Source organism: Melospiza melodia, chromosome 2, assembly GCF_035770615.1.
Source record: "Melospiza melodia melodia isolate bMelMel2 chromosome 2, bMelMel2.pri, whole genome shotgun sequence".
Lineage (NCBI taxonomy): Eukaryota > Metazoa > Chordata > Aves > Passeriformes > Passerellidae > Melospiza > Melospiza melodia.
The window spans coordinates 122,499,914-122,571,801 of NC_086195.1; the positions used below are offsets into that span (position 1 = coordinate 122,499,914).

At 40.1% G+C, this 71,888-nt stretch overlaps 3 protein-coding genes across 4 annotated transcripts in view; 2 read left to right on the plus strand and 1 right to left on the minus strand.

The window, feature by feature from the left end:
* Positions 1-11,427: 11,427 nt before the first annotated feature.
* Positions 11,428-45,273, plus strand: LOC134414766 (sodium/hydrogen exchanger 2-like). Its single transcript, XM_063149828.1, has 12 exons — positions 11,428-11,707; positions 17,154-17,617; positions 22,888-23,138; positions 29,706-29,923; positions 31,293-31,495; positions 34,068-34,157; positions 35,442-35,512; positions 36,939-37,100; positions 37,668-37,764; positions 38,657-38,788; positions 40,698-40,788; positions 42,805-45,273. The coding sequence occupies exons 1-12, from the start codon at positions 11,428-11,430 to the stop codon at positions 43,173-43,175; spliced, it is 2,430 nt and encodes an 809-aa protein (XP_063005898.1). The 3' UTR covers positions 43,176-45,273.
* A 4,685-nt stretch (positions 45,274-49,958) lies between these two features.
* MFSD9 (major facilitator superfamily domain containing 9) lies at positions 49,959-58,172 on the minus strand. 2 transcript variants are annotated; one of them, XM_063149829.1, is made up of 6 exons: positions 58,077-58,172; positions 56,112-56,199; positions 54,789-54,832; positions 53,462-53,591; positions 52,876-53,085; positions 49,959-52,324 (listed from the first exon to the last, which is right to left on the minus strand). In XM_063149829.1, the coding sequence occupies exons 2-6, from the start codon at positions 56,179-56,181 to the stop codon at positions 51,537-51,539; spliced, it is 1,242 nt and encodes a 413-aa protein (XP_063005899.1). In that variant the 5' UTR covers positions 56,182-56,199; positions 58,077-58,172; the 3' UTR covers positions 49,959-51,536. The 2 variants fall into 2 exon arrangements, with proteins under 2 accessions (XP_063005899.1, XP_063005900.1); XM_063149830.1 differs by lacking the exon at positions 58,077-58,172 and adding an exon at positions 57,887-57,948.
* Positions 58,173-68,334: 10,162 nt separating this feature from the next.
* Positions 68,335-71,888, plus strand: part of TMEM182 (transmembrane protein 182) — a 20,389-nt gene continuing 16,835 nt past the window's right edge. Inside the window, exons 1-3 of the mRNA XM_063150526.1 lie at positions 68,335-68,693; positions 69,106-69,205; positions 70,581-70,679. Of these exons, the coding sequence (XP_063006596.1) occupies positions 68,553-68,693; positions 69,106-69,205; positions 70,581-70,679 (340 nt within the window). The 5' untranslated portion in view covers positions 68,335-68,552. The remainder of the gene's footprint in view (positions 68,694-69,105; positions 69,206-70,580; positions 70,680-71,888) is intronic.

Here is a 71,888-nt window from a genome sequence, read left to right on the forward strand (position 1 = left end):
GTGATTTTGGCAATTTGTACCTCTCTGTTCATCCTATTTCAGTGTGATACAGGTGAGAGAATCCAAGTGTCGAACCCAGGGGAGAAGGCTTCATCTAATCCTCACAGAGAGGCAGCCGCTACAGAGGTGATAGGTAAAATCCCTTATCATCACAGAATCACAGAGTGGTTGAGATGGGACCTCTGGAGGTCATCAACTCCAAACCCTCATCCCTGAGTCCCCTCTAGTAAATCGGAAAATACCTGGAGAATGCGCACACCTACAAGTTTCTTAGCAAGGGTCAAAACTCGTATTGCATCCCAGCACTGTAAGAAAAACTTCAGGAAAAGAGGTACCTGCAATGAGCCGTGAAGGAGGAGGCACCTTGCCGAGGCCAGCCTGTGAGATTTCGATAGTAGCTGTTGGCAAATGTGGGATTTGAATCCACCACATTTGGCTTCAGATGGGTGCCCAGCTTATCAAGGTGGGGCATCTTCTGTGCTCAGCTCTAGGAGGCAGCATCTGCAGGCAGTGATTGATGGGCCTGGGTAGCACCAAGCAGGCCTTCCTGAAGTGCCTGCTGCTTTCCAGGGGCCCTAAAGGAATCCCAAGGAGCCATTGCTACAGGACAGATGAGGGTGCCCTAAAAATAAAATTATGATTACATTGTTTTCAGGATTTTAATGGGGTCAAAGAGACTTTGGTCTTTTTTAGACCAGCATCTGAACACAATTTACGTGATGCCAGGGCTGACCTTGAGAGCAGTAGTTAAAACACATGCCGATGCTTTTTAGTCTAGTTCTGTACCAAGATACTTGCATGGGCTCAAAAAAGCAGCATCTAGAATCAAAGCAGATGCATCATCATCTGTATCATGAGCTCCAAGCCCATCTATTTTCCCTTAAGAATGCATCTGCTCCCAAGTGTGTGGCACTGAGCCAGTCTGGGAATCCTGCTGCTGGGACTGGACTGCATGCAGGATCGAAAATTTGTTAGCTCTTATCTACAGCACTTCATACAGCTTTGAGTTTCAAGGTATTTGACTTCTGCAGGAGAAAACACAGGTCAGACAGATTCCTCTTTCCCCTCTCTAAGGTTTTTCTGTTAAACAACTTCTCTGGTTTATTTCAAACACTGTGGGATGGTGTTTGCTGCCATTACAGGGCTGGCACCAACGTGCTGGTCTAGCTGAGATGAGAACCAAATGACAACTTCACCCCAGGATAAGCAGATATTAATTGCACAGGACAGATACACAGCCTCTGCTCCTCTCCTCAGAACTGGCATTTCCCAAGGCACCTGCAAATGGAAAAGGGGATTTACTTATTTCTGCGTAACAAGAGGTGATAAACCTTGTAGCAAATTATGTTAGAAATGTTGCTAATTCTGTATTTTGGCAGGGTGTTCCTTCCTCAGAAGGTATAGATGGAGTGTCAGGCAGGAGGAGTTAAAAACATGCCGGTAGTTAATGACTATGAATATAACAGCTCCACCTTTCTTTTCCATGACGCAATGTTCCAAGAGAGACTGTTGCATAAGAAAGTAATCAGAGGCAGGTTAAATTACAAGGAAATGGATACAATCTTCTCAATAAAGTAATGCTATCCTAACATGGCTTCTGTGAGCAGATTTGTTTGTTGTTGGCATTGGACACAATTTACCATTCCTCTGCACTTTTCTGCTGGGGTGCTTAGGATGGTTTTCTTCAGGGTGTCGGGGTTTCTGTTGTTGTAGTTGTTGGGGGTTTTTCTTGTTTGTTTGTTTTTTTTTTCTTCCTAGGGTTTTTTTGTTTGTTTTTTTACTGGTTTTTTTTTCCCTGTTTAGCCTTTTCTCTGATCAAAAATTTGTTTACATTTTGGTGCCTGTGTGTAATTAATTGTGGGATCAAATCCTACTGCTTTTTTATCACTTTTAAATGCTTGCAATTGAGTTGAGAACTCTAATATTGAAGTATTAATGCCTAGCTTAAATGATTTATAAATACAGCAGCAAATTCTATTTGCAAGATTTGCATTCATGGAAAAGGAGAAAAATAATTTCAAACATAAGACTGATTATTAGAGCTAATTACATGGAAGATATATAAAATATAAATAAAATCATACTCATGAATATGTGCAAGTATATATGCATGTGTGCTTGTGTGTAGATGTATTGATATAGATACTGAATATATATAAAAGGAAAAGAGGTTGTCTGTTAGTCACTGAAGAAGCAGTAAATTTGTTCTCTACTAAACTATTAGCATTTGAGTATAATCAAAACCAGGGTAGAGACAGATGAAGAGGGTATGTGAAACAGTGATACTGTGATTTCCAAAGGATTGTCAATACTAAAAATGTTAATCAGATCTTTTCAGTGGTATGTTATGTATATCTCACATTTTAAAAGTTTGTCAAATGCTGAGAAAGTTAACTGAAATAATTTCAGTGAGACAAAGAAAATCTGGCATCTTCCTCATTATGCCAATGTATCCAATTGGTTTCTATACCAGTGAGCAACCATTAGTTTGTTAACAAAAACTTCCACTCTTCTCAAAGCTTTCCAAAGAAGTGTCCACGTTTTCCATTCCTGAAAGCTCCTGAATGCATCTTCCCAGTTTAAAATGCCATATAAATTCTTTCAGAAATTTTAGAATATCAGCAATTTTTATTACTTTTTTTTTTTTTTTTTCATTTGGAAAACTCTGATAATGAAAATGTTGTACCTGTTTTGTGATACTCTTTTGGAATGTTAAATGAGTCATAGGATTCAATAATACCATATTTGAAATAATGAGAAGGCTCTTTCTAGGAAAAAAAGATTTTGGTGCCTGGCTGCTGCATGCTCTAAGCACTGCAGCTTTGCTCCCTTAACCCCACACACTGCTGCTATTCCACTTCACAAGTGCTGAAACCCAGGCTATAGGCTGGGAAGGGTTTCTTGTGCAGCTGAATGTTGTACCCTTTGTCTCTGGAGTGCAGAAGCAGAATTTAAAAGCTGTAGTTCTTTTCACTCTAAATTTAGGGTGTCTTCAAATCAGAGTCTTTCTTCTAACTCTCACAGACTCACTGGCTGTTCTACCAAACACAGCTCCTCTTCACAAAGCAGTGGGAAGGCTGGATTTTCCCATGATATGTCTTCTTGAATGAATGAATGATTTTCTTTAATTTCTTACCTGATTGTTTTGTGCTAACTTTCCCAAGGACAGGATTATGTGAAGAGGTGAAGAAGATTTATTTTTTTTCACATGAATCATAGGAACAATGAACTGGACTAATTTTTATTGAAAACAAACCACACATAACATTCTGTATAAAATTTAAAGCCAAACTCCACCAAGTCAAGTGGAAAACCTATGTTCACACCAGCTGCCTATTGGTCATAGAGCCAAGCAGCTGAGATAAGCACTTATAGATTCTGCAAGGGTTTATGAACCTTCTGCAGTGAAAATATAGTGACATAAGAGATGCAAGCAATGGCTAAATGACTTCAGTGGGTAGGCTGGATAAAGAGAAATAATAAGTAATGGAAAACTAAGTAGAGATAAACAAAACACAAGCCAGTGAAAAGAAGAATTAATCAACTCATGAAATGCAGCTTTCCGAATCCTAAAATAAAAGTTCTGTAAAATTACCAACTATTCTAGGTTAATTTTTTTTCTAGATAATGAATGCTTACTATTTAAGTCCTGCATACACAGTATTAGTGCACAGACACTTAATTCATTGGCAGCCCACTGCAGCAATTCACAAACTACCTTTCAGTGCAATTCAAAATTCAAACCACCTTCTTTGTATTGGGGCTACTTCAGGCTGTCAGGAACACTTCCCTGGCTTCAGTGGGATACATACAGCATCGCTCAAGACAGAGTCAGCTTTGCGGTTTGTAGAGAATCCAAGGTAGTTTTTTACGCCTTTGCTGAAGGATGGCTCCTTGTAGCTAGTGATGACCACAGTAGGCACTGGGTGCATTTATTTGTATATTGCAGGTGGGGTTTTGGGATAAGGAGGAGAAACAAGAGGGTGTCAGAAACCAGATATAGATGAGAAAGGGGCCATGAGATGAACAGCTCCCCACATCACATATTAATGCTGTTCCAGCCACTGTTGTCAACTGACCTTCATCATTGCTGCAGGGTGGTGTTCTGTAGGCATCCCAGAAGACATTTCTAGATTCCTGCTTAAGATCTGAGTCTTCTTGGAGAAGTCTTTATCAAGGGCCTAAATGTGACCTACTATACCTATTCAAGCCAGCTCATTGTTGGTGAAAGGAAGCAGAGATTAGGCTGTGCTTAGCTCAGAATAAGGTGGAAGTTGATTTCCTACCAGGCTGAGCACAGCCTGAACACATTTTTTGCGTGCTTCAGAACTGCTTGGGAAACATTGTAGCATTTTTTTTTAATGAAACTTTTTCAGGGAAGAAATCCACAACTCTCAGCATTTTCGAAAGCCACACTTGGCCAACACACTTGTGCCATTAATCTAGTGGCAAAGAGTGAGTCAGAAATGTAGATTAACAGGACTGGGTCAGTCTTCACCTTGCCCTTTGCAAACAGAGGCTACACCTCTATGCTTCAAAGGTTGTCAGAGTTGTAAATGTGGGTTACAGCACTAAAGGAATCACTTCACCCTCCAATTTCAGCCCGCCAACTTGAACTCATGGGAAAGAGTTAAGAAATATGTTTATCATATCTCTTATAATATATCAAACTCTGCTTTCAAAGGAAACTTCTCATTGTTGTTGATGACATTGTAAGGCTAAAAATGGAAGTGTTCTTTTAGTCATTAACTTTCTTTGCCCCCGGAGGTTAAACATTTAAATTAGTATTTCTGTATTCATGGCAGTGACAGGTGCTAAGCTTGAGAACAGTGGCTACTTTTGACAGCCAGCATGGGGACACAGCCTCTGAAATCATTCAATGACTAAGTGTCCTGGTGTAGAGTGAGCTAAAGAGGGGATTTACTGTTTAAACATTAAACATGTTGCTTAGCTATTAAGCAATTAGATTGTTCTAAGACTTAAGAGAAGGAGACCAGTTGAATTCTAGACTTTCAGCAAATGTGCCCAACAATGTAATTTTTCAGGGATATCCAGATCACCTCAAACAGAAGTAATAAAAGAAAAAGCAGTACAATCACTCTCTGGGTGACTTTTGATTTTGCCTGTCTTATGAACAGAAGGGCACTTCACTTTGAAGCAATAGCAGAAATTAACTTCATGGGTTATTAGTCCTCCTGGGTTATATATGTCCCTCTGGAGCTAGAAACACAACTTAGCCCTCCTGCAGTAGTTTATGACAGGTCCCTTTTTGTTCTTTGGGATCATATTTAATTCTGATGCCCTGCAGTGCTGCTGAAACCTCTCAGTTATTTGGTGTGAGGCACAAAAGGCTCTCCAGGGCTTCCTGGCTGGATCTGCTGGAGATGCTTACTCATGGTGAGCAGAGTGCTGTGTACACAGCTGCTGGCTGGGGAAAGCCTTAGGAAAAGTCTTTAGAAGAGTGTTCACATGGGTGCAATTACTCTGAAGCCCAGATTAGTCCTGGCTTTGGGGAGGTTGCGTGTAATCCACAGAAGCAGCAACATGTTGTTCCCTCAGGGCTTCACACTGGAATATATGTGCTGGTGCTGTGACTGCTGCTGAGTGTGGCCTAAGGAGACCCCAGAAAAGAAGAGCTCATCACTCTGAATTCAGCGCTTCATTTATGGGGCTGCTTTTGAAGGCTAAAAAAATAGTTATGCTCCTTCCCTCATGTTCTGCATCTATTGCCAGGCAATCCGCTGCTTCTACCATTCCTGGAGTCCTGGAATATTAGAAAGCTGATTGTACCTATCCCCTTTCTTCACTCTTTCCAATTAAATAAGTTGTGCAGACACAACTGCTAACAGAGCTAGGGCCTTAAAATGGCTAACCAAAGTTCAGACCTGCAGAGCTAAATTGCTGCCATTAAAGTGCCCACATGAGCAAGGTATAATGCCTCTGGTGGACCTGGATTATGGGGATGGTTGCTAAGCAGTCCTGGAAAGGTCTGTGGAAAAACACATCCTAAATGGAGAGTTGATTTCAGATAATAAATCATTTGATAGTTGAGATATTAATTCACTAATTAATGGATTTAGAGACAGAGTTATTCAGTCAAGGCCCTGATGACACAGCCCTTATAAAAGAGTCTAACTCCTAATGGAATAGGTTTTGAGAAATGATTGTTAACATAATGCATGTGGATGAGTGACCAGCCCCCACTCCTAGAGAGAACCACTCTCAGTCAAGCATGTTTTTATTTTATAATCCTTAAATCTTCAAGGAGGCTGCTTCTAAACAAGTAAAAAAACCCAAAAAACTATGTCCCCTCTTTGATGTGTATTTTCACTTAACTCCAGGAACACCATGGTTGCATGCACTACAGGCACAGGTTTCCTTGTGTAATTGTGATTCCCATACAGCTGCAGATGTCAAGGTGAGCCACCTCTCTGCCTGATATAGCCCAGAAACTTCCTTCCTTTTCCTAATGGAAATACTAGACTTTTTACAAATTTATTTTAGTAGCACACCAATGTATTTCAGAAAGGTGGTCTGTGTTTGTCTCCTGTGCATTAGGGGAAAATATTTTTGGGGAAAACTGGAAAAAGTCTTTGGCTGTTTTGGAGAACTTACTAGAAAGAATGGTGAAATTTATATTTTTCTTCTGAACAAGGAGCACAGATATTTCAATACTGCTATGTAGACTGTGTCAGGGAAAATTCAAGAAGTCTGCAAGAGTAAAATTCCCTGCACAGAGCTAATTTCCATCAAAATAAAACATCAGCAATAGAATATAACTTTTAAAATTTTTTTATCTGCTGAAATTTTTTGTGAACTAGAACAACAATGAAAAGTATGGAAAAATATTTGTTATTATATTTATGATTTCCCCTCTAACCATTTTGATTTTTGATCATATTTACAAGAGAAGACCTAAAACATTTCTTGTAGAGGATCCATTTAGTGAAATAGTCACATAAACATTCCAGAATGCTTCTCTGGTGACCAAAACAGATCAGAACATCAAGTATGAAAATATCACTTCATAATTTTTAGGGAATCCCTAAAATACGGAGCTAAATTTATGATATAGTTAAAATTCTCATTTTTTTCAAATTACTTGTTTTGCTTTTTATTGTGAAAGTAAATTTTTTATAATAGCAATAGACTCATCTTTCCTACTAAAAAGATAGATAAAGCTGGATTAATAAACATAGATGACATACAACCCCGTAACTCAAAGCCATGCTTACAGTGAGAAAGTCCCAGTGCCTATTCCAACAAAAGTAAAACTAAACTGTCCTGACACCTGTATGAACCACTCAAGCTACTGCAAATTGGTGTGGTGTATCTGCCAATGCCTCCCTTTCCCAAACAGCGTTCTGTGGGTACCCTGGGCAGTCCCTTGCTCAGTAATAATCAATAAAAGGATTAAAAGGTAAACAAACTGAATCCTGTGAGTTAGCATCTTGATGTATGAAATAACATGCACTTTGTCACGTGAAATGCTGTTAGCACTGTATCTGGTAAGCCAGACAGCGCCTGCGAGCAGAATTAAGGAGATGAAAGCGCACCGGGCGCAGATGGCGCAGCGCGGGCAGGGAGCAGCGCTGGGGGCTCTGGGGGAAGGTCCTCTATGGATCAGCCGGAATCAGGCAAGTGCAGCGTACGTGCTCTCTGTTTGTGCTGTCACCGGAATGGTGCGGAGCGACCTGACAGAAAATTGTTCTGAAGTGGAAGCAGATGCATTGAGCTGTCAGGCGCAGAGCCATGACGAGACACCGCGGCGCCAGCAACACACCTTCACGTCTCCCTTACAGCTCCCCCCGAGCCCCCTCCCTCCCATTCTTGGGCAGCACTGAAGCTCAGGGATATTCTTCTCCGTATGGAGAGGTCCCCATTCATGGCTTCGGGAGAAGCTGCTTCTCGCACAGACACCTGCAGGGCTGGGCACAGTGCCAAGGGCAGTGCAGGGAAGTGAGGCTGCTGCTGCTGTCTCACACAGCCTTCCTAGGTGAGGCAGAGGGAACAGGAATATCATAGCCCATTCTGCTGTCTTAGGCAAAGATCTGCCTGGATTCAAAGAGCTTCCACCCGTGGTGAAACCCTCAGCGTCTGTGGGACCAGGGCTGGTGGTAGTGAAAAGTGGCATGTGTCAAAATACTGTCAGAATCTTCACAAGCGCTTCAGTACCTCATACCATGCTGAGCTTCACTGCAGCCACTTCAGCTGGGTCCAAAGTCAAATAGGGTCCACTCCCCGGCTGCATCATTCTATTCTGTGAGGGGAATTCCTGTTCAAAGGGTGGATAGTCTCATTTACACAATCCATCCATAAAATATATTAGTTTGGCTTAATAATAGACTATCATCTCTAATAATTAATCTCAATACCAGTTTTCTTTATTGTCTCAAGTGTTTTGGGGTATGTGACAATGCATTATTTCCCTTTTTATTACTGGCATGTAAGTCTCCAGGCTCAAGATTAATGACATCTTTCCCTCATTTTTTTTTATTCCCATTTAATAACTTCTCATTTTCTTAATACAAAAAGAAAGCCTATTAACCAGACCCACAGCAGTGCCATAGCTAGTGGGATTTCTGCTGTCTGCACCCTTTTATTTTTGGAGTCGAGGAGAATAAGAGGACAAATAATGGCAAATATCTGGATAGTGCCCCAAGGAAGGGTCCGTTTTCCCGTGTGTGAGTGAAACTTTGTGACGAAAAGCACATGACCTGGGTGCTGAGGCATCTCTCTGTCTGTGCCAGCATGCAGCACCGTGTTCTGTCATCCCTCACTGCCTGTAATGAACAGGGCAGCACTGACGAACATTTTCCATGAGAATGGACCTTCCTCCACTTTAGTATGACTCACTCTTTTCCCACTCATAGTCTTCCTGCCCCTCTTATGGCAAAGTGAGATTCCTCAGGCCATTCACAAATGTCCAAACATTGGTCTGGTGGCTGGTGCACCCGCAGGGCTGTTGCACAGTGGCTCAGTTCCCTGCTCTACAGTGTATTTTGGCTGTGTTATTGGATGGGGTATGAATTCCAGCATAGATCAGAATTATGAGGTGATATTAGAGAAAAGGGTTGATGGGACAGCTTGCTCTTGTCAATACTTAACAGCACAGAATAAAAGTCTCAGTTCAGTGCAGCATCCTGCAGGTAGAAGGGATCCTAGGAGAGCAGGTATTAATGCTTTCATAACCTTATTTTTCAGAAAGGTTTTCTTTTTCTGCAGAAAATGTCATAAAATGAAACATGCGAGTACCATTACAGATCTTGTAATTTTAGACTAAATTAAATTTATTATTTATAATAAATAGTGCAATCACTTTCACCTGAGGGTTAGACTTCTCTTCTTATGGATGGTCTGACTGGGACAAGGAGATTCAAAAATGAAAGATCATTTTCTTCTTGTATTCCTTTTCCATATAAAGGAAATGTCCTCAGAATTGGTAATATTTATGTGTTTCTCTTATATCAGAGAATCTAATAAAACAAACAAAAAAGAAGATATGAAGACATTGCATCAAGCTAGAGAGTTAGATGATGTATATACTGGTTTGATATTAAAATATGTTTTCCTGACTGTATTGTAGATAATTAAAGAGCAATTTTTTTATTAATATAATGTCTTAAAATTTGTCATTAAAACCACAGGCTTAGTGCCCTTTTTTTCAGGTTCTGAAGGTAAATGACAATTACAGATATTCAGCTAATTGATTCTGAACTTTAACACTCTACAGAAGCAGTAGCCACTGATAAATTTGTGGAAAAAAATAACTCCTACTTCCTGCTTTAGTTTTATTGGAAGCCAAGAAAGACATGCTTTGCTATAGAGGCATGCAGAATGGTGTGCTCTAAAGATTTTATGAGTTTGAGCTTTGGAATACTGTCTTACTCATAAGTGATGAAGTCATGAGTAAATCACCGGTGAGATTCATTCTTTCAGGAGATACAGAAACCTGGTGCTCAGCAGTACCTGATGGAATCAGATCGAGGTGCATTTAGAAAGAGGATTTTGCCAGTCACATGTTCAATATTTACAACACACACTGACACACACATACATATATTATCAGTTGTATATTTGTATACACATATATGAGAATATATGTGCGAGTGATCATGTATGCTTATACAGTGTGTAATTTTAACTGCCTGAATTAATAGAATGTGTATCTTTTAATAACATAAATCAGATTATGACTATCACATGTTTGAGAGGTGGAAACATATGGACAATATACTATATATTATTTTCTATATTGAATATACAATATGCTAATATAATATAATATAATATAATATAATATAATATACTTATATTCTATATTAGGCATATACATATATATATCAACATACATATATGTATACAATGTGCACTCTTTTAAATTTCCAAATTAACAGAGTTTTAATTAGTAATTCTGAACAGCATGCTATCTTTTGTATATGTGGTAGAGGCACCTTTTCTGCATTTGGTAATGGCAAAATACATATGCTTATACACACATACATATGTAAACATTACTTTAATGTATACATAAAAACATTCATAAGCATATATATATTTAGATAGATATGTATATATTTACACGTATGTGTATGGTGTACGTGCATCCCTAAATTGCGCTTAGATACATATATTTAAAGACTCTATATGTATCCACAGGCTTATCCATACAGAGTGTGTTAACACTTTAGATTAGCTTATGTAACTATATATATGTATGTCTTTATATGACTGCATATATATCTCTCTTAGCGTAACCTGCAGTTAGAGGAACACCCTCCGGCTCTGCCTACCCCTGCGCAGCCCCGTTCTTCCCCGCGGGTGCTGGGGGGCAGGAGCAGCTGCCGGGGTCCCCGCTCACAGCGCAGCGCCTGGCGGAGGCTGGGACCCGGGGCACAGGGGCAGAAGGCACTGGGACCCGGGACACAGGGGCAGGAGGCGGGTGGGACCCGGGACACAGGGGCAGGAGGCGGGTGGGACCCGGGACACGGGGGCAGGAGGCACTGGGACCCGGGGCACAGGGGCAGAAGGCACTGGGACCCGGGACACACGGGCAGGCGGTGGCTGGGACCCGGGACACAGGGGCAGGAGGCACTGGGACCCGGGACACAGGGGCAGGAGGCGGGTGGGACCCGGGACACGGGGGCAGGAGGCACTGGGACCCGGGACACGGGGGCAGGAGGCACTGGGACCCGGGACACACGGGCAGGGTCCCGCTCGGGCGCTGCCCCGCGGGCGGCCGGCCGGAGCCGGGGGCGGCGGGGGCGATGGGGCCGGCCCGCAGCTGGGCCCCGCGGGGGCGGCCCGGGGTGAGCGGAGCGCCCAGTCACCGGGAGGAGGCGGGGCCGCGGCGGCGGCAGGTGCCCGCGGCGCGGGGATGGTGGCGGCGGCCGGCGCGGGGCTGTAGCGCAGCGCAGCGGGGACGCCATGGGCGGCCGCGGCCCCCCGCGCCCCGCCGCGCCTCTGCCGCCGCTGCCCGCGCTGCTGCCCGTGCTGGCGGCGCTGGCGGCCGGCGCGGCGGAGGCGCGGGCCACCTCGGAGGGGCAGCTGCCCGGCGGCGCGGCGATGGGCACCGGCACCCCTCCGAGCCCCAGCGGCACCGCTTTCGAGGAGACGCGGCTCCACGTCTTCACCCTGGACTACCCCCACGTGCAAATCCCCTTCGAGATCACCCTCTGGATCCTGCTGGCCTCCCTCGCCAAGATCGGTGAGCGGGGCCGTGGGCGAGCCTCCCTCCGCGCCGGTGCCGGGCCGGGCCGGAGCGCAGAGCCGCGCTGGGGCGGTCGGTGCCCGGCGCGCACGGAGGGGCCGGGGCTCCTCCGCGGAGCGGGATGCCCGGGCGGGATTTGGCCGAAAGAAGTCGGGGTCCTCTCAGTTAGGACAGGTGCGGAGGAGAAAAGGGACCGGTAAACCCCAGGCTACGAGGACCGTAAACCCCGGAGTTCAGCCGGTGCATGACTGACTTTTTCTTGATCGCTCTGCTGTCATTTGAGCACGGTCTTCTTTTTCTTAAAATAACGCCGGGTATAATGACAGTCTCAAAGCAGAAAAACGGATCGATGAAAAGCAAATATTTATGAGGGTAGAGTATGCCTCCTCCTTACTCTGCTTTTCCACCATTCACTTAAGCCCGAGAAAAATATAAAAGACAGCACTGTAAGAGTAAGGAAGGCCACCTCTTCCCTCATGTGGAAAACATTTGCATTGCATAGTTTCACCGAGTTTTGTGCAGCTTACATGTCATGTTTTTAGTTAGCTTCTATGTCCAAAACAGAGAAATGAGTACAGCATAATAAGCTAAAAACTGTCAGGTAATGGTGTGCTAGAAAGCTATTTAAAATCCAGTAAGTCTCTATGAATTGTGAACTTTGTATCTTCTTACCTGGAAGATAATGTCAGGAGTAAAGTTCTGGGAACAAAATAAGTAAGTTTATCCACATTACAGTTTCATTCAGAACTCTGACTTTGCAGCACAGATTATCATAAAACACACCATCATGCTCATTCTGATAAAACATTTTTATCAAAGTTAAAACTTTTAACTTCTGCTTGTGACATTTGAATAGACTGTGTCACAATTTGGTTAGTGATCAGGTAATTAGGATTCTGAAAAAAAAAAAATTTGTACTCACCTTCTGCCATGTCTAACATTGTAGCTGGGGGCCTGATCCTTGACCCAAGTAACCTGGTCTGCTACCATGACTTGCTGCAGAAATAATGTGTTGCAGCCATTAAACAGGCATGCATCCTGATGCATGTGTCTTAATGCATTAAAGGTGCATGCTTAGTCTTGAGTATGCATTTAGGTGTTGGCAGAATCAGAACAGAGTTCAAATATGATACACTCAAATACACAGGAAACTTTAATAACCAGGAAATAGGGAGTTTGGTAGAGAATTTTGCCCGTTGAGAGCTGAAAATTGCTCTGGCTTCTCAGTTTAGATAAAGTGAAAACTCTTGTATAAGCTAAAACTATTTAAAAAGTTTCTGTTTTATTGAAGGTTTTTATTAAAAGGGAAGACACTTCAAACATGTAAATACACATACAGACTCAATAATATATAATTTCTGTAAAGCTGTGCATTCTGACTGTAATGGTATTTTGCTAGTGCATGGGCATCTAAAAAGCTAAAAAAAAAAAAAAGTTGCCTGACTGCTTTAATTTTCCAGTCTGACTCTGGTAAGTAAGCAAGCAAACAGCACAGGTGAAGAAAAACACGTATAATTTTAAAATCCTTTCAGTTACACCATGTGAAAGCAAGCGTGGCTAATCTAGGGCAGGCTGTTGTCAGTGCGTGTGCGCAGAGCAATGAGGGCCAGATGCAGGAGTGGCCCTAGGTGTGGCAGTGCTCAGCTTCACCACACCTATCTGCAGGCGCCCTGACTCCAGGACTGGAATTAGGAACATCCAGTTCTTACTCCTGGAGCTCTGTCTGTGCTTCCTTATCCAGTGAGTGCATCAGGTAAACCTTCCAAGGTCAGGCTCCCATCGCTCCCAAGTCACATTCCCCATTAAATTTTCACTGCTTTATGCCTTCTTTTCTATTGAAGGTATCCCAGATAGGCAGTTTTGAACCACCAGTGATGCTCTGCCGTGTCCTACTGGTTACTAGGAATGAGCCATGTGTCCCGATTCAAAAGGATGGAGATGGGTTTCCCAGCCCACCTCACTGCCTGTGGCCCTAAGAGGGGCCCTCTGAGAGGGAAGGCTCTCTGAAGCATTCCTCTCCTGATCATTCCTGCTGGGCAGCAGGGGCATCTTGCCCCTGCCATGCCAGGCAGCGCGAGATCCACCTCAAACTCCCGCACTGCCCAGGAAACTTCGGTGCTTAATCTGGCATCACAAATTCCTTTCTGGGGCTAGGCACTGAATGCTTACACTTGGCACTGCCGAGTATCAAACCTTTATGAACAGATCCCTAAGGTCTTTTCAGCTGTGAGGAGCTCAGAAGATAGGGTCCTGTGTAGCAACAGCTCTCTCAGTGTGTGAAAGATCCCAAAGAATACTTAACTGCAGCACCTGGTTATGAATCTTTTATCAAATGGGTTTTCACAGAAGTGCAGTTTCACCAGAGCTGAAATGTTCCAGAATTTGCTAATTTTTGTGGGGAATTTACCTGAAAGGTTTGTCTGATCCTGCTGCGATCATGTCACTGTAAGCTTGGTTTAGAGGGAGCAAGAAAGGCAGCATAAGAAAGGAAAGCCTGAAGTTGTCAAGCAGAACTTGAACATTTTAACAAGGTACATTTTCACAAGGATATTAGGAACATGGTGCTTTTTATTCCCATATAGGACATGAGCACGATTTGAAACCTAATAAATTACCTTGAATGGAATTATTTTATGACTACCTCTACTTATTTCTTGTTTTGTGTGTTGATACCAGAGGTGTTTTACTCACATGCTGATGGACTCCATGGGTATATTAGATGGGACCATTCCACCTGAACGTGCTAGAGTCTCTAAGCACTGAGACTAGTCTACCTGATCCCCAGTTTTGCTTAATTTTTATGCTGTTAAGCCTACAAAATATTGTGTAACCGATCCACATTCCCGTTATTTCTATGCTTAATCACAAATGCACAATGAGAAGTGTTTCTTCTGGCAATTGAGTTGATACCCTTCCAAACCTGCTCTCCTGAAAGAAGGTTTATGTTGTTCAGAGGTACTTATCTCAGTGGCATTTCCAGTATCAGAAGCATTTGGAATTCACCCCCAAAAAAAGAAGGAAACTGAGATTCTAAGGTCTTTTATCTTGAAACATACTGAACTTGACTTTAGATAAGTATCCTACTGTCATTTTTGCTATGATGTATGGAGGATGCTTACTCAATAAACATCTTCCATGCTGTTGAGGCTGAGTCACTGCATAACCTGAAGCCCAAGGACAGGGTCAGAGGAGGAGAAAGGAGCTGTAGTCTTGCATTCAGCATGGAAGTCTGAGTATTCTGTACTGCAGGGGATCTGCTCCCAGGGTGATCCTGACCCTGTGGCTGTGAATCCATCAGAACAGGGAAGATGTCCCTCATTGGGCAGAGAATCTCCTACTGACTTGACATGCGCTGGACTCTAAATCCTTGCTCTTCAAATCAGGAGCCACAGCCTGTCCCTAATCACCCTTGAATACTTTTCATGTAGGCAGAAAGTCTTCCAGGAGTTTTGATGCTGTTTATGTTAGTAAAAAGCATTTTTAACTTAGTGGGAGGCTTTCTGTTATCTTTAAGAATGAGGTGGAATCCCAAATCTCTGAGAGGCCATGAACTTTCCAGAGTAATTTGTAAAGAAGGAAAGAAAAGATTTTATTTTTTTTTTAATTCACAGTAGACATTTCACTGCCATTGTATTACAATTGATGGTATTTTTTTTTGTTTTTGTCAAATCTGCATTTAAAAAATTTCCCTTCTCTTGATTTTTTTTGAGGAAATTATTTAGAATTTACTTTTGAAGGATTTAAAAAAACTTCTGGCAAAACCTACTTACTCAGGGGAAATTTCCTGACCTTTGTATTGGAATTGTATTTCTGCCACTGCAGAAACCAAGATGAATCATAAAATGTTTATATGTAAGCAGCTGAAAGGTGAAGAGTCAAGTCTCCAACTGAAAATTCTTGATTTTTCCAGTATTGTTACCTATTCTGTCAATATAGGGCATTGGTGATTTTGGTTTTGAAGAATGGCAATGAATTTGGCAGTCCTTCTAAAGAGTCACATAGGCTGTGTTTCTAATTATTTAAAGCAGTCTGTGTTCATTTCAAAAGGAAAAAAAATGCAGCTTGAGTTGCTTGCTTTGAAAAATAGCTTTAATGGTTACAGAATATTGAAGTAAAAAGTCCATAGATTAAAACAACTTTACTCATGCTCCTTCTTAACTGTGTGTTTTTCCTAATTATAAGTTCAGGCTTTCTTTTAGCTGGAAAAAGAATCCATGGTGAAAGAAGAGTTAACAAAATAGGTGTCACAAGATACATAACACTGAAACTGGGAAACTGGATGTAAACTATACCCAGATTGCAGAAATTTAACTGTTTTGACTGCAGGTGTGATTTTTACTGAAATAGTTTTTCTGAAATAGACGCCCGTTATTACCACACCCAGTGTTTCTGTGCAGCTCTCATTTAAAATAATTTAAATGCTTTTTAGTTAGGCAGGGATTGTGGGATCTTGTGGGTGTGGATCAATTTCTATATAATTATGTGGGCCAAATATAGATAAGGAGGAGTCTGGAAGAGATTGGCATCGCTGGGACCTGGAATGTGACCTTGGAGCATAAGGTTGATCATTCCATTAGATTGGCCAGAGTAAGTTCCTTCAAAGCTTTTCCCATTCCTTACCAGAATTATTCTTAAAACAGCCAACTTCTATAAGTAATTGGAATCTTTAAATCAAAAAAGCATGGCTTTGAGAGTTTTAGAAGGCTAAGTAACATTCAACTACTAAGTCCTCATTCAGAACCTTTTAAAATTAATTTCTTCAGTACTTTGCACAGACTTTTATGAGATAATCCTGACTCTACTACAATTCATACAATACGGAAGAATGAACATAATAATACAGGCCACAGCTTATTATCACTTTATGGAAAATATGTTGACTTTTGTGAAATTACTTTGGAGGCTCCACTAAAAATAATAAAAAAATAATAATTGTATCTGTAAATGCTTCATTCTGGTTGTGGGGGAAGTGATCATGGGTGACTGGGTGGAAGTCACTAGCTTTGAGACTCTAAAAGTAAAAATGAAATTAAAGTGCTCTTTAAACTCCTTTGTGAAGCTGTCCAGAGAGGAAGCAGTGGTTAGTATGATTTTTTTTTCCTCTACCTAGATGTAATTTACCCCATAGAAGTGTTTGGATTGTGTTTCTGGAGCATTCCATGCTTTAAAAAAACCCCACAGTTTCACAGAGAGTACTCTTGCACACAGCTAAGTGGAGTGTCTAGCTATCAATGTCCACCAAATCAATTGAATTAACTATGCTAGCCAACATATTTGCCATGACCCATTGTGGATGTCCAGTTCAGTCATTGCAATTAAAATGAAATTGCCCTGCAATCGCTGTTTTTTTAGTATAGAAATGACAATAACAGAATCCAGAATAATCTTATGGATTCTGTACAAGTAACCATCTCCCTTTCTTGTGTTTGAATTTCCTTTGAAGGCTTTCATCTCTATCACAAGTTGCCCTCAATAGTACCTGAAAGCTGTCTCCTTATCCTGGTTGGATTGCTTCTTGGTGGGATTATTTTTGGAGCAGAGGAGAAGTCCCCACCTGTAATGAACAGTGATGTGTTTTTCTTGTATCTGTTACCACCTATTGTACTTGACGCTGGATATTTTATGCCAACTCGTCTGTTCTTTGAGAACTTTGGTACCATATTCTGGTATGCTGTGGTGGGCACGCTCTGGAATGCCATCGGCATTGGAATTTCCCTGTATGGAATTTGCCAGATCAGTGCATTTGGTTTGACTGACATCACTTTGCTGCAGAATTTGCTCTTTGGCAGCCTCATTTCAGCTGTGGATCCTGTGGCGGTGCTGGCCGTCTTTGAAAATATCCACGTCAACGAGCAGCTTTATATCCTGGTGTTTGGAGAGTCATTGCTGAATGATGCTATAACTGTGGTAAGTTACTTGATAAATGATTAATTGATAAGAATGATGAATGATTGTTTACATGCCACTCTTGTATCTCCTTGTATCTGGTTACTACAATTTGCTACTAGATGGAAGTCAGGGAGTGCTAGTGTGTCTATTTCTTTAAACTTTAGATTTAGAAATCACAGTAGTCTTACTACATGAGAGTAATAGTAGCATATTTACTGTAGGGATTTTACTACTGATCATTCTAGTTTCTGTATCTTTGCAGTTCAATTACTTCTGTAATCTGAAACTGTGCATTTTCCTCACCTGCAGAAATGTTGTTGGACAGGAAAGGGAAAGGTCCTGGTGTGGGGTGTTGTAGTGTGTTAATGGGGAGGATGGCAAATCATGGAGATGGCACAGGACCTTGCTGAGGTTAACTACTTGCATATGCCCATCCACTTGGAACTGCCCTGAAACCAATACATGTATCCCAGGCTACAGATGAGATAAGACAGCCACCTGGAGGCAATAATTTCTAATCATTAACTAGCTGAATTGGGGTTGTGGTGCTGACCTGAGGACAGCAATCTGCAAATTCCATTATCCCCACTCAGTGTCCCTCATTTGTACCTGATGACACTGTCTGGGTCATTACTCCCATTTATTCATGCCTTGAAATCCTGCCCATGCCAGCCATATCCTAGCATGCTTTCTGTTTTCTGAGACACAGAAGTACAGTTTTTTATATGCTGGAAGGATCAGAAAGATTTATGAATTGGGTCTGCACTTTCCTGTTTCTGTCCCTGGATTCTTATTCCAGTCCCATTCTATGCAAAATTGTCCTGTTTTCCCCTTCTCTTGGACTTTGCCTTACCTGTTTTTCCCTTTTCATGGACTTTTCCTCACCTGCTTAACACATGTATATGTCATAATTTATTTTGAGCCTTGGTATTGATAAATTCTTGTGTGTCTGTGGGAATACTATATTATTTCTTCACTTAGACTGCATGCTTTACCTGAATCTGTTGCTATTCAGTCAGCTGAATCACATGTCCTCTTACAGGCTTGCCTTAAAACCTAGTTTTTCTCATTAGCTTACAGTTGGTACTGCCTGCCAATGCTAAACTGGTACTTTAAGCCAGTCCTGTAAATAAATAGGTACACATACTGAGTTTCAAAAGGCTTAGCAGTTCAGCCATGGCTGGGTCTGTCTCTAGTCATTCTAATGCCACTTGTGTGATGGATGTCTATTCATACAATTTTTTTTTTTGGGGGGGGGGAAGAAAGAATCTGGTTATTTAAAACTTGTTTGGTGGATTTTTCCCAGTAAAATCACTTTTTCCAATGAAAGTCAGCCACTGAGGCAGCAGTTAATACAGCATGATTTGCTAGGAAAACTCTGCATCCTGATCATGGGCATATTCATATGTGCTATTTCCCAAAGGCAAATTTCTCTAAACCACCATTTTTATAGGGGCTGGCATGGCAATTTAATGTATAACGTTTCTGTAGGCCTCATTATTGTCTTCTTTGGAGGTTTCCTTATGGCCTGCCTCCCCAGATGCCCTAACCAGAGGGAAGATAATCTGAGGAGTCTGTAGGGACAGTCCAGTAATGCACTTATGGCCTTACATATATTTATGAAGGAGTGAAAGGAATGTGGAGTACCTTTAGTCTTACTTCCTATCATGCAAAGGTAGCGCTTAGACAGAGATCAAGTTGTTTCCACATGCACAGAAATGGTCTGCTAATGGTTCCTTGTTATGTTTTTGCACACCTGCAATCATGTGATTATACCTAAAATGTGACCCAGGCTGTCACACAGATTCCTGGGGCTGTCCTTACAGGACCTTGCCTTCCCTGCCCAAGGAGATGCTGCTGGAGCAGCCCTTGCCAGGCTACTCAGCCCTGGGCTTGGAGAAGGTGGTGCTTTGTACTCTCCCTTCCTCTGTCCCTGTTTTATGGAGAGCTGACAATACCAGCAGAGCTCAGAACCTTTCAGCTTTCATCTTCTGGAGCCCTTGAGTCCCGCCTGCCCTGGCAGGGGCCTGCAGTGGGATGTGGGCATGAGGCAGGAAGGGAGTTGAATGCAGGTTTGCCACCCATGGAAGCTGCCTAATGCCTATGGCCACTGCAATATCAAAAAACCAGGGTCTATGCAGATAGGCAGTGCAAAACACAGTGGCTTTATTAAATGTTCTTTTATTAGAACAGCAGTGTCATCTATGCTTTCCTTTCCAGAGAACGTGCTCCCACACCTTCATTTTGTATACAAAGAAAGGTGTGTTTTCTCAGGAGTTATGAGTTCTGCTGCATTTTTCAGGTTGTCTTCCATGCTTTTGCGATATGTCTGTGCATTTGAATGGTTTTTTTCCCTCACTGGTGGAATTTTGGAACTTGAATTTGACAGAAGACATTCTTTGACAATTGGATTCTTGATCAGAGTTGGTGCTTTGCCAAGAAATTGAGTCAGACATAGCAAGCAAGGTGATAATAAATTATAAGATCACAACTGAGTATTAGAAGTTCAAACTCCAATTCTGGGCTTAAAATCAGAAAGAAGGAGCCAGTGTCATTATAATAATATTATTCCCGTGTTAGAAAACATTACAGCAGTACTTTGTTTGCATCTGCTGACAACATTATTTTAGACTGCCCTAAAGTAATTTTAGAATTAAAAACTTAATAACTGACAACTGATGAAAATAAGCAATTAGTGTTTCAGAGATACTCTGAGACAAGATTAAAAAGTGATCAGTGACTAATATTGCTTGGTGTGACCGTCAGTGAGTTCAGGTGAAGGCTATTGAGTAAATGAAAATCTTGAACTTCAAAACATCCCTCTGTTATCACATCAGATGCATTAAAAATGTCACCTGAGTTGGTGTTTGATGCTCCTGGAAGTTTAGAGAAAGCTCAGTAAAACTGAACTGCTGTAGAGTAAAGGGAAGTGAACCTGATTTTGATCTCATTTGCAACAGTGTAAATAAAAAACAATGAGGTTAAAATCCTGTTCATGACATTCCATAGTTGCAGCTGCTGCTTTAACCATGGCTGAGGTAAAAAGGAGAAAATGGCTTTTCTTCTTTCAAATAATTTATGGCATTAGACTTGAGATTTATGAGGATGTCTCCATGTGGAGCAGCAGGCTCCATTCTATATGCAGGGTGAATACTTTGCTGGGAAGTGACATTATGGAAAGGCTTGGATAGATCAGAATTCTCTGCTTCTTTACAAGAACCTTGTAAAGAACCTTTAGAAACTAGCCTTTTATTTATTTATATAGTTACTTTTTAAAACATAAAAAATACTATTTAAAATGCCAATTAAATAAAATAATCAGCTTCCCTAATGTGTACCAAGAGAGTATTCTGCCAGGTCAAATTCTGTAGGTGTCTTAAAGAAACACACAACTCTGAGATCATCCCAAGTTTCAACAAGTGACTCAGGGCAACTCTTTGCACACAGCACAAGTCAACATTATTCTTCAGACTGTGATTAATGGAGTCCTGGGAGTGTGTGGAATGAGAGGTCCTTGTAAAGTGACCAGCAAAGGCACTCCTACTGTCAGTAGGTTTAATTCTGATATACTTCTCTCCATGAAAATCCATAAGGTCTACAAATCAAAACAGATGGAAAAACTGTGGAGCCTGTGACAGTGTTTTCCTTCCTGCACAGTACACAATAACAAGGAATGGGCAAAAAGGCTGGGAGTCTGCCTCAGGGCAGCAAGGGGTTCGTGCAGATGAAAAAGGACACTTCTCCCAAGCGGACTCATCCTGAGAGCCTCATTGTTATCTAATAGATAGTTCATGATCCTGCTGTTATTGTATTTGCTGCTCTGTAATGAAAATTACTGGTAACCATTCTAGGTTTGATTTAACCTTCTATTTTCATGCTTGCTCTGGAATATATTTTCTCTTTTCTGTTTTATTTCTTTCCTTTCACTTAGCCCAAAGGACCCATAATAAACCATGTCTTTGCATTAAACTTTCTGTTCTGTAAGACTTACCCAGTTTTGACTAAGAAGGGCTGAACAGCTTATGTTCTGTCCTGTGAGAGAGAACAAGAGTGCAAACATGAAAAATCCTTCCACAGCCACTACTCAAACACCTACTATGTTGGCACAATGCGAGTACTGATAAAACATTGTGATCTCAAATAGCATTCCTGATAGAGAAACCTGTTTGGTGTACTAAGAAGTCTAGAAAGAAAGCAGAGATTTAACTCCTGCAAGCTGTCTAAGATGACTGGTCACTGGCTTAGTCTGTGAACCCACTGTGGTAGGAACAGTTGCCTGTGAACAAAGTTTGCTCTGTACAAGAGGATGGTGTAGCCACCCTAGCACTGCAGGGCTGGGAGCATACATGCAACACCATGGAATGGTTAAATCTCCCAAGTGGATCTGCAGATGGGGCAGCCCTTTAAAGTTTTTTTTAGAGTAACTGATTCCATTGGTTTCTGTTTTGGAGAAATTAGAACACTGTATATTAGAGAAATGTGGTCTTTAGATTGTTCTGTTTCCTGTATAAAACAAAAAGGGTCCCTGGCTAAGGAAATGTGATAGTCCCATAGACCTAGTTTGTTTTGAAGGATGGTTATAAATGCTTTGAAAATTAAACTGGGCAAACACATGGCAACAGGTTTTTTTAATGGCAAAAAAATCCAAATCTCTAGAAATACTCAATATTTTGAACAGTCTATAAACCATTGAATTCCTAATCGTCAAGAATTTTGAGAAAGAGCACTGCCTTAATAAACACCATGTTTCTTTTACTCCTTGAGGTGGTCACTGTCCATCCCCAGCTGCCTCTACATCCCCCCTTACCCCAGCAGTTTAGATGAATCTGTGGTCTAGTTCAGTACTCTACCTCTCAGTGTCATGGAGATCAAACAGATTTGAAAATAACCTGATTTTTCACTGGTTATGAAACTGTGGGTTTTTTTCTCCTTCTGTTTTATTTCTTTTAGTCTGGGGAAAATCTGAAATGTACATTAGGAGCTCTGTAAATAAATGATTTTAAAGAAGAATTAGATATGTTTATGCTCCTGGCCCCCAGAGTGGCATGGGTGAAGAAATCTGTCCCCTTTGCAAAAATGGGAGTAATTATATTTATCTGTCTTTGGTATCTCCCTGATATATATGGATGACAAATAACATGCCAGATACAAATAACAGCATATCTAAAAAAGCAAATTCAAGTTAGATAGAGAAATTCGAAGTTCAACATTTAAGCAGAGGAACATAATGACATGAAGGGAAATTAAGAATAGTTCACAAAGATAATGTGCTTTCTTTTTCCTCATAGGTCCTGTACAATTTGTTCAAGTCTTTCTGCCAGATGCGCACAATTAAGGTTATTGACATATTCGCTGGGATTGCTAACTTCTTTATAGTGGGGATCGGTGGAGTATTGATTGGAATCCTTTTGGGATTTGTAGCAGCCTTTACCACCCGTTTCACCCATAAAATCCGAGTGATTGAGCCACTCTTTGTCTTCCTGTACAGTTACTTGTCATACATAACAGCCGAAATGTTTCATCTCTCGGGCATCATGGCGTAAGTACCACAAACTTCAGTACTCGTAGCATCCAAGTAAGAGTGCCAAAGGGAACTGGAGAGAGGATCAGCTTTTGCAAACCCTGCCATGTGGCATTGCTCCACCGTGCATGGCACAGTTGCTGGCTTGAGGATTTCCGGCCTCTTCCCTCCCGCTTCCGCCCTGCATTCTCAGCTTGCCACCACACCAGCTGTGTCACTAAAACTGCTCATGGCATCACATCGTGAGCTGTATCTTTGAAATGTTCCAAGTTAAAAATATTCACTTGTATTTTCAGTGGGCTTTTTTTTAACCCAGGTCACTTTGGTGACCTGTGTCCTAATGTGACCCTTCAACTTTCATAAGGGCATGGGTGTGGAGTGGCCCGTGGTGATGTAGGGGCAATGGTGGCAGGGAAGGAGTGGCAGTGGTAGCAGGGAACTTCATGAGCTGCCTTCACTTTCGATGCCAATATATTGTGAAACTGTGTTTAACTGTTAGTCATGTGAGCAGCCAGTAAATACCATTCAATGAAGACAATGTATATATCATTAAGGCAAACTTCTGTTGGATTACATGCACAATAAGGATTGGGTGAATGTAAACTTTGCAGTCCAGTGGTAATATAATCCTATAGTTTAGTATCTTGATACATATGCCTGTGTGTTACAATGTTCTCTGTATACATCATTATGTATAAAATAATATTTTTCTTCCCGCTTCCAACAGATTCAAATATTTTCACTTCTGGTTTTTCACTCCTCGTCTTCAGTAAAAAAAGATCACAGCCTTTCTCTTCACTCTGTTTATACTGTAAGAACTTCAACATAAAAAAGAGCCCTTATGACATTTGATATAATTAAATATTTTGCTCTGGTTCCAAGTAATATTTTTAAAGTCAACTTTCTTTAATGACTTTTTATTGTTCTAGTGGCAAATATGAGTCATTCAGGCACGAGGAGCAGAGCTTTTTGTGTAAGCTCAGATGTTACTGCCGAGTGTCACTAATACTCGATAATACCTCATCTGATTATTATCTTTTAGGCAAGTGAAGATAGGTTTACTATTGCAGTCGTGCCAGTATAAGGTTTTCTGGGGCTGGGAAGCGATTTTCAAGGAAACTTATGGGTGATGATTTCAGTAGTATAAAAATAGGAATATGCCATGAAAAAACGGGTTGGAACTTTAATGCAAGTAAAGAGCTAAAGATTACATGGGTTTCTTTCTCTGATATGAGCCTAAATAAAGCAGCATATGCATCCACTTTGACCGAGTTCATAAATGTGCCATCTCTTTCCATAGCTTCTATTCATAGCATTTGTGTGGTTTCTAGTTTCCTCCACCTCTAAAGCCAAATGTCCTTGACATCCTATGATCAAATGCTTAAAGGGTTTCTAAACCAAAAACATGTGGCTAAACTGTACATGGAAAAAATTGAGGCAGTGTTTATGAAAATACTGATTTGGACATGCTGCATCCAGGACACAATGAATAGGGCATGCTGGGTCTGCTGGTGGATCAAGGGACCCACCACATGCCAGTGCCTGCCACCAGCACACCAGTGATTCCCGCAGCACTAACAACCTGTTCATTTTAGTTTCTGCAGTGGCCCCTGAAGGGGTGCAGAAGAGGAAACACTAAGTATTTTCACCCTCAAACAGCACAATATAAAATGAGTTATCTTTAAAATGTTCTGTCTGTTTTTGTCTCTAAGCATGCTTTGTAATAGCTGGCAGAACTGTGTACAGCTGTAACATCCCAGCTGAGACAGAAGGGCTCTCTGCTGCCATGTAGGGTCTCAGCTGCTATAAGCCCTAAAGCTTGTCCCCTCCCAGCAGTGCTGCTGACAGCCTTGGAGCTCCTGCAATCTCTGCATCCCCTTGGAGTAAATCTGCCCCGTTCTTGTCACATTTCTTTGGCCTTTGAACTACAGAAAGTAATTTGCTCTGTGTCACAGTGCCAAAACGCACACCAGTGTTAACGAGAGTTCCCTGTCATTTTTTGCAGCGATTGCCTCACGTAAGGATTGCTTGGGTCTGATCTAAAACTCAGCCCTCCTTTGAGCAGGTATTTGGAGCAAATGACCTTGGAATGTCCCTTACAACCGAGATAGTTTATTATTTGCTTCTGTGGCCATTTACAGTTCAGCCTGTGAGGAACAATTGCCTGGTCTCCCCTTTTTCACCCACATCCACATGAGCCTGTTAAACTACTGATTCCCACTTCTTTCATAACCAAGTTTATAAAGATACTCAGTGAGACCTTGAGGTTACATGCTGTACCATACTTTAGGGGAAGGTCATGAGCAGGAACGTACAGTGTTACCAAATAAATAAGATGCTTAGATTGCCTCATTCCTGGGCAAGTAGGAATTCACTGGCAGAGGAATAGAAGGGAACGAAAGGCACTTGTCCCTCTTCTGATAAGTTTGTGTACTCATTCTAAGGATAAACGATTCTTGAAATGTCCGTGTATAACCCCTGCACCAGGTTACCTGGCTGCAGCAGTGAAGGGACTGAACCATGTCCCTGGGAGCTGCGGGGAGAAAATCTCTTCCGAAGGAGGGAAAGAGTTTCTACTGTAACCAGAGCTGGGCATGAATGAGGATCACAGCTGTAAAACATACAGATCCAAATCTGAGCTTTAGTCACTTGCTTCCATACTGCATTTTCTGCTTACTAATTTCTGATAAAGGCTGTGAAGCAGCAGAAGTTTTAATATAGGTTTCTTTTTTTTTCTTTTTTTTTTTTTTTCTTGCAACAATGAATTAGCAGTCTGAAAGGAGCAAACATTGAAACTACTGTAAATTTAGTAGGTCAAGGAAACTTGAGGATTGAACCCAGTGGCCTAGTTTATTGCAGTCCTGACAGAAACTGTACTGTTTATACAGTGAGACTTTTATTCTTCAGAAGTACAGAATGTTTCAGGTTAATTGCAATGAAGTGCTTTTCCCTTCCCCTTTTTGACCAAGGTAACTACTCCGGTCACAGAATTGGAAGCCAGAATTAATGTATGTGGGTAAAAAATGTAAAATAAAACACATCTAAGCTTTGGCTTTGATCATTGTGACAGTAAAAATTTAGTTTGTGAAGAATTTATTGTAATAATGTATATAAAACCTTGCATAAAGACATTGATTTTATACTAAATTTTAACACTGTATCCCCACACAATTTTCAAATGAAGGAGACTTCAACATTTTTTTCTCATGTAAACAAATACTCTAAAGAGATACCTGATTCCAAGTGAGCAGTGATTAGGTATGGAATATTACTTATCTGAAGAGTAACAAATTGTTTGCAGCTCTATTTCTTGTAGCATTGAACCAACTCTTCTGTTGCTTGACACTAATTGAATGAATGCAAAATGTGACTGAAAATAAGAGTGTTGTCCCTTTAAATTCTAGTGGGTAAGCGTGGTAGGTGTTTTAAGTTACAGCTTGCAAGGATTCTGATTAATCTGGTGACAGATTCTTATCTTAGACATCCATTTACAGTGTCTCCATTACCTCAGGTTCCAAAAACAAACCATGTCCGGAGCGTGATTCCCTGCTCCCTATGCTGCAGGGCTTTCCTAAATTACTATAATCATGAAAACGATTTATTTTAAGAAGGTAATAAACAGTGCTGTGTGTTTCGTTGTGCCTTTGATGCAGACCTGACAGTCCTAATGCTTCAGGGCACTAAGCTGTTGCTTTGGGACTCTGAAATGACAGTGGGCCAAGGAATGGCTGTTTTCCAGCCCACCCACTGCCGTCTTGCTCCTTTGCACTCGCTGCCCCTGCTCTTGCCAGCTCCAGTGAGTGCCATCGGCGGGAGCAGCCGGGCTGCAGCAGACTGGCTACACTTGTGCAGGCGAGGAGTGTGCACACAGGAGAGCTGTCACAGCCCAGCCATAGCTGATGTCTTTGTGGCTGTGGCAGTGCAGTGAGGAGCTGGTCTGAGAACGAGGCTTTTGGCAGGTCAAAGTGTTAAGTGGATTTGAGAAGACTTGTGCATGTACTTTTGTGGTTGATCATCAGAACAGTGCACAAACTGAGGAACCCAGGAGCGTTTGAAGGCTTCTGGGCTTGAGTGCATGTCCCGACCAAGGTGCTGCTTCTTGTCAGGACAAAATCTATGTGTGTGCCAGGTCCTCTCCCACTTTATTGCTCAGGCACATGATATGGGATCTGTTGTAAGTCCCCAGTCTGGGTAACTGTAAGATCAGAAGAAGGAGGAAAGCTGTGAAAAGCATCATCAGTTTGTCAGTATTGGCACCTCTGTTATCCTAACCATGTGCTCAAACTAGAAATGTTACCTTAACCACTGAGTGTTTCAGAGACAAAACTTGCATGCTTATGAAATCTACATTATATCTTCCACAGTGTACCCTGTGTAGACAGGATGAGCTCTGCTTCCCTGGCAGCATGCTACCTGTGGACCACATAGGATATTTCTGTTCAGGACTCTGGTGAAATCAGCTGACAGTGAGGAGAGGGCTGACAATTATTTCAGTACAACATATAGATGGGGGTCTGGGATAGCCTTAGTGAGGCTTTCTTCCTCCTGAGACTTGGACTTTGCTTAGGGATGGAGTTAGTCTTTGCATGTCAATGGGCATTTATTTTGTGCTCACTAGATCCTTCTCCATCACCAAGTACAGGTGGGCAAAAGTGCAGGGTGAAGGGCAGAGTAGGTGCTTTGTTCTGCCTGTATTTGTAAGCCACTATCTGCCCCATCAGACTGTGTCTGTCCCCATATCACATCCTTATCCTTGGGTTTACTTCACTTTGATGTATATTCAGGGTCTCTGCTGCTTGGGAGAGGTCAACAGAGTACAGTGTGTCCTCTCCCAGTGTCCACATGTCCTCCCAGACTTGTCCTTCAGAATTATTGTTGCCCAGCCACTTTGGGGCTGTAGATGTGGTTCAATGTAAGAGAATGAAACTTCTGGACAAAACTAATTTTAATTAGTTTTTAATTAATTCAAGAGAAATGTGTTCAGAATCTGCCAGTGACTACAACCTGAGCTGCTGCTACAGATTCCCTATTGCAAAATGCCAAGAAAGTTCACTGTATGGAGGTCCTTTTGAGGTTACTGCTGCTTCTGGGATTCCTCCTGCTTTGCAATTTTTTTTTAAATCCCTTATTTAGAAGAAAGAACCCAGGCATGCTCATATTGTCATGTGTTCATAATGTCAGTGAGGTTTTTCTGAGCTCTCTCCCAGTCTGCCTTCCCATTTACATTCACATTCAGAGGTGTTTGGTTCAGAGTGATTCAGAGATGGGGCCTTTGGCTTAGAGGCAGGACATGCTTAGCAGAAGAGTTTCTGCAGTGAAATCTCCACAAGGTTTGGGAGATTTCAACAGAAATTTTCAGAGATGCTAGCAAACCTGCCCTCCTGCCCCATGAGAGAGAGAAGTGTAGAGATTTCAGCATGAAGAAATATCCCTCATGTTAGCAAATACTTATGTCTGAAAACCCAGTGTAACTGGAATAAATAACCCTAGATTAGTTGGCTGTATTCAGAAAGACAATGTAATTACATCTCTCTTTCTTTGTTTAGATTTAGTGTGCTAAAATATTTTAGCACAAACTTTGATGGGTTTGACTGAGAACCCATACATGGATGTTTTTCACTGGGAAATCAGAGCAGATGTTGTTGCCCTAGACAGTAGAACCAGGAATGACAGCTGTTTCACAATGTATATTGCCTTAGTTGTCCTCCCTGATAATTATTAGTGAGCTCAGACTGTCTTTCCCTACACTGAGACACCACCTTGGAGTTATCCTCCAGCCAGCTCTGCTAACTACCCTTAAACCTGTAAATGTGTAGCTGAGTGGTCCTCAGCCATCCCTGTACTGTGGGCAGCCACACTGAGCAAGTGATGTACAACCAGTAATGTTTTTCCCCAGGATTAACAAACTCTGCTAATACAAAAATAGACTTGTGGATGCATTTACAGTAAGCCCTTTCTTTTCTCTCATGTATCAGCTGAGATGCCCATTTCACTCATTTGTAGACGCTTTAAATGTGCAGCAGCAGCAGTGTTATTTCTGCTGATATTTTTCTCAGCCCTATGTGCAGGCAGAGCAGGTCTCAACTGGTGAAGGATGACAAATTGTCTGTAGCCTTGCTGCTTACTTTGCTTGGAAAGAGGAGCTGGCTACTGTCACGGCCACTGAGGTTGGACAGCTGCTGGTAGGGAAGAAGTCCTGCCCTGCCCCAGGATATGCAGTTTCCACCCTGTCTGATGTCCCTCAGCAGCAAGAGATGCAGCAACTCCTGTTTTCCAAGGCTGTCCCTGTCTCTCCTCATCTTTGCCCCTTTCAAAACAGAGTTGGAGTGACCCCTGCACAGATCATGTGCAGTTAGTATGTGAAAAAACTCTCCGTGCACTGATGTCTGCTCAGAAAACTTCCCATTGCAGAACAAAAAAATAAATCATGCCCAAAATTGAAGTCTGTAAATTTGAGATTGGGTATGGAATAAGTTATGCTTTGCATTTTAAAGAGAACTAGGGAAAATGAATAATATTATATAGATATAAGAGAGGCTAAAAAAAATAAGGCAAATGAAATATGGGATAATGTTTGCCTTTCAGGATTACAGCTTGTGCCATGACCATGAATAAATATGTGGAGGAAAATGTTTCTCAGAAATCCTATACAACGATAAAATATTTCATGAAGATGCTGAGCAGTGTCAGTGAGACTTTAATCTTCATCTTCATGGGTGTGTCTACAGTTGGGAAGAACCATGAGTGGAACTGGGCCTTTGTTAGCTTCACCCTCCTCTTCTGTTTAATCTGGAGGGCACTGGGTAAGCAAGTCTCTGACTATGGGTCAGTATTCTTTGCAAGTGAAATGTTTTATTTCTTGTCAAGTAGAAATTGCCAAAAATTAGACAGAGACCCATCAGTTTGTGGAATGGTTTTTGTATTAGTAACATGCCCTATATCACAGGGTCAGCTTCCACTTTTCCCTAAAATGGAACATAAAAATCAGTTTTGCCATGATCTTACTTACCTAAACTGAGAAGCAGTCTGCCTGTTTATCACAATACATGTATTTAAGTAAACTTTTATTTACAAATGAGCAAATTTTGGTAAAAATAATTAGCAATCATTCAGGAATTAAAAAGGTTGTGGGGCTTTTTTTTTTTGCTTCTTTGTTTGTTTGTGGGATTTTTTTGCTTTGTTTTTGTTTTGTTTATAATTTAAGTTAACTAGCTTTGGGATTTTCACAGTCATTGACAAGAATAGTATCAAACCAGGAAATGCTGTAATTGAAGTGTAAAGAAAAACTCCTGTAAGAAAATGATCCCTCCTGAATTTAAAGCACTACTCTTTTTCTTTTACCTAGAGAGCTAAGTGCAGGGCAGGCTGGTAGGTCTTGAATCTGCTCCTCTCCCCAGCTTCATCCCTAATGATTCAGTCCCTGCATGTGTAAAGGTGCATCATGCTCTAATCCAGCTCCCAAGTCTCCTTCCAGAGCAGAAACCTGGACTATTTTCCTACTGCACCTGCAACCCCACAATCAATATGCTGAATCAAAATGCTGAAAAGCAGCCAAACACCCTGATTGCCGCCCAGCTCTTGCCCCCCATGCTTGCTCCCTTCACCTGCTTTTATTCCTTTACTCCAGTCACCCCTGGAACCTTTTTCCAAGGTACACCAGCATGCACTGGTGTCCTGTCCCCCCTTCCCCAGTCCTGCATCCTTCATGTCTGTGTGAGTAAAATTGAGTGAACAGGCGTTTGCAGGGTTCAAAGCACAGATTGATGGTGGAGACAAACCAGTTTTCAAAATCACCTCAAATGCAGTTCATAAAGCAATTAGGAGTCTTGATCTATACTGGCACAGAGAATTATTGCTGCTTTAGAGGTGTAGTCTAGCAGGTAGCTGTCTTGTGGAGATCTATTAGTTGCTTCAGGTCCTAAATCCAGCTGACTGGAGGTGTTTAGCTCACTAAATATGTTCAAAATGATGTTCCTAAGGCTTTTTAATTTAATATTATGGTACTTCAAGCTGCTAAGTAATGTTTCATTTCTTCAATAATATATGTTGAAGAAGCAAATAAAAAGTAAGAAGCAAATAGAAGTTTTTTTAAACAAATATTATCATCATGGGCTAGCTCTGAAGTTCCCTTTTTCCCCCCATCCTCTCTGTATTTCTGTTTTTTTCCCTCAGGTGTTTTTGTTCTGACTCAGATCATTAATGTATTCCGGACAATACCTCTCACTTTCAAGGACCAATTTATTATTGCCTATGGAGGTCTCCGAGGAGCAATTTGTTTTTCACTTGTATTTCTGCTTCCTCCTGCTGTGTTTCCCAGGAAGAAATTGTTCATCACTGCTGTTATCGTGGTGATATTCTTTACTGTTTTCATTCAGGTAATACCTTTCTCCTGCTGAACTTCTTCTTTCTCAGACATGTTGTAAATAAGTACCTCTAATGGGTAGAAAATGAAATTTTCTAACTTAATTACAGTAAGGAACATACTTGAAGGTACTTGCTATAGTCATAGTGGAAAAAATGCTGTGCATACCACAGGCAGGTAGCAAAAGTATGCCAGATATTAAGTCCTTATGCTAACATGCAAGTAGTACTAAGTATTTAAGACTAGTGAGGTTGGAGTAGAGACAGAAGATAATCTGGGCACAGCTTCAGCAGTAATTCCTTTTCCTAGAATGTTTAAATTGGTGTGTTCACCCAGCAGTTCAGTGTTGGACATAGTGCACAGTGAGCTAATGACAGTGAGGGCCCAGGCAGGTGAACTGGAGTCTGGGTGTTAGGAAGTGGTGCTGCAAACCAGCTGGAAAGCCCTAGAAAAGCACCAGGTGTGTGTTGGGACATGAAGAACTTGCTTCTGATGATCACCTGGCCATGGAGACCTCGTCAAGGATGAGCAAGAGACTGAAACCTGCAAAATGTACAGGAGGCCAAGCCCATCAGATAAACATATCAGACTGGTCATTATCCAGGGCAGTGAGAGAGATGTGAGTGGCTATTAATGAAATTTCAGGTCTGTGGGAAAAAAGGTAGAATTTTGTTACTCTGCCTTTTACATGGAAAAAGATGGTGTGGGAAGCAAGCATCTGTGCTCATGCTTGGGCAAAGGGGCAAGGTGGAGGTCAGGTAGTTGACTTCAGCTGTGAAAACTAATTTTGAAGGACAGAATAATTTAAAATATGGAGATAAATGGTATCTGCTGTGAGATGCAACATGATTTGTCAAAGAAAAACCTGGTATCATTCTTTCATAAGGCAGTTTATTTTCCAGAGTAATCTCATTTAACTGAACTATTGTAAAATCTTTGGGGAGGGGGCTACAGAGGAGATTGTTTGTGTAACTATTTATTAAACTGAGGTTTAGATTGACATAAGGATGACTGTAAAATGAATGAAGAAGGAGCTCGCAGTTCCTCCTCTAAATGGAAATAGAAGCAAATTGTCCTTTGGGTCAGAAAGGATCTCTGGGGGTCTCCAGTCCAACCCTGTGTTCAAAGCAAGGCAACCCTCAAGTCAGATCATGTTCCTCAGGGCCATGTCAAACTGAATTCTGAATATATTGATGGATGGAGATATCCCAGCTTCTCTGGGCACCTGTTCAAGTGTTCAACCTCCCTGGCCAGATAATAGGCTGATGAGATATTATTAAAGGAATTCCTCAAGGATAAGTTAATACTTTTGTTAACTGACCATGGCACATAGATGTAGGAGTTTTTGTTGCTGATATTTCTTGATGACAGATTTTGAAAAGTGTTCTCAGGGTGACAGTAAGATAGAGTATACTGTAGAAAGAATTGAGGGCCAATTTGAGAGGAACAGAATGAAACTGAACAGTAATGTGGGCAAATGTGTTCTCGGCAAGGACTTTCTTACTAGGAATTTCTCTTGTGAAATCGGAACTTTTGATTTGGAAAAAAATACGAAGAGAAAAAGATGCAGGTGTACTAGTTGGCAGTGGGGTAGATTTTAAGTCACTGATACAGTGGGGGCAGAAGAGAGGCAAATGTGATCTTAGGACACACGGAGACAGGTATTTCCATTAGAGCATAGTGGCACGCTCTGGAGTGATCGGGGGACTGGTAAGCCTGTCATGGGAAAGGACACCAGGATTCCTTGGCCTTAGCAAGATGAAGGAGAAGAGGGACTATAATTACTGTTTATATGAGGGAGTGAACACTGTTTAAACTAAAAAGACAAATGTTGGCACAAGAACAAAGTGGTACACAGTGACCATGATGCAATTAAGAAACAGCTTTCTAATTATCAGAACAATAAGATTCAAGATGAGTGTTCCATTATGAGCAATGGGGCAAAGAAACCTAACTACTTTTAAAATAAAGCTCGACTCATTTACGAAAAGAAATGTGACCTGGGTGTCTGGGATAGCAGGGACTGATTTCAACACCACAGGAGATTCATTCCTCTCCCCTGTGCCAGTGTGTCTGTACAAGTAAACAAATTATCTTAATTCTTCCACAAATATTTGTTGAAAACCATTATATCATTGAGGGAATAGCCAAAACTTTTTGTTCTTTCTCTGAGAATGGTCAGGAAAGGATACATATTTACAAAAAACCATAGTTTCATGATCTTAGATATCCATAATAGTACTGCTTACATATCTTTGAATACCTATTTTGGATGTAAGTACTAAAAAGGAGGACTTTACGTGTTCATTTTGAAATTATAGGGAATCAGTTTATTTATCCATGTTTTTCTAACACATAACAAAACTAAAAGAAAAAGTTTAAAATTACTGTGGATGGGATAGGTGATCTATTCCTAATACTTTCTGTTAGGTTGACCCTCTTGGTGCTCTCAGTTCTGGGGTGCCCCTCTCTTCTTCCTGTTGCATTAATGGAGTCTGCGCTGACAAGGACTTCATAGTGCAAAACCTGCTAATCAAAGGAATGAATTCACTTTTATAATTATTGTGTTCTGTTTTCCTTCACAGGGAATAACAATTCGCCCACTCGTGGAGTTTCTTGATGTCAAAAGGTCAAATAAAAAGCAGCCTGCTGTCAGTGAAGAGATTTATAACAGGGTATGTTGCAGCTTCAGTATCATAGGTGAAACCCTTGTATAGATGAAATTCCTAGTCACGTTCAGACAGACTAGCATTCAGCATCAGTATTATGGAGAGGGTGTACTAGATTTCTTTTGGATAGCTGTTCTAAGCACAATAATTGTAAAGCTTATATTTAACTTTTGGCAATTGCACAAATTATTGTTACATATCCTTATTTTGGAATCTCTCACTTTCTTAATTGTTCAGATCTAGAAGTAAATTAACTTTCTGTAGTTTATTTCGCACATGAGATACATGTTATTTTATAATTTGGCTACATCAGGAAACCTTTGGCTTGATTTAATTACATTATAGTGCATTTGATTTAATCTAATTAAACAAATGCAAACTTCTCTTAAACACACTCTTAAACTTACTAAATCTTACACCATCAGCCTTTTTATGGGTATATGTTTGGTACATGTGTTTCCAATTGCTGCAGATTATTAGCCATGCATCTTCTTGAATGTATTTCTCCTTGCAGCATACCTGAGGCAAGTGGTTTGAAATTTCAAAAGGGAGGAAAAGTGAGGGCTACATTTGGGAAGGAAGCCAATCTAGGCATCTAAAGGTCTCTCCTTTTAGAGCTTATCCTTTGGACATGTCTATCAGGGTTTTTCCCTGGGACTGAGAGACCCCTATGATGGTTCCTGAATTAAAAGCAAACATGCTGCCTCTGGGATCAAGTGAGACCTTAGCTGAACTAGTTCAGTTTTTCCTAATTGATAATGGACTCAGGAAGTGCGTGTTTCTAATATTAGGTGGGCAGGATGCTTTAAGATGATACAAATTCCTAAAATAGATCTCAGAACCTATTGCTGGCTCTCAGTTCTGTCTGTGCATCCTAGGGGCTGGTGCTGATGTAGGGAGCTTCTGTCCACTGAGATTCTCTTCTCCAAAAGTCATTCTTGCCTCACTGTCAGGCCTGGGGAAGTTCCAGCCATAGCAGCAAGTGGTTAGGGAATTTCAAGTAAGTGAAAATATAGGAAAACCCTTTAGTTTCAGGCAGGAGCTGAGCAAGATTGACACTGAGGAAATTAGCAACTAACTTCTGTCCTTTTGTGAGCTAAGGAAGATTCAGGGGGAAAAAAACAGATTCTGTCTTTGAGCTTGAGCTTGATCTGCTTTGGTAGGACTGAAGCATTGTCTTGAGTTGTGACTAGATGTTTCTGTTTTAAAGTAAGTTGGCAACCAATAAGGTCTAAGGACAAGGCAAGTGATGTCTATAAGTTTATGTAATGAACCAATGTTTTCCTTTAGTTCTTTGACCATGTGAAGACTGGAATTGAAGATGTGTGTGGACACTGGGGTCACAACTTTTGGAGAGATAAGTAAGAATGGCATTTGAAACTCGTTATTATACAGGAGAGGCTGAAATGGCTCTGTAGCAACAAACAAAGGCTGTTGGGCATCAAATTTCATTTTCAGCATTTATTCTTGAAAGCATATGGTTGTTTTTAGAACATGTGGGTTTCAAAGGGAAAGTAGCAAAACAATGTCGTTTACAAAACCGCAAGCAAGTAGAACAGAATCTCCAGCTGGGAAGAAAGGCAGCCCTCTGATCCCAGGGTGAAGGATGGTCTCTTCTGAGGGTGCATGATTCTGACTGTTGCAGAGCATTTCCTCTGTGTCTGCTGAGCCTTTTTTCCCACCCAGCTGTCCTCCTGCAAGCTGTATTTCTTAGGGCAGTTAAGTGATGGGTTAGTTTCCTATTTGACTGTAAACATACAAAAGCTAGTGGATTTCCTCTAGAATGATCCAGCAGCTGGCATGAGAAACATGAGAGGTCCTCACTGCAGGCAGCTCCAAAGCTCTTGATGGTTTTCCTTAAGACTTAGTTAAGAAGATTACCCCTGGCAATACCTGAATAATTCATATTTTTACTTTATCTGTTGAATCATCATCATATGGTTGGATCTAATTCCTTTCACATCCAAATTCTTTAGACCCAAAGCATGGGCACTGCTCCCCACCCTCTAGTCTCTGCTCCAAGAATTTAAGTGTTTTATATAAAGAGAGAATAGCACCAGCAGGAATGGCTGAGGAGAGCTGTCACCAAGTGACTTGGGGATGACACAGTGAGGATGCTTTCCTGATGGATGCATGACATGGGGGCAGCTTTTCTTTACTTAGCTTGGTTCTCCTCCAGTCTGTGTGAGATCTTTAATGAAAGGATTGCAGAGCTAAGGAGAGTCCCACCTCTTCATGACCTTCACACCCAAATTCAAGAATAATTTCAGAATGTCTGGAGGGCAAAATATTTTCTGACAAACAAAATCAACACCAGCTGTAATCAATATTTTTTCACTAAGCATCCAAGAGGGTGCAGTTGCTTTAGAGAAAGGAACAACTTCTAAAGTTTTACAAAAGCAGGCTAAAATTTCAAAGAAAAAGCAGTTGATGCAAATTTTGGCCTTTTATTTGTTATTACAGTAAATATTTAATGTTCTATTTGACTTGATGAAAACAGAGAATTAAAAATAATATTTTCTAATAACAGAACACCTAAACGTCTTAAGTTGCTTCTAGGGTGACTGCCCATTAACATATTAACCTATCTAACCTATTAAGGGTATCTATCTGAAGGAAAGTTGAAATTGACCCTTTCTTAAGTTACTCAGCATTAAGTTGTTAACATGAACAGACACATTCCCAGACAATAAAATCCTTTAAAATTTCATTAACTGCAATATATTGGCTTTCCTTAACTATGCACAGTAAGAATTAACTGGTTGGGCGGGTTTGCCTCATGTACAGGTTTAAAAAGTTTGACAATAAGTACCTGCGAAGACTTCTAATCCGTGAGAACCAGCCCAAATCCAGCATTGTTTCCTTGTACAAGAAGCTGGAGATCAAGCATGCCATAGAGATGGCAGAGAGTGGGATGATAAGCAAGGTGCCATCATCGGTGTCTCTCAGGTAAGCAAGCCATGCCAGCACGGCCAAGCAGCTCAGCTGGGTCACATAATTTATCTCACACCCGGGCTGCAGGCAGGATAAGCACTTTGGCTTAGGGTACTTTGTGCCCTAATGTCACCAGAACAGCGAGGGGGTGTGAAATGAGAGCCTTTTGCCTGTACCTTCAGGTGAAGGGCTGTGTTCTGTGGGGTGATACTGGGACAGCTGCTCACTGGCACATCCATCTGCCCTGTACAGAGAGGTGGGCTTGGACACGTGCCTGCCTGCCTGCCTGCCTGCTGAGAACAGCTACAAGGGAAGCCTGAGGGGCATTTTCAATAGTACCTAAATACAGTGGACAAATTACTGTAACTTTTATCACATTTTACATCTTACCATAGATTCAAATTAAATCAGGATTTCCTTTCTACATGTTAGGTTTTCACCTATTGCTCGGTTGTTTTGAAATGTTGTATCCACCTCTAACAAAGGAAATAATTCAAATATCACTCCTGACCATAAAAATAAAAACATTCTCTCTCTCTCTCCCTCTCCCCTATTTTCCTTTTTTTTTTAATTCTGCCACAGTGACTATCATGAAGCAAAGATAAAGCCCCTTTCTCCCACTGAAATGGAAAACATGCGGGAAATATTAACAAAGAATCTCTACCAAATACGACACCGAGTAAGGATGAACTTTTGCCTACAAAAATATCCCACTGCTCTTGTAATATACTGATTATCTTCTTAACACATCTTTGAGCTGGTGCATCTGCTCTATCATATAATAACAAATAATGCTCTTATTTAACTCTGTTGCCTTGAATCCATATCCTGTCATATGTACAGTAGCATATTCACATTCCTCTGTGTAAATACTTACTTGATCTTGTACTATTTATAAGGCTTAATGTTTTTGTCTTATTACCTCTGAGGCAACCACAGTATTAAAGTAGGATCATAGGTGCAAATTCAACCCAACATTGTCTACTTGTATCAGTATATTGGTCACTTCATGATATGGGATTAGATTTCCTATTTGCCTCCAGTTGTAAAATTGTTTGTATTAAGAGCAGAGATGATGAACTGGAAAAATAGTGAAATAAAAGCAAAAGGACATTTCATATTTGTCCTCCTGTGGCTAAGTAGTTTGAATGCCTGAGCCCTTGGAAAACATTCAAAAATTGAGCAAGCTTCAGCTTGCTGGAGGTAAAAATGACTTCCCTCTAGGGGACTCATCACTTTCAAATATGTGTCCTCTGCTGACATACTGACCAAGCTACTCCAGTGTGGGGGTAAACATGGTATTAAGCCAGCTTCTTCCATTTTGTCTTTCATTATAAAGATCAGCAGGTTAAAAAAATGAACCAAAACCAACAAAAAACCCAGGTGTATGTGAAGCAGATTAATAAAAATATTCTCTGCATAATTATTGTTCTTAATCATCTGCAATACAGTCCTATTCACTAGGATTTATGATGCTTATTAAAGCAAAAAACCTGTTTTTTCCTGTTCATGTAGTCTACCACATTTGACATCAAGCTTTCCAGGCTGTGATCACTGCTTTTCCATTTCAGACAATGTCCTACAACCGACATAGCCTGGCTGCAGATGCAAGTGAGAAGCAGGCCAAAGAAATTCTGATCCGCCGCCGGCACAGCCTTCGGGAGAGCCTGAGGAAAACCAACAGCCTCTCAAGGGAGAGACCGGTACTTGCAGTTTCTGGTGGTTTTTGGGTTTTTTTTGGTCTGTTTGAGGTTTTTTTAATTTTTATCGAAAGCTGCTCTTTGTAGCTAACTGTCATGCAGAAAAAGCAATCATCTGACATGCAGGGAAAAATCCTGAATTTGGAAGACAACTGCACATGTAGTATCACACACCTTGAGTTGCACTTAATTTGCATTGAGCCCCTTAATTTTCATTGACACCTTCAGCAAGGCTTCAGGCTTGTAGAATGTGATATAGGAGTGGGATCTGCTGCCATAATTTTACCTCAGAGGAGCTGGACAGGTTCTGTACACGATGTAGGCATGATCAGTATTCTCTCTTAGTATTTTGATGAAGTGTGGATGATTAAAGGTTAAAAATGACTTTGAGATAGAAAAGCTACTTACAATAAGCTCCAAAATATAGGAGAGGACTTTTGATCACATCAGTCAGAGCAAGCTCTTAATTTGAAAAATATTGTATGCTCTTTAGTATTCATAAAATGTAGTCAGGCCTTCAGATTTTGACACTGGTTAGGAAAACTGCTTCCACTTAAAAGGATTGCTGTGGCATGATAATATTTGGCTCTCTGAGGCAATCCTGCAGTTGTAAACTTCCAACCATATTAGAATGGAGTGCACTAATTATGATCCTTTGGCTCATATCAGATACCAAGGAAATTAGCCATCCTGTGAATATGTATTTTCATGTTACAGGAGTATTTAGTGACTGTTGTCTTCATTGATACAGTTGTCCTTCAGCAGTTGAGGCTGGAATAATTTCTCCAAAAGGATGATAATGTCTCATAGGTGATCATTTCCAGAGCTACTGTGGTGTTAGTTATGACAAGAAGACTGCTCCTGAATGATTTTTTTTCTCCTCAACCGCAGTTACATATATCTTTTTCATACAATTAAATTATTTACTGTGTGAGTAGTATAGTGAGGAGACTCAGCAGGACTTTTGGGGCAGGGAAAGAAAAAAGGATGTGTGATAACTTTTTAAAACACACCATCTATAATTTTAAGAATAATTATCCGTGGATAAATCCTCCACAGAGGGAAGAGGAGAAAGAGGAAAAGAATAAAAATCAAAAGAGGAAAAATCTCAAAAGGAAAATAAATTTCCTTCAGGTTCCCTTTGGGTCTGCCACAAGTAATGGTATTAGCATAGGAGAGCTGGCTGTCTGTAAAGATTTTAAAAATCTTTGTAGCAAATGTAAGAAAGGATGTCCTTGAGAAACTTTTGAAATTAAAAAAAAAAAAGCAGCTTGTCCTGGAAAGTACCTCTCATGTTCTAGAAGTATGAAGTGTGGTCTGTTCCCAGAACCTTTAAATCTTAGTCTGGGGAAAACAAGGATTTTATGCCCTGGACTGGTAAATGATCATGCTGGTGCCTAACTTCCTCATCAAGTTCAGTGTGACTAGTCAACTATATAAAGTCATTTATATGTATAAAGTGCTTGCAGGATCAGAATGCAGATTAGTTCTTGAGCCCAAGCTACAGTCTCACCCATATTTTTGCAGCTGGCTAATAAAAAGTTTTAAACAGGTTTTAAGCTGCATGAAGTGCCATGCTAATGGCATTTGCCTTCCATAGGAAAGCCTGTGCAGGCAAGGTTGAGGTTAGAGACCATACATTTATTAACTCTGATCTCAGAGGGCATTGCACTAGGTTTTCATTTGATTAAACTGCTTGAGTTTATTCAGTCTTTACCTTAGTTAGCACAGCCTTCAGCCAGCAATCAGCACTGAGTGTGTAGTAAAGGATAACATATTAGCTAATTCAAAACTACTCTCCAGCCCTTTAGCTACAGAAACCTGTTCAAGCCTCAGTTGTGTATCTTAACATGCATTATGCAGGTACACTAGGCTGCAGTGACTTAAAATGTTCGGTTTTCTTTGCATGCAGGCTGCAGCAAATACAAAAAGATTCCTTTCACTTCCTAAAAACACTAAACTCCCAGAGAAACTACGAGTGAGAAACAAAGCATCTTCCAGAGGTAAAGAAATTTTTCTTCTTTTCTCTCTGTGCTGCAGTCATTTTGCTTACATAGAAGAAAGGTTTTTCCAGGGATGATACAGAGAAATAAGCAAACTAGAGCATTTAAAGCAGTGTGTCCTAAAGCAGAAATGTGAGTGTAGAGAAATGCCCTGGACAGGAGGGTTTTGTAGGGCATTCTCATCCCCTATCCCATACTGGCATAGTCCTCCCAGCACATCTCCTGTCAGCAAGCAGCTGCCTGCTGCACTTCTGCACCAGGAACACTGCCATGGCTCATTCTTCTCATCTTTATTCCATAATCCAGATATCCCTCCTGGATTATGAGCCTATTCGGTTCTTTTCTCTCTGGGGTCAGGGTAGAGGACACTGCTCTGAGAAGCAAACCAGAGATGGCAATGAGGACATTAGATCTAATTTATTGTTCTCATGAAGAACCTGAAATGCTGTGGTTTACAAGGTTTACAACCAAATTGTTCACTTTTTTCCTCTGCCTAAACTCACAAATGTTTTATATTGTAGTTTTTGAGTTCTAACAAAAAAAAAAAAAAAAAAAAAAAAAAAAGAAATCTGTTGGAGCACAATATTTGATGTGAAAACTTTGCCCAATTCTATATGTTACTTTTAATACTGGTTTTATTACCATGCTTATATCATACTTGGGAACATTTTCTTTCATGGCAAGCTGTCATAAGGATCCTTTGCTGGGAAGAAGAAACCTGTGCAGAGTTTCTGAAATTTCCTGATCTCCACCCCAATTAGTTTTCCACTATTCCCAATTAATTTAACAATAGACTGTGCTTTTGTCTGTTAATAATGATATCATTGCTCCCCTGAGTGTAGGATGCCTTTTATTCTGTAGTTAGTCTGCAGAGGTCACCTACTGTCACCTAGAATTAAAGAGAAAATATGCCTCCAGATTATTCAATTGTCAAAAAATATATTATTTGACATACTTAGAAGGGAAAAAGCCTGAAAACACAGTCTGATGAAGACCTGCCTTGATATATAATTATCTGGGTGAATGGGCAATTACATGGTGATATATTTTGTTGACCCCTTCCTCGCCTTTTTAAAAGAAATAACATGAAGGCTAGTAATCTAATTTGTTCATATGACAGTTGCACAGTTGTTTACTTTGATGTATTTAAAACATCATATCTGATTTAAGTCTAAGAACAAATCTGAGGCAGTCATAAACTATTGTTAAAATTATTATCAAATATCTCAAGTGTGTAAGTTTTGATGAAGATGTTAATTCTTTTTAAAGAAGTCTTCTGGGGTAAAATATATGTACATGTGCACATCCAGACTATCTCCAGCTTGGTTTACCTGGCAATGATCATTTAAGGGCATTCCCTAAGCAATGATGCCATCTTTCTCTAGAGCATATTCTACCCTGCTCTGAGTGGGAGGAAGAGTCTGCAGCACTTGCAATGTGTAAGATTTGCCCTGTTGATTCTGTTTCATGTCTTACATTCAGCCTTATTAAGGATGGGATATTTCCACCCATCTGTACATTGACCTTGAGAGTAAGAGTATTGATGCTCCTTTTCCAAAATCAAGTTTCTAGAGCCCCTGTACATGTTGTGCTCCAGAAATGCCGCTCAGTTTAGATTTCATGAGATATGGGGCTGAGAAATCTAATTTTGGTATCCTGCTTGGATGTAAGCAGGGGCTAGACCTTAAGCTCAGAGAGATGCAGTTTTTTTCTGTCCAGAGAACTGGAAATTTTCCAGAACTTCAATCAAGGGACCACTTGACAATCAAGGAGCAGCTGAGTGAGGCCTTTCTAAAAATCACACTTTTGAGGGTAGGGATGTTTTAAAGTCAAATATATCCCCTGTTTTGGCAGAGTTAAGAGGCTGTTACTGGGTATAATCAGAAAGCACTGAATACAGAAAAAGATGGGAAAACTTTATTCAATGACTGCAAGGGCCCTGTGTGCTGTTACTCAAATATTCCTGAAACAGTTATATTCTACACCTAAAACTATACTTTTGTTTTCAATTAACAGTGGGTGACAGCAGTGACTCTGAGCTGGATGCTGCTACCACAGTGCTCAATCTAAGGCCCAGAGCAGGCAAAATCTTGAGAGACCAGAGACTGAGACAGCAGAGGCCACTACCTGAGTTTAGGGTGGAGTGGAAGAACGAAGTTGACGGGAGCCAGGCCGGACGGGGAGAGCAGCAGGACCCGAGCACCTTGCCTCAGCCATCCATTGGGTTCAGGCAGCCTCTGCTGACCAGACCAAGATTTGGCACTTTGAGCAGGGAAGATTTGACTGCAGACCACGGGTCAGCCAGGCCTATGCCACCACCACGGTTAGTTAGGCAGGCGTCGCAAGGGGACAGGCCGAGAAATAAGCCTGAGAACCAGCTGTACTGAACAGAGCCAAAGGAGAACTATTGATAATAAACCATGGACATACTGAATTAGGATTCTCAATGATCTGATCAGACTGTGGGATCCATTACAATAACAAACAAGCCTCCATCTGGGTCTAACCACTTCCATTTGAGTTAAGTCAACTCCATTAACTAAGTGAAAGGAATACTGCAGCGATTGCAACGTTAAAGATACTAAAAAAGATATCTCTTTTACAAATAACTTATAGCAATGCTTTAATTTAATTACATTATTTCCACTGTTAAAATAGAATGGAAGTGTGCCTTATCACATCATCTCTCATGGAACCAAGTCATGATGGTTCAATACCCAGTTTTCCATTGAAGTCATTGTTGAAAGTCCAGTGATGAATAGATTCTTAAAAATACCCCCAAATTTGTGTATCATTTCAGATTTTATTTATAATCAATAATACTTGTTTTAACCAGAGCGTCAACATGAATACCACTGAAAATTGCACAATGCACCTATCCTATAGACTTCTAAAGAAGAATAAATATATTCCTGAAGCCTAGTTTGCTTGAAGATCTCTGATGCAGAAAAAGAGGAAGAAGAGAAGAAACAAGCTGTAGGGGAATTGCAAATAAGGCTTATAAAAAGGACTTGCAACAAAGACCTGAATAGCTTGAATTTTTACTTTCTGAATTTTTGGCAATATGTTACCTTTGAAAGGTACTAAGGATCACCAAAGAAAAACTGAATTACCTTGGCTTTCACTTATGTCAGCAAGAACTGAGAGCGCTTAGCAGGACACCAGAAGGCCTGAAAACAGAAAACTTCAAGTGGATAAATAATGTTTTGAATCAAAATTGCTTTTTTGCACCTTAGTTACTTGGTTGCAATGTAATGCAAACACAGCAGTAGAATAGTTGCAGAGCACTGCAGGTAGACAAAGCAAGCAGTCTCCTGTTTGAGTCAGGGACCACTGAGACTCAAGAAAGCTCATGCTTGTGACCCTGGTTAATTTGTTTTACTTTTTGTTTCCTCATCTGTAAGAGGGGAAAGGTAATCTTTTCTTTGTCTGAGCTATGCACTCCAAGGAACAAAAATGTTCCATCTAATTTGTTTTTACAGAAAAGTAGCACAGTGGGGCCCTGGAATCAGCTGAAGTCACTGTGCACCTTAATAACATGGACTTCTTGATCCTAGAATCAATGGCTGCCATTTGAGGGCGTGTGGGAAGCATTAAAATAAATGATACTTAACTGTAGCTCTCAGGAATTTGCACTTTCTGTCCTGTTTAATCTAAGTACTGAGCTTGCTTTAGCACAGATACACATTTCAGTACAATGCAGAAATAATTTTCTTTCTACTGGTTACAAAATGGATAATTTTCATTGAAGAATGTACACTGTGAAATCATAACTTTTCTCTTTCATTAGCACATTTCTAAATCTGTGGGCAATAAGATTAATTTTTTTATTTAAGCTTGTTTTGAAAGAACTATTAAAAATCAGAGTTTCCTTTTAAAACCACAAAGTAGATTTCTTTCAAATGTTCATGAGTGGGGGTTGATAAGTGGGGATGTAAGACTTTCCTTCTTCTAACAGCATTTCCAAAATACTTATTTCATGTATATATTTGAAATATCAAACCTTCCCAAACTCTTTCCTTAGGCCCTTTAGTCTTTTTCCTCTGTTCAAGCTATGGAAAATTCTGCTGTGTGGCAAAAGCAAAGTCTAAGCTTCAGAGGAATGGCTCTGTGAACCCTATAATCCTCAGTCAAATGTTCATGGGTATTCTCAACAAATGATTATTGTGGAAATCAATACTTAGCTGTCCTCTAATGATCATCTCCTGTTTGGAAATAAACTTGGGTTTAAGCAAAGCCAGCAAGTTTTGAAAACAAATTTAAATTTGTCTTTCAACAGGAAAGTACTTTCATCTGTGAAACTGTCAGGGAATGCTATGTCACTGCATTATTTGGATCATGTTTGAATAAGAAAAAAGCCTCAAGTTTTGATTTCAGTTTTGAGACAACATGCTCCTTACAGATCAGATTGTTTAAATTAGCTGTTTTATATCAGGCTGATACGAAATCTGACCAAATCAATAAATGTGAAATGTTGCACATCAACATTTAGTTTACTGTCTGTGGAATATTCTTGTTTGTGTGCTGGTAATGACCAAGCACTTGGCTTCTGTCTGGGGAGAGCTGCCTTTCATTTTCTTTTTTTTTTCAAACAGTTGTTATTTTTTATGGCACAATTTTAAATAATGAATGCAGGTTTCAGGAGCCTTGCTGCTATGCTGGTTGCCCATTAATGCAGGGCACACTCACATTATTTGTGCTTAAAGTGGTGCCCATAGTACAAGCACATCAATTTGAAGGTCATTTTTATGAAATACAGTCTTAAGCTCTTGGTACTTCAAAACCTGATAGCATGTTTTTACCTTTCCAAAGCACTTGAAATCCACAGAATACAAGCATCAAGGCACAACTCCAGCATGGTCACACTGTGAAACAGAATTGCAAATCTTCTGGGACTCCGTGTCCTTGTGAGCAACCCTCCGCCTTCCACACTTCTGCTCTTCCCACCCTTTTTAGGCTCTTTCCCACTACTGCTGAATGCACCCTTGCCATGTCTGGGAACTGATTGCTGGGTACTCTCCTTTCCAGCAGCAGTGACAGCAGCAGGTGGCACAGGCATTGTTCCAGTCAGCCCTTATCATTCAACTCTCACTCTGGTTCGGTCAGAGGTTTGTCTTTGCCTTTTTTTTTTTTTTTTTTTTCCTTTCCTGCAAAGGAAAAACACGTGAGCACTTTTTTTGAGGCTGCAGAGCAGACATCCTTCATGTTGCATCCGTTTGCCTGCTGGAGAATGAAATGCGCAATAAATCTGTCCTCGAGCACCATCTGATGGGGAAAGTCATGCATTGACGTTTCTTGCTTTTTCAAGGAAACCGGATCTTCAGCAGTGACTGGGAAACTTGCCAAAGCCACACACAAATATTTTGTTTCCAGATGGACTCCCCAGTACACTCTGCAGTACAGATATTTTAATGCATTTTTGATGAAGAATTTTCAGTTTTAGGGACAGTGGGAAAATACAGTTCCATTCTGAATTAGGGTTTTAAGGATTTTCCCTTCAGCTGCTGAGATGCCTATAAACTGAAATAAGAAAGTAGGTATAACAAGGTCTAGAGGAGATAGACACCCTGTTACGTTTTTTAGGCAGATACTTGAAAAAAACCCCAAGAATAATTTGCTGGAAGAGCTAAAATTTTAAGGGCTGTCCTACTTTGTACTAAAATATAATGCAAATTCCACTGAAACCAGTTCAACAAAAGAAAACCTTGCTGCATAACAATTTAAAAATTAGAGAATATCCTTCTGTACTAAAGCCGCATAGAAATCACATGGAAAAACAAAGTTAAAGTTTTTGCCAAAATAACATGCCTGCTGTTATGAAGGGTATCTTGGGCTCTCTGGAAGCAAACACACTGCACCCTGCACCAACTTTTTTAAGAACTGCCAAGTCCACCAATTCCAGACATCAGCTGACACTCCAAGAAATGCTTTAGCTGGTCACCATTTCCAAAATTGTCCCAAGTTCTGTCAACACCCCCCAGCCCCTGAAGAAAAGATGGAAGATTTTGAAATTGGATGCTGGAATGCTGTTTGTACCACAAGAGCCCTGGTCCAATAAAAATATCCTTGTTAATGTGCATAAATATGCCACCCTAATTGCCACAGGTTTTGTTTCAAACAGTAATTTTTTGCCACAAAAAGGAAAAGAAATTTTAAATACTTCAGCTTACTTCAATTTTCCTCTCTGAGACCTCCTATTTATCAGATATTTGACAGAATGGATCGGTTCTTACTATACAGCACATCTCAAAAATAGTTCCTTGGTGCTGAAATTTAAAATAATTAAAACTTTGAATTAATTTCTCTTTGTACATTAAAACATAAGTTTTTCAAGACTTCCCTTTATAATAAGCTGCATATTCTTTCATTTCTAAAAGCAGTCTGACCTCCATTCACAATAATTTGATTCTCAAAGTTCAGGCTCCAGTACGCTCTTACAAGATTCATGATCAGCTCTTTGTGAATTAGTCTTCAATATTATAGCAATAACAGCAAAGGCAGATCTTGGGTTTTCAAATGCCAAAGTACCAGGCTGGAAAGGATCATTTACCCAAGGGTATCCTGCAACACTCACAACCAGATTGGTACTGGCAGCACCCCCTGAGGTTCCCAGCCGCAGGAATGTAATGGCACTACAGGGAACCTGAAGTAATGAACAAGCCAGGTCACAAACTCTGCTACTCCTATTTTGTTGCTGCATTATCTCCTCAATAATCCACAAGTTCTCAGAAGATGAGACTGGTACTGACCTCTGTGATAGGGCTGCAGTGAGTAAATTCAGAAGAAAGAAAATGACAAGAAATGGAAGTCTGCAGAAGTGGTGTATTGGGTTTGCACGGCAAGGTTTTGGTAGCAGGGGGATATAGTGGTGGCTTCTCTGAGAAGCTGCCAGAAGCTTTCCCTTTGTCTGACTGAGCCAACACCAGCTGGCTCCAAGGTGGACCCACTGCTGGCCAAGGCCAAGACAATCAGTGTCTGATAATTCATTTAAAAAGGAAAAAAGAAGTTATTTCGTAGAAGCAGTTGTGGCCAGAGAAGAGAGGAGTGAGAGAAACAACCCTGCAGACACCAAGGTCAGTGCAGGAGGGAAGAAGGCCCTGGAACAGATTCACCTGCCGCCTGTGCTGAAGACCATGGTAAGGCAGCTGTGCTCCTGCAGCTCATGGAGGACCACGGGGAGCAGATATCACCTGCAGCTTCTGGAAGACCCCATGTCACAGCGAGTGGACGCCCAAAAGAAGGCTGTGACCCCGTGGGAAGCCCACACAGGAGCAGACTTCTGGCAGGACCTGTGGGTCCATGGAGAGAGGAGGCCACAGCAGAGCAGGTTTGCTGGCAGGACTTGTGATTCCATGGGGAGCTCACGCTGGAGCAGCCCATTCCTGAAGGAATGCACCCTGTGGTAAAGGGACCCACTCTGGAGGGGTCAGTGAGGAGCTGTAGCCTGTGGGAAGGAGTCACACTGTAGAAGTCCATGGAGGACCATCTCCTGTGGGAGGGACACCACACTGGAGCAGGGGAGGGACTCTTCTCTCTGAACAGCATCAGAAACAATGAGTGATGAACTCACCATGTCACTCCTTGTCTCCCTGCACTGCAGCAGCTGGGGGAGGTAGAGCCTGGGAAGGAGGGAGGGGTGGCAGGAAGGTGTTTTTAAGATTTATTTTACTTCTCATTATCCTGCTCTGATTTTGATTGGTAATAAATTCAATTATCTCCCCAAGCTGAGTCTATTTTTCACATTAATCAGTGAGTGATCTCTCCCTGTCCTTAACTCACTTGTCTTTTGTTTTATTTTCTCTCCTCTCCCCTGTCTGGTTCCAGAGGGGAGTGGCTTTGGTGGGTACCTGGTGTCCAGCCAGGGTGAAATCCCCCAATTGATATGTTTATAAAGGATCTCTTCAAAAGCACACAGCCTAACCCAACAGGAGAAAAAAATCTTACCTTTGCTTCATCATTTAAAAGCAATAAAATCAGTACTTATACAGAGCCTCTTCAACATGAGCAGATCAAAATTGTCAAAAAAGTCACTTAACTTACCAAAGGGAAGGGCAAAGATCAAAAAACCCCAAGGAACCAAACCAAAACCCAACCCTTCCTGCAAGCCTAAGAAAACTGACCCAAAATAAAGTAACAGCAAGCAAGAGAAAAATCTTAATTTGCAGTGGTTTGCTGGCAGAAACTGTTTTCCTTTAGTCCATATTCAGATCTGGTTTGTTACAGTCTTCTACAGAAGATCCGACAACTGGATTCAAGAAACAGCTGAGTAATTCAGTAGTTTGCCCACTAGACTGGAGCCAAAATTAGCTGCAACTGCTCCTTCCTCAACTTAAAATGGGGAATCACATCTCTGTATCTGCAAGAATGTCACTGAATCTTCACTCCCTGACCTTGCATGGTTATGGCAACTAAGAGGCAACACAAGGGATGCAAATGTGGCCTCCAGGCACCAGGAACAGCAGCTTTAAGGACTTAATCACAGAATTGCAGAGTTCTCAATTTTATTTTATTCCGTCTTTTTCATTCACTGCCAAGCCACTTATTGGTTGAATCCTTAGTTCCTGTGCCCTTTGTGAGAAATGTAGACAGATTCAAAAAAAAGGATCCACACTTCACATTGACTTGAACACTTCTATTTTGTGCTGTTGCTTCAGCAGAGGAAGGTGGGAAAAAAAACAGTGACATAATGATACATATGGAATGTCACTTTTGACACAAAATGTTTTATTTCTTAAAGTCCTTAAAGAAAAAAAAATATAGTGCAATTCTTCTGTACCTGTACAGAAAAGAAATGTTTCTGTGGCACTTCAGGAATAATTTTGGCCTACAAGCAAAAAACTTCTGTAAAATGTGTTGCAACAAGTCCCCAAGACCACAGGCTTCCACAGATTTCTCAAATGTGAGGCTTCTATAACCTCCATTCAGTAGGATATATATTAGGATAGATGTACACAGAAGTCAGATTAATTCAGTGCAGCAATTTAGAAGGTTAAATATTATGTCATATAATCAACAAGTATTGGAAAAATTATTAAATAATTCATATATGTTAATTTTTGAAGGTTTTTTCCAACTCTTTTCCTTAACACCTTGCTAGAGATGCAAAACAGAATGCCCTTACTTACAGAATGGAGATTTTAGGTAAAGGAAAAAATAAGAAAATTAAAAGATGGAAAGAAACAAAATAAGAAGTTTATAGCAATGTTTTGGGCATCTACCAAGAATGGCAAGAGAAGATAAGAGACTTGAAAATGCCACGTTTCTAGAGAGAAATGAAACATACATTACTGTAATAAAGAACTCTCAGGATATGTACTGAAATCACAGTAGGAATAAGACACTGATTATATCAATAAATAAAATTAAAACAATTCAGAGTTCCATATATGAATCCCTATGGTGCTGCCACTGGAATCACAGAGGTTTCAGAAAATATTTGACTGCTAGTAGGCAGTGGAAAAGGTAAGGAAGAAAATTAAAATAAACACAAGCACCACCCATGACTGACCTGGAGCAGGAAGAGTGTTTGCACTGATGTGTTCAAGGGATAACTGAATTGCATAAAACCCCCCCAAACAAGCACTTACATAGTTGACTTTGTACTTTCATCAAGTAATGTAATGAAGGTCATAGAGAACACTATCAGAGCAAAATACATTTTTTCCATGTTTCATATGAAATACAAACAATGGTAACTTGCAAGTAATGAGTTTGAACAGTAAATAGCACAGGAGTGCTACAACTCTGTACAGCTCTGAGAGTAACCTCTTTTCAGTTAAGCCATGCACACAAATGAGGACTAAAATGCTAACAAAACTGTATTTCTCTTGTCACTGAAATGTCACTTATGCCTGAGATGAAACACGATGCATTAATCCAGATCCATGAACTACTGGTAGATGCTCACACCTTTAGTCATTTGAGAGAATTAAGAAGGACATTTATTCTTAAAGTGAAGGTAGAAAAATTGCACAGGAAATATAAATAAAGAAATTATGACAAAGTTCCTCAGTAGAAGTTATTACTAAACAGAGGCCACCAGTTCAAATTTCAATAAAACTTAAATTCAGCCTCAGTTTCAGTCTGAATGGCCTTCTATTATTCTAAGATTAGGTCTTCTAGTACATGAAGTTAGCATATACCCAATTCTGTTACTTGGGAAAGACCAGGAGTCAGCAGGGGTTTCAGGATTACTCCAAAGTGCCTAACCATGGTCTGGACAAAACATGCTACACAAAAATCACATAAGCAAACATCCTGTTATATAAGGTACTGTCATAACAGACAAAAGGAAACAGACCACAAAATAAGAAATTAAGGCCAAACATATTGCAAATTCTCCTGATTAAATAATTCACCTTTGATTCACCTTTTTTAAACAATCTTTCAATCTAAACACTGTTTCAAAAATGAGATACAAGCAGGATTTGTGCGCTTCCCGACATTCTTTTTTCTCCTTGAGAAAGGGTAAAAATACATTTAAAAAATCACAGCCAGTACAATATAGCAACATGTGCTCCTCTTAGAAATAGTGGTACCTGTTGGAATAACATCTGTCTAGACGGTTGTACCTGCTGGAATAATACCTGTCTAGACTTAAAATCCCTGCAGCAGAAATACATATATATATATATATATATATATATATACTTGCTTCCGCGGGAACATAATGTGCTCTCCTTAAAAATCATGTAATAACTGTACAAGCCTGGCAGGTGAAGATACATCTGTGCAATCCAAAATTGTGACTACTGGTTCTTTAATTTCACACTTCCATGACTACGGTATTTTTGTTTGTTTGCGTTCATTATCCCAATAGCAACTAATGCTAGTCCCACAGCTAGACTTGGAGGGCCACAAGGACTGAACTCCTGAGCAATTCCAGAAAGGAGTGGGGCAATAATACGTCCCACTGATGTCACTGACTGTCCCACACCCAGGAGTGTCCCGCTGGCCTCGTTCCCACCGACGGTCAGCTCCAGGTCAATGATACAGGTACGGCCAATAGTGGTGGAGAAGGCCAAGAAGGTGGAGGACAGAATGACCATCCATATGCTCGGTGCTGAGGCATACAGGAGAATCAGTGTGCAGGTAAAAGTGCTGGAGTGCAACAGAAGTCTGTAAGTGTTGTGCCCATAGAGTCTCGTTATTGGTCCGAGCAAACAACCAGCCAGGACTCCCAGTGCACTGCTATAGCTCATGAGGTATCCAGAAAACAAGGGTTTCACCCCAAATCTCTCCTCCAAGGCAAGAGTAAAATTACTATAATACAACAGTATAGCAACAGACATCAGGAACCGCACTAAAAATACATCCCACAAATTAGAGCATGCTATTCCTTTAATTTTCTTCAGCACTGTTGCAACTTGGATCCATGGAGACTGGAAAAAACTACTGTTTGTCACAGCTCTACTAGTTGCTGATTTCAAGTGATGTTCATGATTTGATTTTGCTGAGAAACTGTTTGTTTCTTTGTCTTGGCAATGGTTCCTATTGCTAGTGTTTTCTTCACTCCAGGGTAACATCCAGACCAGACCTATACAGATGAAGAAATTAGCTGATTTCATTCAATTGCATCAACTTTACATGGAAGATATTAGTTTGATTGTAACTTTACATGGAAGATATTAGTTTGATTGAAATAAAAAAAAATACTTCAACAGTACTTGCCCTTAAAAAATTTGCAAATATTAAGTCTAGTGTTATCCATAGTACTGGTTCAATTTTAAATGCAGTGAAAGCAAGAAAGGAAAGCACTGAAATGCCACACTCACACGACATAAACTAATCTAATGGCTAAAGCTAAAATTCTGATTTCTAGTCTTCATCTTTGGGCACACCAAAAACTCCCATTTGTGTCTGAATGTAAAGAGGACACAGGCAGAACAAAGGAGAAGCACCTGGAGGATAACTTTCAAAATTCCCACCCTTCCATGTAAGTTCAAATTCAAACAGTAGTTTGAAATGGCAAACAATGATTATGCCATAGATGATAAACACACTGTGCATTCAAGGTATTACAGATGGCTTAAAAGGACAAAATGAGGAATGAAGAGACCCAAGATGCAGGATGTGACATCAACTTACCACCATTCAGAAGGAAGATGGAGGCACAGATGAAGGCTGTTTGGTAAAAGCCACCTTTGAACTCTGCAAGGTAGCCACCAACAACAGGTCCCAGAATGAAGCCCACACTGGAGGCTGCATTGAAGCGCCCCATCACTAAAGGGCGATCTCTCTCCGAGACCAGGTCAGACAGCAGGGCTTTAGAGATGGACAGTGTGTGTTTGAAAATACCTGCAACAAAATACAAACAATCAATAAACATGTATCTCTCGGTCCAAAAAACAGACAGACTCTATCTCAGGTCCAAATTTGTATGATTTGTATTTTTAAAATTCAATTAATCACAAATTCTTCAGTGCTGGAGTAAGCAGCTTTGTGGGGTTTAGATGCCTGGTGGGTTAGGCCTCAACATTTCAAATTATTTTCAGGAAAAAAAAAAGAGAATTCTTGATTTGTAGAGACTTTTCAATACTAAGGTTCAGTTGGTGCTACTGGGTGATGATGCTATGCAGCCATCCATACACCATGATTTCTCCCGTACTAATTCTCAGCCTGAGACTACAGGGAATTTAAACTGCAAAACGCAAAATGCCAAGTGTTTACTCACCTACAAGGATCCTAGAAATAGCAAACAGGAACACTGTGGTGGAATTTCCAAGAAGGAAGTAACCCAGTGCACTGAGAAGAATACAAGCAAGCAGGGAATACCGTCTTCCTACTATATCACTCCAGCAGCCCTTTCACAAAGCAGGAAAGAAAGGTTAGCTTTCTATAACATTAAACTATGTGCAGTGATCAATCAATACTTCTACATTAAATTGAGAAAAGACATCAAAGGACTGTCAATGAAAGCCTAATAAGCTTATTACACAACATTCCTAAGTGCTCAAAATTTGGAAGTCACAAGGAGAACTCTGCCCTGCTGGCAGGCTACCTGCCAAAATTATAATTTCATTTAATGTTGTGTATACAGAATTTTTGTAATAAAAAGTCACCCCTTTAAAAAGACAGTCCTGCAATAAATACCACAAAATATTACCAGTTCTGAAAATCTTACCATAATCAATCACAAATATTTGCTTGCATTACTCAGGCTGCTATGTATTAAGGCACTTGTTGAACATCCTAAAAGCAATGATCTTGGCTATGAAGAGTTTGTTATCTGAGCACAGACAGGTAAGAAGTAGTTTGCAGAAGGCAAACAGAAAACTTGCAATTATCATGCTTTTAAATTGGCTTGATTTCTAAGAGGAAATAGTTTTTTAAGAAAGTAGACAATGGTCTTGCACTTCCAAGAACATGCCACAAAATTACAGCAGGAAATTATCCCAGGTGTACTGCATAACAAACCCTGAAACACTTATTTTATGAGACATTCTCATAATCTGTTCTCTTCTAAACTAGAAAACTAGTACCAGGGTAATATTAGGATATAAAAATCAATAGCTAATAGAAAACCAAACCAAACAAATATCAAAGATGCAACGATTAATTTAGACCGTGTAGTGAAATACAAGACACTGCTCATTAATCAGGGAAAGCAAACTAGATCACAGGCTATGAAAAACTGACTCATGAGACTGCTTTCTGGACAGGCTACTGCACTGCAGGACACTGCTCTACTAGCACCAACACTAGAGGAGATAAACCTGTGTAACTGTGACCTGCTCAGTAATGTATCTGAGCCCAAATCTATATTCTAGTTTTTGTTTAAAAACTGTATTCTGTTTGGGCCTGAAAAACCTAGCAATTCCCCATAAACAAAACTGCCATTTCTCATGCAAACTGAAAATTGGTTCCTCCAACCAAAATGCTTCTATGAACACTTTATGCATTTTCAAAATGTCAAGAAATGCTATTATTAACCCCACCCTTTTCTCCCCTACAATCCATAGAAATACCAATATGCTCTGGAATGCAGTGTTAGAACTCACCACAAATGTGCTGGTAAATAGCTGCATTATACCATAGAGAGATCCTAAAACAAACAAAATACCAGTGTTAAAAATTCAGGGGTTTTTATAAATGAAATCTGCACAAAATTTTAAATTATGAAAAATGGGAAATCATGGGAATAGTTTACTAGAAGAATGGGAAGAGGGAGCAGGACAAACCAAGGTTGGAGTTTAGCACATAATAAAGGAAACAGTTTCAGGGAATGACAAAATAAAAAACAAAAAAAAATGCTGAAAAGTTGTAAAACTATATAAGGTAAAATGATGTTGCTTTGTATGGTGTATTAAACAAAACCAATCTCGGCATTTATAACTGCTTTCTCAGAATCAGGAGAGAATTTCTCTACTGGATTGGACTTTCCACTTGGTGCTTCAGTCTACTACAAGGCACCACAGAAGCCCTGAAGAAAACTCAGACCCTACTTTCTCATTTTGGAGGCTAGGAGATTAGCAGCATTTAGTGACAGAAGAGAAGAAGTAAAGAGAAGCATAGAGAAACATCTGTTGGACTCTAATTTATAAAATTACACCTCAAACCTATTTTTTCCTAATGTTAAAAATCAAAGCAGATTGTTGAAATGAAAACATATGTCTGACTAGTTTCTGCGTAAAATAATACTTTCAACTCAGTGCAGAAGCAGAATTATTTCATACAAAGTGTTAAATAAGAATGCAAAATAATAAAACTGAGTAACAGCTCCCATGTCTGGGAATAGAGAAAATACTGCATCACTCCAAACCATAAACAATACCATAAAAGGTACTTTAAAGACACAAAACATGCCTAAACACTAAATACTTTAAGATAAAATTCCAAATCTTCAGAATTTATTTGTAAACACTTGTAAAAGTGAATAAATATTTTGCAAAGACAGCTGTAAGGATTTTAATCAAACTGGGAACAGTCATGGACATTGGAAAGCTTTGGAGAACCAGCTGCAGAAGCACCATTTGCAAAGTGTAAATAACAATACAGCTACAAGCAACACCTCTGGCTCTCTAAATTGCTAAGCTGTGAATTCTTGGAGGCTGGAAATTACTGTATAAATGCTACTGCAAGACTTCCTTGTTCTTTCCAGTTGTGCTCTTTCCCAAGCATGTGCTTTTGGCTGTCAGTGCATAAGTTTGGACAGGTCTCTGGGTCTAACACAGTAGGGCTGCCCTTAAAAGTTACACATGGAAATTGTCTTTATCTGTTATTATGCTATTAGCAAGGAAGAATTGTGTTCCAATGTCCAATTTGCAGCAAGGCAAAATCCAGGCCTTATCTTACTCTTTCATAAATCAAATACTGCAACTCACCTATGATTCCAGCAACTGTATGACTTGCTCCTAGAGATTTGATATGAAGATTCATTAAAGGAACCACCATGCTCACTCCAAATAAATCCTGAAAAGAAGGCAGGAAAAGTTTTAGTAACTTTCACAAAGACAATAGCAACCTGGCTTAATAACAGTCATCATTAGAAAAATAAATTTAAAAAAAGTAAATTATCACCATATCAACACAAGGTTAAAAGAAAATTTTTCATATTACAAAACACATAAACTGAAAGATAAAGGATTGCCTCACAGAGGAGTTAAACCTATGAAAACATCAATTTTCTTCCCCCACTCTAGATGCAATCCTTCTGAAGATATATATTTAAACATTAAATATTTCTTTAAATATATTAAACTTTACCTGTTCAACAAGAGAAGTACTTTGTATTAGCCCTTTGAATTCAAAGTGGTCTACTTTCAATCACCTAAACATGCTTTTTATTTGTGCAAAGAAAGTATATTTTGAAAAATGGTACTTCCACCCAACTACAGTGGGGAAGAAGCTACAATAGATCTAAACCTACTAATAGACTGCCTTTGTGTATGTGACAAGACAGAAACTTGAAAAAAAAATAAAGGCAAAGTATAATTGAAAAACATTTTGTAAGAGGAGGGTAAAGGACACTGCCCATCCTGAGAAGTACAAGGATCTCCTACTTGTTCCTTTTGCTTTTATTACTTTTTGTTAAGCTCGCCACTTTGACCCAGTAGTTCTTTCAGTACTACTACAATCTGGCACAGCATCCAGTGTCCCTAGGAGATCTACTGGAGCACAATCACCTTTCATCACTGACTGCTCGAACTGAAGTAGACTACCTCAAGGACTGATTAACTGTAACAATGTGTGTCACTAAGTGAATTCTCACAGTCTGTCATTAATTATTTTTTGATGGTTGAAATTCAGGCTTACAAGGTTAGAATCATTAAACGCATTAGCATGAACAAACAGAGCACACCACTTACAAACATCCTCAGTAATACAATCTTAGCTGTCATATGTGAATCTGAAGAAAGGTTCAGTGACCTTGTCCAGGTCATCAATGGAGAAATTAAGAAGCACAACTCTCAGACTATACCCTGGCAGTACTGGACTGTGATACGCATGCAGGTAGAGCAAGACCCATCAACCACTATCCTTTGATGGGTAGTTACATCTTATTCCACTGTGTAATTCCTTCTGTAGAGTGACAGATATGCTGTATTTATTTGTCTGCCTACAGGAAGTTTGTATCACCACATCCTCTAAAAGGACACTGACTCGGTTCATTTTCTTCAGTGCTCCAGTTCAGTGTCAATAAGCTATTTCAGGGCTGCAGAACCACAGCCTTTAAAAGTCAGTTAAAAGGAGCAGAGTTCGCTATAATATTTGCTTCAGGACATAAACCAGCTGGGTCTTTCTATCGCCCAACCTGAAAGTAGGTAAGATAGTTATCCTGACATTTCACAGTGCAAACTGATACTCATTCTGTACTCATTTTCCAAATCGTCGCTTTTAAATTTCAAATTAATTAAGCGGCACTTGCCTGAGGCTCAGGAATCACTACAGAGTATGAACCTTTTAAAAAGTCTGTTCTTTCAATAGGAGACTTCTTTTTTTTTAAGACAAACATATTTTTAGGTTTTTTTGGGGGGTAAATTTAGAGGAACCACGGGTATTTCAAGAACAGGAAGCAGCTCTGTTAAAAGCACCAAGGCAAGACTCAGCTTTTCGGGTGCTACACTATTCCATGGCATTCACAGGACAAAAATCTGACCTGTTTGCCGAACTGCGTGGCTGTTTGCAGGGGTAAAAGAGCCCAGCCGCTGCACACCACCAGCGCTACAAGCCCTGGCGTTCCCGAGGGGCCGCTGCAGCGCTGCACCCCGGCAGCCACGGCCTGCAGAGGAGCCGCTTCCCGCTCCCGGCCGCGGCCGCCCGCCGCAGGCCCCGGGGCCGCCGCTTACCAGGAATCCCACCGCGTAGAGGCACCGCACGAAGCGGGCGGACGCGGCCGGGCTCGCCGTGGCCGCCCGGCCGCCGCCACCCTCATCCTCCTCCTCCTCGTCCATGCGGGCGGCGGCGCAGGGCCTGCGCAGTGCCCGCGGCGCGGCGGAAACGAGAGGCGGCGGCACCGGCACCGGCACCGGCGGGGGAGAGTCCCGCTGTTGTTTCGTTTGGCGCGGTATCCTAAGTGTGTCCTCTTTCTCGGGAGAAGATGAGGACGAATAAGGCACCCTGCCGGCCTCGGAGCCGTCGGGATCCTTGCCTGCACCCTCCCACACACACCTCTGTAGGACTTTGCCCTTCCTGCCTCTTGCGTGGAGGGAGGAAAACGGGGAACATTTTGCAACCCGGCCCGTCGGGGCCTGAGGCCCTGGGGAGGGCAGGAGGAGCCCGGTGGAGCCGAGGGGATTGGGAAACAAATATGCCATAGGAGCATGGTGATGGATCCCCTGCACAGTTCTTGGGGTGGCTGTAGAAAAACGGCGTTTTGGCCCTCGCACCTCGGATGCTACCGAGCCATATGGAAAGCGCCCGTGCCCCAGCGCTGCTGCTGTTCCTCGGCCATCTCTCGGGCTCAGCCCGGTGCCTGTATCAAGTGTTTCTGGCAGCAAAGTGTTTTCCTGCCTTGTTCGTGGCTTATCATGGTGGTACTGAGCCAAGGAGGAAAGGCATCCCTCTTCCCGCTTAGTATTTCACTGCTGTGCTGTGTTTTTGTTAAAAGTCAGGGACAACTGGAATTGCTGACGACTAGTATGTTATAATGCATTTGCATCCAAACCAGTGAAACTTCATAAATCTCTCAGAAGCACTGGTGGAAATGATTGTCACATGCAAAATGTGACCACCCAGCTTTATGTTGGAGTCAGAGGTTCGCTCTTTGATTTAGTTGCTTGGCCAGGGATCAGTAAAACTACTGCAGTTTTAAATACTTTTAAAAATGCACAGGGGAACAGGAGATGCTTTTAATTATCAGTAAGAAGAAACTTTTGTAAAATGTTGATGACTCTTACACTTTAAAGTTAGCATGAGTTATTAAGTTTGAGGAAGATTATTCAATTACTGACAATAGCATAACTTCAATTCTATCTTCATGTTTCCAGAAGAAATAAATATCACAGGGTTGAGGATCTTCTACAGATTTAGGTCACAAAAAAGAAAAGGGGAGGGGAATGTGATTTTCCCATGATTATTAAAAATTAAGCTAAAAAACCCCAAAATACTAAAACGGTAAAGAAAGACATATTTATATATATGGAGCTTATTTATAGATACCAAGGCAAAACTTAACTTAGTTTCTGCATAGGGACAAAGATGTTATCAGAGTCCAGAAAATAATAACTCAGTTGTTTAATAACCCAGTGACTGTGATGTTTTCATGTTGGCTTAACCAATATATCCTATTAATTTATCTCTTTGAGGCCACTTTGAATAACAAATTCTCTCAGTGAGGTTTTTAAAATTCTGGATACAACACTAACGGAGATCAGTTGCACACAATTTCTCTGAAATCGACAAAATGGTGACAAGATGCTGAAATATTGGAGCATCCTGGGAATTGCTGCTACATTGTCTGCTCAATATTGTGCTAATTCTATCCTTGGTCATTTTAACTGATAGAAGAAATGGAAAGTGCCTGAAAATTTATTAGAAGAAAATATTAAAGAGGTGGATGATTAAAAGATGTTGCAAGGGTTTAGGTACTTTTCCTGGGGTCTAAGGGACATTGACTTCTATGCAAATACTGAGCCCAACTGAAATTTTCAAGGTTTTGTGTTAGTCTCTGCCCTAAGTCTCTGAAACCAGTTAGCTATTCTCTATTTTTCTCAGGTTCTGAAGATCAGAATGATCAAATATGATGGGGACAAAGTATTGCAGGCAGGAATATTGAATTTCCTGGCAATGAAAATGCTTAGGTTTTGTATATTGTTTCAAGCTATGCACAATACGCTTAGGTTTTGTATATTTTTTCACCATGCACAATGACTTGTAAAGCAGAGAATAACCAAACTTTGTGACATCAATGCAAACTGTTCATGGAAAAAGCCCCAAGCATTTAGAGAACACATTGGTGTCTCTTCCTTTAACAGATCTCTTACTGCTTTTTTCCTGGTGATCTTGATCATATTGCTAAAGAATTGGGCATCTTACATGTTTACATAATTTACATAATGTATTAGAAAAAGGCATTAATATATGGTAATTGACAAATACCTCTGTTACTTTTGAACTGAAGGCAGATTATTTCAGCTGCCTCAAGGTTCCCATTCATGTTCTTTAATTGCAATTACAAAATATAAGATAAAGTCTCCCAAATAAATAAATCTTAAGGTAAATGTTCTCAAATAAAGTGGTTTTATGACTGATAAGGGAATTGACTAGCAATTAAAGGAATGAAATACAATGAAGACCACTTATCAAAGCCCTAAGGAAAACAAACCTAGTCTACTATATTTGGGAGCAGAATTACATAGTCGGTTGATTAAAATGATATTATCAAAATAGTACACTTACATTACTTTAAGGTGTTTGACTTGTTACTGGATGATTCTTAAAAACAAGTACACAATAGATACTCAGAAGTGGCCAGCAGCATGTGTGCTCAGAAATGCCTAGATGATACTCTTATTTCTATCTTTTTTTCCCGTGACCTGGTAGTAGCAATTGAATGAAAATCATTGATTTTATGGATAATGCTGGAACCACGAAGAATATTCAGACTACTGTCACTACACCATCAAAGTACTCTGTTTTCATTACATGTAAGTAATGTAAATGTGAGGTGCATCATGCTAGAAACAAAGCATGAGGAGCTGCACCTCTGTTGTGACAGTGATTATGAGATGAACTTGGTAGTCATAGTACTCAGCCAGCAACTGTAAGTTTTTTCATTGTTAAAAAAAGTGCTCATCTTTTGACAAGAAATAGAGGAACCAGAATTAAAAAAGAAGGAAAGCTTGCATTTGGATCCGTGTTTTAGTTTGTATACTAATGCAACATTGTGTCTAGGTCTGCTGTCCTAATGGATGATCAATTTTGCATAAATAGAGAGGGTTTAAAAAATAAAAGAAGGAGAGAGGGTGAGAGAGATTTCAATGGCAGAAGAAACATTTCTTCTAGCATTGGGCTGCCAGAGATCAGATTATCCACAGTCTTGTTGGGCTATTCTTGCCTCAAATTTTGAATGAGAGGAGAACTAGTCTGTGGGAGAGTGTCTGAGATTCAATTTGCTCATGAGGAGAAGGGTTAAGGAATCTTCAGCCTTTTAGTGAAAACCTCTGCTGTAAATATTTGGTGGCGCCTGCCGAACAAGAGGTTGAGGCAGTCTGCAGCTGTGGCTATGTGTGCTCCAAGCCCTGACATCATGAAAGCATTGATGGAAGTCATCTGGAATCCAATAAAATTATTTTCAAAAAGATCCTCACATTACTTCAATAGTAGAGAAAATTTTAAACCTTAAAAATTCTTTTAAAAGTTTGAAAAATACTTCTGTTAGACAGGTCTAAGACAACTACACTGATTTATTTCAGTAATGGAATATATTATTGAATTCCTGCATTACAAATAGGTAAGGTCAAGACCCCCAAATGTGCAATTTGTCATCAAATATAGTGAATCTAACAATGACTTATTTCATTCTGGTTTACTGCTTCAGATTGTTACGGTAACTTCAACAGTCATTTCAACTTTTCTTATACAAATTGAGTGAAGTAGAAAAAGTTATAATCCAGTGGTCTAGAACATTTTAAGAGGTACTTGTAAATGAATTTGAGTTTGGAATCTGCTGTTAATCTTAAAGACATTTAAAGTGTAATCTGTCTGAAAAGATCTGCAAATTTAAGGAATGTGGAAAGAAACCTTTTAATTGATGCCACCCTCAAAGCTGTAAATGAATCACAGTGGTATGTCAGAGAGACTTAGAAAGCATTTATAAAACAGCTTGTTAAAGGAAGGAATTATTTCAGGCATTGGGTCTACTTCTTCCCTTCTGGAGTTTTTCATGGCAGCATAACTAAGGCCACATGGCTTTTTGTGTTTCTTTCAATTAATGTTTAACAGATAAAACAAATACATTTGGAATGGTTTAGATACTATCGATCCTTCTCTGGAGCAGAAGGTGGCCAGGATGACTCCTGTTGACCTCAGTCTCTATTCTGGTATATTAGAGTACATCACACACATCATTCCCCACTCTCTGTGCTGGACCCCCCAATCCCTCACTGAGTCTATTATTTGATTTATTTAATTATTTATTTTAAGGCCAATGGCTCTGTAGAAGCTGGAAGGGCACAGAAAGACCCAAAGGCTAGTTGCTCAGACTTCCTGAATAAATCCAAAAATATATATATCAGAAGGTGTCTGTGGAGTAAATGGAAGGTGTTACAGCCTCAGAGTGAGATTCATAATAGCATCCTGCTGTGGAAGGACTTGTGTAAGGCAGCAGCAAGAATGGTGAAGAAGACTCCAACTTTTAATTTCTGACTATTTATGCATAACTACTTTCATAGGAAACTTCCTGGAATACTTCCTAGAATTAGGCAACTCATTCATTTCTCTGAAAATTGCACATGTGATGTGTCATGACTTGAAAGTATTGTGGGAAACATTAATGGCATTGGCCTGGCTTTCCTATAATTGTATGAAATATTCAGAGCACTCACGATGGTGATGTGATAAAGGAAAGCACATTCTTGTACTTCTGATAATTCTAGTTATCTTGCCCAATTTTCAGGGACACGGATTCATCACATCTTGATTCAGTGTTATGACACAATTAAAAAAGAAACTGTGCTTTGCTATTTTTTTTTACCTATTTTATCTAATGTAGATTTAATGCAAGATTAGGGATAGAATGGGATGTGAATGGGATATAGAATAGGATACATGAAACAGAGTGATCCACTCAGTCATACTAAAGTTTTGTCTTCCTTTCTGTGGCTGAATAAATCTGTGATGCTTTGTAGTTCAAAGTCCTGAACACAGAGGGTATAAGGCAGAGTCCAAATGGGATGTACACCCTGGAGCTTTGTTCATCAGGGTGATTCCAAGTCTGTCAAGTGTTCCTGCAGGTGGCTAACAGTGGGTCCTGGATACACAGAGATGTGTAAAAGTAAAGGCTCATAAAGAAGATTTTTCCTGTTGGTTTATTAGAATTCCTGTTGAAGCTTTTGCTGACATATGAGCTGCTTGTGTCCCTTTTGTTCTTACTATCATCTATGTAAACTTACAGCTCCTGCAGAATGAATGACTCAGTGATACCTTTGTGTTCAGAATGGCTTGATTTCCTCCTTTTGTGGGGGACTTCAGCACATTTCTACAATCTCCACTCACATTTTACATGATCCAGCCATGTACCCTTGCTGCAAAGAGGGTAGATGGTATCCTGGTCCTCATCAGGCAAAGAATTGCCAGCAAGTTGAGGGAGGTCTTCTTTCCTCTCTACTCAGGACTGGTAAAGCCACACTTGGAGTGCTGTGTCCAGTTCTGGGCTTTGCAGTACAAGAGACACACTCTGGAGGGAGTCAAATGAGGGACAACTGAGATGATGAAGGGATCGGAGCATCGCTCCTATGAGGAAAAGCTGAGAAAACTGGGACTGTTCTGCCTAGAAAAGAGAAGGCTCAGAGGGAGTTTTATATAAAGAGCCAGGCTCTTTACAGTGATGTCCATTGACAGGACCAGAGACAGTGGGGACAAGCTGAAACACCAGAGGGTAACTTGGAACCTCAGGAAACACTTTTTATTGTGAAGGTGACCAAACACTGGCAGGTGTTTGCTCACACAAGGAGGTTTTGGAGTATCCAGCCTCGGAGATATTCAAAAGCCACCTGGACATGATTGGTCCTGCTTGAGCAGGGAGGTTAGACTGGATGACCTCTAGGGGTCCCTTCCAACCTCAGTCACTCTGTGATTATGTGACTTGTGGTCTGATTTACTATATTGTTAAGAAAAAAGTGGTCATGTCTCAAACTAGTTATTCCAGACCTGGTCTTGGTCAATGAACAAACCAAACCAAACCAAACCAATAACCAACCAACCAACCAAAGGAGTTGTACTTTTAGGGCACGGTTTCTTGCACATTTAGGTGGTTGTCCTAAAAAAGGTCAGATGGACTGTGCTGTAAAAGTGACATATGACTGTAGAGGAAACCTGAAGTGACCAGCTTGAAGATGAACTTCAGCCACACATCTAATGGACAAGGATATGCAGGATATGCTGTGTAGGGGTCTGGCTGTTTGTCTGCCTAGTACTCTCCTGACAAGTAATTGTGTAGGTGCAGTAGGTAACAACTGCCCAGCTGGGGCACATGGACAGGAGGAGGATGGGAATCAGTGGATGAGATACTCCCATTACTGTTTAGGACAGTAAGTGAGCATTGAGATCTCAGAAGGACTCAGCTCTGAGGCACTTGCTGAAATTGTTTCTTGGTATATAGTGAGACACGCAGCCAGTTCTAAAAGGCTGTTTTTAGATCATGGGCATATCTGCCAGCACAGATAAGAAGCTGCCTGCCAATTCCAAACATACGCACCAGACACTTACTCAATCACACACAAACATAAACAAGCAAATAAACAACATCCCCTTCCCATAAATATCATTTTTCCCCCTTCAGATAGAAAAGGAAAAAAAAGAAACAGCCTGCTATTGTTTTTTTTTTTTTTTTTTTCTTTTCTATTTTTAAATACAAGGAGGGGCTCAGATACTATGTTGAAGCTGGCACTATTATATGCATAAATAAAATATGCAGATTCAGGACTTAGTTTAGCCCTATCTATCTGGTGAATAAACAGAAATAAAATCAAAAAACTTTTGCAGCTTTGTTAAATGAGACTGGAATCCATCTATTATGTGGGTCCTTCAATGTTCACACTATGAGTCAACAAAATCCATGAATGTTTGGCCTAATTTGCCAAATTAATTGAATATTAAAGCTGATTTAATTATTTAGTTGTCATTATAGTAGGGATAAATTTGGCTAAGTCATTTTGGTTTAAAATGACAGTATTTCTGCAGAAGTTTAGGAGTTTTGAAAGGAGTTGGGGAATGACTTTAAGATTCAAAATAACGATTGTTTTGCCTTGATAAGCTTGGCCCTGTTTTCTCTCCCTTAAAACTTTCTCTTTTCTATTGAGGAACCTTCAGAATTTAATTTAATTAGAGAAAAAGGCCCTGAGACTTCCTTTGAGTATTCAAGTGGTGGATAACATGAATTTTTAAGCTGACATAACAAGTCTTAACATGGCTTCTGCTTCATTCTTGACATAGACGGGCATAATACTGGTGATGTTAGAGTGTTTGGAAGATAACGCTGCCAGAGAATGTGCCATAAATATAAAAGAGAATAATTAAATTAGATCCTCTCAGGATGAACGTGCTAAACTGAGACCAGAGTGCATGTACAGTATATTAAAATAAATACTTGCACTGCACAGGCAGTAATTCAGCTGTCACTTGAATTCAGTGAAACTTTCCATGCAAACTGATTTCGGTGAAGCTACTCACAAGAATAAGTTACTGTCATGCAGAAACAGCTCACAGAGTCACTGACATATTTCTGTCCTGAGGACAGGTAGGTGCAACATGACTGGAATTAGCCATTTGATACTTTTTGGTTGTTTGTTTTATTAATTGTGGTTCAGTGGCTGAGACTGGGGTCTGGAGTTCTCTTTTATCTTCTAATTTAATGCTGGAAAAGTTCACTGTTGTGACGTTATAAGGCATTCCATTATTTATTATGAGGTAAGTGGCATAGTGTTAAACAGTGCATTAGAATTAATTTTTAATAGATATCATGAAGAACTTAATAAAATGGATTTTGTTTATGCTGTAACTATCCATATCTTTGAATTTCACTGTATGAAATTCTTGAACTTTAGGCCAATGCTTTCGAAGGCCACCCATACACCAGCAAAATAGTTGGGAACTCCAGTTCACTGAGTAGGATTCAGTTGCAGATGAAGGCTTTTGCATTCAGCCATCTCCATGTGAAATACAGATCTTTGCTGCGGTCAGAGTTGATTGAGGTCTGGCTAAAACACTCAGCAGTGCCTCCAGGATGGTCTGAGAAGCTGACGGAGCCTGGCTTCAGAGGTGGCCTGGATGGCACAGGGGGTGTGAACCTGGCTGTGGCTGTCACCCAGAAAGGGTGTTGGCCTCCTCTAAGTCCCTTGTGGCACCTGCCTGCCCAGTGTGGGTGCCTTAGACATCCTGGAGCACCCGGCTGTGGGAGATGACAGCAAGGATACCATGTCACTCCTTCCAGACGTGATTCAGTCACCCCCTTGTAGGGTCCTAGTGCCATTCAAGGGGGATGAGAGGGGGCATGTAAGATCCCATGTGGGGCTAGCAGGTGTTTTAAAACAGAGAGGAAATACACCCTTCTGGCAGGGCAGCTGGGAGCCAGCAGGATACTCTGGAACTGGCTAGAGCTAGGTGCCTGCCCAAGTGACTGAGCAGAGCCCTGGGAGTCTAATCTAGGTTGTGATGAGCTGCTCTCTGGCTCCACTGAGTGTGATCACTATTGATAATGATGGAAAGACATTTAGCTTATATGAAATTGTCTAAATTTGGGCATGTTAGTGCTGAACTGAATCCTACTTTTTTTTTAAGACACATTAGAATAGAATTGAACAGAACATAACAGAATAGAATATTTGCTGGAGGGGACCTACAACAATTATCTAATCCACCTGCCTGATCACTTCAGGGCTGACCAAAAGTTGAAGTATTATTCCAAATTGCAAGTAATCATTTTTATTTGATTTTATAGTGCATTCTATAAGAAGTGTGTTCTTCCTTGTCTTGATTTTTTTTTTTTTGTTTTCTTTAATAATGAACAATAAAACATCCCTTTCCAAAATTAGGTTTCTAAACACCTCTCTTCTGCTGTATCAAAATGAACTGCATTTCCAGTGGCTGTCAGGAAAAGCAAATATGACAAAAAGAGTCTGTTTGAATATTCATTTGCTGCTCTGCATACACTGAAACTCTGAAGTGCAAAAAGGCCACAGAATATTAAATGTGCTTGTGTATGAAATTAATATGGTATCAGGTTTGAAAAAATATGGTTAATAACAAATGTGAATATGATGTTGGGCAGACTGTATAGTGGTATAAAACCACTGAGGACACAACACCAGTTCATCAGTGTAGAAATGAAGGGACATGGTAGAAAGAGCATTTTCCTTGCTGTCCTCAAGCAGGCTGATGCACTGTCCAAACCAATACTGGCATAGTGAACATAGGAGTCCCTCTGGAGTCCTAAGTTTATTGCCATAAATTGTTGTGACAAATGTTTTCTGGAGTAAACTGGCTTAATTCTTCTCTTGAGCCCAGTGCTTCCCAGTATGCAGTATCAATGGAAAATTTTATTCTGGTGATAAATAATTCCAATGAAATATTATTGGGTAAGGATTGTAGGATCTGGTGCATGTTATAAACTCTACACATTTCTGCAATCAATGAGAAATGATTGGGAAGGCCTGCTTGGCATGAAATGCATTTGTTGAAAAAGTCTTTTTCTTGTACAGTGAGTACTTGTAATTTAAATGTTTTACCTCATCACTTTCCAAAATGGCCAAAGCATGTTCTTGGGAAAGTGTCTTATTGTTTTAAAAAGATTGAAGTTTTTTATCAAAATGCTTGAAGAAATTTTTAACTGCATAAATTTTTGATACATGCAAAAAAGATGCATCTGAACAAATAAAGCATTTAGGTGTTTTTGTGTTTAATATTGCTAAAGTTATTACTTTAAACGTAGGATGTAAATTTTTAAAGATAACTTTATTTTTATAATATAGGATTTTTCAGAGGCATTTCTTCATTTTGGCTACCATATTTTAAAATTCTATAAAAAATTCTCAGCCTTCTTTTTGTAACATGACTTACAGTAACTTCTTTGCTTTGAAAGGTGTCTCCTTTCCTGCTAGCAGCTAAGGAGACCTTCAGCACCAGGCCTGAACTTTGGAAGTCCTTGCTACTACTGCGTGCTCTGTAACGCTGCTCACGTAGATGGACAGAGCCATTGCAACTCCATCTCCACTGGCGATGATGCACCAGCTGCAATAATATTTCAAGTCAATCCCTGATTAGTTAGGGGAAGGTCAGCTATTTCTGACTGGCCTCGCCCGGACAGCGAAACAGAGCAAAGCTCTGCCATCAGTGTCCTAAAATAGAAGGCCCTTTTCATCTGTCAGACTTGAGTCAGCCACATGGAACACAAATTTGGAGACACAAATTGACTCACAGGGCATTGGGAAGAAGGGCACAGGCAGAAAGTCAAGTGAAGAGAAACTTCTTCAGATATGAGCTGTTTTCTCCATACAGTTTTTTAGTTACTTTACCAATAATTTGTTTTAAAATTATTTTACTGCTAACCTTTTAAGTAATTAAGGGGGTTTTTTTTGTGTTTTTGTTTTTTCCTAATAACTTCAATAATGAAACTGAGCGTGGGGATATTTTTTGGAGGCTTCTTTGCAGCTCTGGGGGTTTTGCTTTTTTTGGTGGCATTTGGAACAGATTATTGGCTTCTTGCTACAGAAATAGGAACTTGCTCAGAAGCACCTGAAGGTGCTGGGGTTAGTATAAATTTTTATTTATAATGCGAATTATATATGCAGAATTCTTGGATGTGATTATTTTATAAACTTTTAAATATACTAATTTTGTTTATTTTCTAAGAATTTACTTCTGTATATACTTTTGAATATACTAATTCTGACCTTCTGGAGGCTTACAAGCCTGCCTCAAAACCTTTTATAATCACTTTAAAATTAATTTTTATTTTGTTATACTGCTTTTGCAATATGATATTCTTTCAAAAGAAGAAGGACTGTTTTTAAATGTTCTGTCTGACCTAAATTCAGACAGGTTGTGTGTCATTATGATGGTGATGTTTTTTACATCAACATCTAATTGAATTTAATTCTTTCAGTCATTCAAAAAGTGTATGATAATAGCTTTCTTTTTCTTTTATTTCTTCCTCTGTAGGAAGAGAAGGCCACTTTCCATCATGAAGGTTTCTTCTGGAGGTGCTGGTTTAGTGGAAATGTAGGAGATAATAATGGCAGCATGTGGAAGTTTTGGTATAGTAAGTAATTTTTTCCTTTTACTTTATCCACAGTAGCTTGTTCTCATAATTGTTGGGGTTTGGTGTGTTTTTTGTCTTCCCTTCTGTCTTATGAATCATTAGATTTCATATGGCTTCTTTGGGGATCAGGTTCTTCAGCTACCCTAAAATAAATTCTTGACACACACTTTTGTAATCTATAGGAAACCCCAGGACAAAATGATACAAGTTTAGCTATCAGATTACACTGTGATTGTTATGGATGCCCTGCTAACCTGAGTCCATTCTTAGCTACAAAGTCTTTTACCACTTAGTCTTAAAGAGTTGGTTTATTTCTGTTAAGTAAGGAAAAAAGAGCTTAGTGGTTAGCCTGGTCCATGAATTTTTGCTTGGGGAGTTTCTCCATCTGTTCTTTACTGACTACAAGTGGGTAAGGAAGGGAATGGGCAACTCCACAGTGAAAATGCTGTAGGACACACCATCTCCAAAAGATTATCTTTATTACATTCACAGATGACCTGTTGCTTTCTTTCACTGCATCCAGGATTCTAAGATAGATAGAATTACAACCAAAACCTCCCATTTAGAAGTCAAGCAAAATTTCTTCTCCAGTCTTTGGCACTCCCTCTGAGGTAGGGAGCTCCCTCACCTTATTGCAGGATTTCCATAATCCTTGTGAAAAGCAGGTGTCATCATACCAATCTGACTTCAATAGCCCATACTTTGCTAAATATATTGCTTTGTCTTGGGTGGAAAATGTAATATTCACTGTAGTTAATTTCCCCTTGTTATTTATTTGGAAAATTATGTGGTCAGGAATCTGAAACTTAGATGGGGTTTAAGTTATAGTCAGCTTTTGTCTTTTGCAGGAAGAAGTTGATATTTTTAGAAGTATTTAGTATAAAGGGTGAAATTATCCTTTTCTGGAGGATATTCATTCCGTAGGCTAGACTCTTACTTGTGGCCATTGTAAACTCTCTGAATATGCTTGATATTTTCATTGTTCTTTCACAAAATAAAAAGTAATTTTGGATTTTGGTTATTTGGTTGGGTTTTTTTCTTCTCATGTAATAATGAGAAGAATATAACTAACCCTCAAATGAGAAAGGTACATATGCATGCAAAGGCATACATATGCATCACATAAAAATTGCAGTGAGCTTTCAGCAAGGCTCGTTTACCATCTTTAAAGAGCAGTCTATATTGCTCCTTAAAGAATATTGTTTTTTGGATAACAAGGTTTGAATCTCTTACCAAACCAAATTCACTGTAAGCTGTTGCCTAGGAAAGGAACTGAAATCTTAACCTGTGAAGCTCAGTTTGCCCATTTGAAGAACAGACACACAATATTGTTAAGGCAGTAAAATATTAATCTTTAGCTTTCTTTCATTTTTAGCAAACCAGTCACCTTCTAAGAATTGTACACATGCTTACCTGTCCCCATTTCCTCTTCTCCGAGATGAACACAACTCCACCTCCTATGACTCTGCAATCAGTAAGTATTGTTTGGTGCAAATGAATACAATGCCCATAGTTTCAAAAAAACAATTGGATGCTTCAAAGTAAAACAGTCTTATCACTCCACACTGTTTAATTAACATATTTTGGTATTTCATACTTCTCATAGTTTTACAACATGCATATTTAAGCCACTGTTTAACAAAGCACATAAATAATGTTTAACTAAAAAAAAAAGAAAAAAAAAACAACAAAAAACCCAGAGACGTTGCCTATTTAGTGCTTTTTTTTCTCCAACATCATAATTATCTTCCTTGGGCTAAACACATTAAACAAGTACTTATTGTCATGTATTTGGTTTTGGCTGGAATTTTTTGTTTTGGTTTGGTTTTTTTTTTTCGGGGGTTTTGTTTTTATTAAATAAATAAACATGTATGGAAATCTACTGCATTTTTACTTTATGTGGAAGGAGGAGCAGAGCCTTGATGCTATCTGAGTTTATTTAACTGACTCATATATACTTCACTGAGAAACTCTTGTACTGCAACAGAAATACATGTAAGTATATATTTATATACATGTGAAAGATAAACATTAGTAGAAATTTTATGTTTGAATAGTGCCTAGAAAGATCCGTCTTTACAACACTTAGGACAGACTTAAAAATACCAGGAACGTTTATTCATATTAAGAGCTTTACACAAACATATTTGAAATAAATAACTTCTGATATCTATTTCACATGACTTTTTAAACAACCTGTGGTGTGTGCATGCTACATGTCTCTGAGCTTGCTGACTAAGGGACTTAAGTGATCCCTTCCTGTCCTGAAGATGTAATTATGCTCTTGCTAACCTTGGAGTGTCTTTTGAATCCAACTTTTATGCTGTAGACATGAAAAAGAAAATAAACTAGAATTATAATGGTTCTGTAATCTTTAGAAATTATGAACTGTTTGTCCAGCTGTAACTTCACAGCACATCTAGAACAGTTTATCTTTCCATTTGAAAGTGACAGAGTCATCAGCTCCTAATAGCCTAGACAGAGTTTGTATTCCACCATTCACTCATACATTCACAAAGGTTCCTCAAATTATATTGCATGATTACACAGAAGTGGACAAACAAAGAAAAAGAAAAGGAGAAGGAATATCATCAAAAGTTTAATTAATTTTAGTTAATGTTTGCCAAAAGAACCACTGCTCAAATATAATTTTCCTATCTATATTTCATATTAGGAGATTAAA

Coding starts and splice junctions, on each gene's coding strand:
- LOC134414766 (XM_063149828.1), top strand. CDS start 11,428: ATGGGCGGCCGCGGCCCCCCGCGCCCCGCCGCGCCTCTGCCGCCGCTG. Junction 17,618..22,887: donor TGAATGATGCTATAACTGTG/GTAAGTTACTTG, acceptor TTTTCCTCATAG/GTCCTGTACAATTTGTTCAA. Junction 34,158..35,441: donor GTGAAGAGATTTATAACAGG/GTATGTTGCAGC, acceptor GTTTTCCTTTAG/TTCTTTGACCATGTGAAGAC.
- MFSD9 (XM_063149829.1), bottom strand. CDS start 56,181: ATGGTGGTTCCTTTAATGAATCTTCATATCAAATCTCTAGGAGCAAGT. Junction 54,833..56,111: donor TACAGTTGCTGGAATCATAG/GTGAGTTGCAGT, acceptor TGTTTGTTTTAG/GATCTCTCTATGGTATAATG. Junction 53,592..54,788: donor TATTTACCAGCACATTTGTG/GTGAGTTCTAAC, acceptor GCTTTGTGAAAG/GGCTGCTGGAGTGATATAGT.